The sequence below is a fragment of the Schistocerca americana genome, chromosome 2, assembly GCF_021461395.2.
Source record: "Schistocerca americana isolate TAMUIC-IGC-003095 chromosome 2, iqSchAmer2.1, whole genome shotgun sequence".
Taxonomy (NCBI): domain Eukaryota; kingdom Metazoa; phylum Arthropoda; class Insecta; order Orthoptera; family Acrididae; genus Schistocerca; species Schistocerca americana.
Genome location: NC_060120.1, coordinates 659,969,481 through 660,041,569, shown reverse-complemented (window position 1 = coordinate 660,041,569; position 72,089 = coordinate 659,969,481). Strand labels below are relative to the sequence as shown.

Here is a 72,089-nt window from a genome sequence, read left to right as displayed (position 1 = left end):
TTAATTGGTAACAACAATTGGTATGGGACAGAACTGTAACAAAATTGGAAAGATGGATTTTGATTTATTGTACTGATCTTAAATGCAGACATTTTAAGATTGGCATGAAACACTTTAACAACCATGAGAAATCTCTGAAAGTCAAATTCGACCAGCATATTATCAAATATTATATGGAACTGCCATTTTTCATGGGATAACTGAGCTTTCTGTTACATATATATTTTTCTTATTTATCTATATAGTCCATTCGGCAACAAGTTATGACAGTAAAATAACTTACACAGAGATAAATTTTTTTGTAAATGAAACATACGTATTTATGTTAAATGAAGGTGGGAAATACTATAACTAGTGTAATGAATACTCAAAGGGAAAAGATGTAATGGATGAGTGTCTGATAGTTATATTGTTAATAACTGAAGCTGTTTTCGCATTAATTCATTGTTTACTAAAAGCAGTTAAATAGTTTGATGGTTGTTCGTTTATATGGGATGACAGATGAGAGGATATGAAATTTCTCATTGTTTTATTGGTAAGAATTTCTTTGGATCTTCTGCATATGATGGAATATCAAACAAGGTTTTAAATAACGTGCAGACTTAGTCAGTCAAATATTATACGATTTATGTAACCAGTCAATGAAAACTAGGACAAATTCTGGACAGTCTGAAACATGCAACAGAGATACCCATCCACAAAAGTGGGGCAAGGAATGTGCTGTCAAATTATCAGCCCATCTCTTTGCTGCCAGTGTTCTCAAAGGTGATTGAGAGAGTAATTTATGACAGAATTTATGGCCATGTTACACAAAATGGTTTACTGACATCTCCATAGTTTAGCTTTTGTAAGGGATTCGTCACAGAGAGAGCTATATTTAGCCCTAACATGTGAAACTCTAGGTGAATCAAATCTCAGCAGATATCCAATGTGGATCTTTTGTAATGTTGCTAAAGCTTTTGACTGTGTAGATCTATATCTACATCTACATTTATACTCCGCAAGCCACCCAATGGTGTGTGGAGGAGGGAACTTTACGTGCCACTGTCATTAGCTCCCTTTCATGTTCCAGTCGCGTATGGTTTGCGGAAAGAACGACTGCTGGAAAGCCTCCGTGCGCGCTCGAATCTCTCTAATTTTACATTTGTGATCTCCATGGGAGGTATAAGTAGGGGGAAGCAATATATTCGATACCTCATCCAGAAATGTACCCTCTCGAAAGCTGGACAGCGAGCTACACCGCGATGCAGAGCGGCTCTCTTGCAGAGTCTGCCACTTGAGTTTGCTTAACATCTCTGTAATGTTATCACGCTTACCAAATAACCCTGTGACGAAATGCGCCGCTCTTCTTTGGATCTTCTCTATCTCCTCTGTCAGCCCGATCTGATACGGATCCCACACTGATGAGCAATACTCAAGTATAGGTCAAACGAGTGTTTTGTAAGCCACCTCATTTGTTGAGGGACTACATTTTCTAAGGACTATCCCAATGAATCTCAACCTGGCACCTGCCTTACCAACAATTAATTTTATATGATCATTCCACTTCAAATCGTTCTGCACGCATACTCCCAGATATTTTACAGAAGTAACTGCTATCAGTATTTGTTCCGCTATCATATAATCATACAATAAAGGATCCTTCTTTCTATGTATTCGCAATACATTACATTTGTCTATGTTGAGGGTTAATTGCCACTCCCTGCACCAAGTATGTATCCGCTGCAGATCTTCCTGCATTTCGCTGCAATCTTCTAATGCTGCAACTTCTCTGTATACTACAGCATCATCCGTGAAAAGCTGCATGGAACTTCCAACACTATCTACTAGGTCATTTATATATATTGTGAAAAGTAATGGTCCCATAACACTCCCCTATGGCATGCCAGAGGTTACTTTAACGTCTGTAGACGTCTCTCCATTGAGAACAACATGCTGTGTTCTGTTTGCTAAAAATTCTTCAATCCAGCCACACAGCTGGTCTGATATTCTGTAGGCTCTTACTTTGTTTATCAGGCGACAGTGTGAAACTGTATCGAACGCCTTCCGGAAGTCAAGGAAAATAGCATCTACCTGGGAGCCTGTATCTAATATTTTCTGGGTCTCATGAACAAAAAAACAGTTGGGTCTCACACGATCGCTGTTTCTGGAATCCATGTTGATTCCTACAGAGTAGATTCTGGGTTTCCAGAAATGAAATGATACGTGAGCAAAAAACATGTTCTAAAATTCTACAACACATCGATGTCAGAGATATAGGTCTATAGTTTTGTGCATCTGCTCGATGACCCTTCTTGAAGACTGGGCCTACCTGTGCTCTTTTCCAATCAATTGGGACCTTCCGTTCCTCAAGAGACTTGCGGTACACAGCTGTTAGAAGGGGGGCAAGTTCACAACATATTACTGAAAAAGCTTCCACACTATTGCATCAGAGACAAACCTTTGTCATTGATAGAATCTTACCTACACAACGGGAAGCAAAGAGTTACCTTAATGGAAGCAGGTGTAACAGTAAACTAACACTGGGCTTGATCCTTGGCCCACTGATTTTCCTGATCTACATTAATGACCTACCAGTTGCAAATAATGACAGAGCAAAAATAGTCATGTTTACAGATGATACGAGTATTCTGATCAAGTGTCCCAACTCCACAACGCAGAATACAGTCCTGACACTCACTAACCAAGTACACAAAAGGTTCACAGCAAATAGCCTAACCCTAAATTTTTCAAAAACTAACACTATACAGTTTCAGACAATAAATAAAGAACTCTAAGTCTCTGAAATGGAGATGAACAACCAAAAAGTTTATGAAACCACGCTTGCATAATTCCTAGGCAATCAGACAGACAGACAGGTAGGATGGAAAGAGCAAATTGATCAATTGGTCAAAAAACATAGCACAGCATGTTTTGCCCTTAGAGCTATTTCTCACCTTGTTGAGAGACAAATATTGCTTTTATCATATTTTGCATATTTCCATTCTGTACTCTCCTAAGGTATTATCTTCTGGGGAAATGCTACAGGAGTTAAAAAAGTCTTCAAACTACAAAAACTAGCAGTGAGGTTAATATGTGGGTTCTCTCACAGAACACCCTGTGGAGGTCGCTTTAAGACTTTCAAGATATTTACTGTTACAAATCAGTATATGCACTCACTGATGATGTTTGTAACCAGCAACAACGAGTTATTTGATGAAAACGGAGACATTCACAAGCATAATACAAGACAGGGGAAAAACTTCCACCTGGACTCTGCAACTCTCACAAAAGTCAATAGGGAAGTAACTGAGTTAGGAATAAAAGTATACAAGCTTCCCATCAATATAAAAACGAAACATACATGTATTCAAAAGGAAAATTAAAACATTCCTCAGAGAATGAATCCTTGGAGTAATAAGGCATCCTTTTGACTAAAAATAGAGGAAACCACTTAGATAACAAAAAACCTCTTAAAAGAAAATGTTTAATCATGTGGTCGCAGGTTTGAATCCTGCCTCGGGCATGGATGTGTGTGATGTCCTTAGGTTAGTTAGGTTTAAGTAGTTCCAAGTTCTAGGGGACTGATGACCTGAGATGTTAGATCCCATAGTGCTCAGAGCCATTTGAACCATTTTTTTTTTCTTTAATCATGTTATGAAGCTGAAATTGTACATTGCTAACATAAATTATAACAATAAAACGTAAATTTATTTATATCATACGTTAAAATGTGTACTAATATATATTCTACACTATTACGTATTCACTTGAACTTACTTATTTTATCAAGAGAAAAATTTTGTATTTTAATGTAAATCACAATGACAAAATGCAAATTTATTTATTTATTTGTGGCACTGGGATAGAAATGTGTACTTCTATTCATTCTGCTATTTTAAGCATTCTCTTGGTCTTACACCAGTGAAAAGGTTGTAATATTGTCTACAACCAATCATTCATAGAAAATAAGTATTTGTACGATACAAAATGCTCACGTAATTTTGTACTATTTCACTTGACTTGTCCTATATTACTAGTACACTAGTACTATATGTAAAAAATCAAATCAGAAGTAAACCATTTGATTAACAGAAAAATCCTGTACCAGCTGGACAGATAACCGACCAAGCATGCATAGTTTGCGTTTTGGTGAAGTTGAGGAGAAAAGTCATTTAGAAAATTAGAAGGTATGAAGATTTATTATAGAGTACATTCTGTAGTGGTGAGTCCATATATTTGCATAAGGTATGGACTTAACTCCGAAAACATAGACAACGTTCACTAATGGATTGTTCAATCCGTTTATGGATGCTCAGCCATCGATGCATCGTGTCTTGTAAATAAATTGCAGTTTCGGGCAGTGCTACATGATTTGCTGTCCTCATGATTTTTGTACTTCTGAAGCAGCAGATAGGTGCAACATGAAGTTTAGAATATTTTAGTTTTTTATTTCAAATAGTGTCACTTGAATTATGTGCTGCAATCACTGGGTATAATGTAAGTGGTTCTCATTGTCGATTGCCATTTCTGTATGTGTGCTTTGGCGCCATAACATTTGATAACACTTCAAAAATTCGTTACGGCTCCATTATGTATGTGTCAGATCAGAGTTACCAATAAAACAAATTTTACCGATTAGTCATGGAAAAATTTATAGATTTGTGCCAAAATTTGGTAGATCTTATTTGGATTGATGATAATTTTTAAGTCACAGAACGCAGGTAACAGGATTTAATGGGGAGTTAGGTCGGTATTATACTATCATATTTCTGTATCAAATCTGATGTGTCAAATCTAGGGCCTCGCCGTGGATTTGATCATAAAATTTGTTTGTTTTCTGTTCACTGCAATTTGAAAGGTAACTGTTGGAGCCCTGGCATTGCTGCAGCTATTTGACATCTCTGTAGTGTGTAGATGTGGCTTCAAATTTGGGACCAGTGATGGTTGGGACTCTTTTTAATAAACTTGCTTCCACCCAGATGGGGAGTGAGCCAGGGGCACAATGCACACTATTAATCATGTGCTGATGGGCAGGTGGAATATGCTGCAGGCGGCTACAAATCCACAACCTCAACTACAGTCATCCACCACTACATCTGGAAACATCCAGGCAGCTTTTCAGAAAGTAGCAATGGAGGTCGTAGTCACACTCTAAAATAATAAAAAAAAGATTTAGTTCTCCATTTTACTTTGTCTACTTTTGAACTCTGGATGCCACAAGTTAAGCCGGCCGGTGTGGCCGAGCTGTTCTAGGCTCTTCAGTCTGGAACCACACGACCATTATGGTCACAGGTTCGAATCCTGCCTCGGGCATGGATGTGTGTGATGTCCTTAGGTTGGTTAGGTTTAAGTAATTCCAAGTTCTAGGGGACTGATGACCTCAGATGTTAAGTCCCATAGTGCTCAGAGCCATTTTTGAACCACAAGTTAAAAGGACTTCATCTGTTTCGTACTTTTTATTACTTTTCCAGTTGTTGGAGCACTTATTCTATTAATTAAACTATTCAAAAATAAAAGTAGTTCTTATTGCTCATATATTTATATATGGCCATATATTTATTTACCTATAAATATTCCCCCTTCGGTGTTTTGTAAATGCTTTCACACGTCCTTGGAATTAATTTGGTTGCTGTTCACTGTGGTATACGAGTGCTACTAGAGCAGCTCTCTCTTGTATCAAGAGATTGTAGTGTCACGGTGATCCTGTCCTCTGCATGTACGGCACTTCTGAAGTGAGTGTTCTGTTTTGTAATATGAGAGGCCACTTTACTGAGCATATACTGAAGCGCACCCTCTCATCCATTCGTAAGTCCTCCACTTGCAGCTCTCGTAACAAACTTTGCTGAATGCTTTTATTATATCTCGATGTAAGATCCATGGCTTCACATAAGTATGTTTCCATTTTTTCTGTCGCTTTTCTTCCAAATGCACACATAATGCAATTGTGGTACAAGCAACTGCAGTGCATAGTAACAAGTAATTGTTGTCCGCCATATTGAAATCTTACGAAAAATGTGACAGCCACATAAAGGATCTTTGTCAAAGAAATTTGACGAATATTTGATCATATTTCTCTGTCAGAGAAATATGAATAGTTAATAATGGCCTCTTTTCTGTAGAAGGAACATTAAACAGCCATGTAAAAAACTGTGGATCACTAAGGGGATTAAAGTATCTTGTGAAAGGAACACAGAAATGTATGTTTTGGCACGAACAAACAGAGACACTGCAGTAGTTGTGCACTACAAAAACTACTCAAAATTACTAAGAAAGCTCATTAAAAATATTACCACTGAATTGAATGTAAGGGTTATAAATGACAAGTCAGAGGTAGCAAATGTATTTAATAATAATTTCTTAAACATAGTAGAAAGCATAGGGACCAACAGTTCAAGAGAAAGATCACAGTAAGATGTTGAAGAAATAACTCTCATAAAATTTCATCATATGAATATACCACTAACCACTAAGTCTGAAATTAAGAGGCTCATACATTCTCTCAAGAAGTTCTTCTGCTTTTGATGGTGTTACCAATAGAGTACTAATGATTTGTCCCAATATTTCTTCCAGTATTGTCTGAAATATATAATCCATCACTAACTCCAGCCATTTTTCCAGAGAGATTAAAATATGCCATTGTTAAACCCTCTTTAAGAAAGGTGATAAAGAGATATCAGTAACTACTGACCTCTTTCACTGCTCACATCATTTTCCAAAATTATGGGGAAGTTGATGTATTCTAGAATAGTATCTCACTTTGGCAGTAATAATTTCCTCAGCAAATCACAGTTTGGGTTTCAGAAGGGTTGATCTATAGAGAATGCCATTGACATGTTCACACACCAGATATTACAAGCATTAAATAACAAATGTACTGGTAGGTTTTTTCTGTGACCTATCCAAGGCATTTGATTGTGTGAATCATATTATACTCCTAGATAAATTGAAGTTTTATGGGATTGATGCTATAGCCAACCAATGGATCATGTCATATCTAACCAGGAGAATGCAGAAAGTTGTACTTAGTAGTAAATCAACCAGCAGAATCCAGGGACATAATCCTGAATGGGGAGAAATCACTTATGGGGTTCCCCATGCTCAATCTTAGGTCCACTACTGTTTCTTATATATGTAAATTATCTACTGTTTAATGTACAACAATCAGAATTAGTTCTTTTTGCAGATGACACTAGTATTGTAATCACTCCCAGTATACATACAGAAATGGAATAAATGATGAACAATGTTCTAAAAACTATCATTGACTGGTTTTCTGCGAATGATCTCACCCTGAATTTCACAGTCACATCATATTCAGTTCTGCACCTTTAAGGCTACTGCACCAGTGATAAGTGTAACACATGGTGATGAAATAATACATAGGGTGCAAACTTCAAAACTCTTAGGCGTCCATATTGATGAGAATTTAAATTGGAAAAAACACATTTTGGAACTCCTAAAACAACTTAGTACAGCCACATTTGCATTTAGAATCGTAGCAAATTTTGGGGAGAGAGAAATCAGTAAGTTGACATATTTTGCTTATTTCCATTCAGTAATGTCAAACAGAATAATGTTCTGAGGTAACTCACCTTTAAGAAAGAAGCCCTTCATTGCCCAAAAAGGTGCTGTAAAAATTATATGTGGTGCTCACCCTTGATCATCTTTTACACATCTATTTGAGGAGTTGGGCATTCTGACTACTGCTTCACAGTATATTTATTCGCACATGAAGTATGTCGTAAATAATTCACTACTGTTCAAAAGGAACAATGAGATGCATAATCACAACACTAGAAGAAAAGAATGACATTCATTACTCAACATTAAGGTTGTCTTCAGCACAGAATTTGAAAATAAATTGAAAAAGTTTCTTTACACACACACACAAATAGATGTACAAATTAATTTGCAATTTGAATGTAAAAGACTCATTCCACATCATGACGATTTATCATGCAAAATGATCCATGGAATATGAAAGTAACTAACTAATTAAATGAGAGAAGGAAAGTTGCTACTCACCATATAGCAAAGATGCTGAGTCGTGATAGGCAAAATAAAAAGATTCACACAATCATACTTTTCTGCCATCGTTTTATTGTGCCTATCTTGACTCAGCATCTCCGCTATATGGTGAGTAGCAACTTTCCTTCTCCCGTATTGTTACATTCCAACCTGGATTTTCCATTGTTCGATTAAACTAACTAAATGAGCATCTTAAAATGGACTTCAAGTAGATCACATAATGGCACAAGATTTTAATACTAAAATAACAAGATGAGGTAAATAATTACCCCAATCCATATAATTTTATATCCTATATTGGTGCTATTGGCTTCTCAAGTGTGAGTCTTTGTTTTTCTTTCAATTCCATACTGTTGTTAATACATGGGGTTCAAAGCTATGTGGGAGTTTCTTCCAGATCACTAGAGGCGCTAGGGTCAAACGAAGATGGAATTGGCCAATGAGAGCTGTCCAATGGCGATTGTTGATATTCTATTGTCTTGCTCTGTACTTAAGTCTACGGTTACAGTTGTCTTTGTATTTATTTCATATTTACATACTATAAAGAATTATAAACAGACTTTTTACTTTAAATTTCATAAATTTCACTATAGAATTGAAGTGATTTCCTGCTGAAAAATTCCCACAATTAATCCTAAGGTAAGACATTTAATTTTCAGTAAATAATCTCATAGACAATAAATGAAATGTATTCTCTTCTATCATGAATTAAGGTGTGTGGTTTCCATTTGTTTATTTAAACAACTGTGGTCACAAAGTGGGGCTGAGGCAGTTTCAGATAACTTTTTACAGTCTCACGATAATTTATTGATTTGTAGTTTTAGCTTGACGATGTCCACAATGGACAAACGGTAGTTAATGTTATTCTGAAGAAGGTTGGATTATCCTGACTGAAACCTAGGTAAATTCTAGGTAAACGGTGCAACTGAGGCTGTTGATTATTAAAATTAAAATCGACAAAGTATTTGCTTTATCCTTATACAAATGGAGCCCCCACCTATACAAATATTTGTTAGTTCAGTTTTAACTTCCTTCTGTGAAACATCTGAAATCTCTGATGTCTTCTATACCTTTTGAACCATGATTGAATAGGTACTTCTGTGATGAATGTAATAAAAGCACAATTTGAGGCAATGAGAACAGCGATAAATATTGTCCTCTGTTGTTTGATGAAATGTCTTTGAAGAGATCTTTGTGTTATTATGCAATGAAACAAGAAATTCCAGGATTTCAAGATTTGGGGCATTTAGGGAGGTCAAATGTACATGTAAACCATTCATCAGTTTTCATGGTTAGAGGCATACATAAAGTCTGCAAGCAGTTTGTTGCTTATTACTTCCCTCAGAACTCAGTTTCAAGTATCACTTTAAAAAGTCTTATTACCTACGTCATAAGGCAATTGCAAGAAATGGGGCTAAAGGTAGTTTGTACAGTTTGTGACCAGGGTGCAACCAACCAGAGAACACTGAAGGAACTATGCTGTGAGAAATCTACCGAGTCCATTTCATTTTTTAGTCAGTGATGAAACACTGTAATATATGATGTCCCACATCTATTAAAGAATACTAGAAATGCTCTTCCAGGAAATTAAGTACTGTTTGGATGTAAAAAAGAGGTCAGTTTTAAATTTAGTCAGAGAGCCTTTCTTCTGGGTCAGCAGAAGATGTTTAAGACATTGCAAAAATTACAGAGGAATCATTTTGAATTTAAGGATTCTTTGATTCACTGAACACCTTTCATTATTATCCACAAGATGGCAAATCAACTGTGCCCTCTCTGCACAGTTCCCACAAATCGAATGTGGTACAGTCTGTTAAGGGAAATGGAAAATTGGAAAGTGTTGGAGAAAGGCACAGGGAGAGATAAGACAAAAATGTTCAGTTTCATAAGTGGGTGGCAAACTATAATAAGATGACTGATGTTCATTTTTGGAATAGAATCAAAAAAGTTGGCTTTAATTTGTTAAGCATGAGGGCTTTCAATGTAGACCCACTGGAGAATGTATTTTGTTGTGTGAGGCAGCATGGTGTTGCAAACACCAACACAACTTGCTTTCAGTTCAAAACAGCATTGAAAACAGTTGAAGTCAATAACATGTCCATAACTATTCACTAGGTGATTGTGAGGATGATATGTGGATGCCATTAAGCAATTTAAGGCAATTTTTGGGAGCAAGTGATGACAGCTTTCTTGACTCCACAAGAGACCATTCCATTATTGATCACTGTGCTTTATACAGTGACCTTGCTGATAATGAAGCTGCTCCTGCTGCCACTGCTGTTGTTGCTGGTGGTGGTGATGGTGGTGGTGGTGGTGGTGGTGGTGAAGGCGCTGATCTAAGAAATGATAGACAAGCAGTAGCATATGTAGCTCGTTACATTCTTTGAAACATGTGTGTAACAACTGCAAACAACTATAGTGACTGTGAAACAACTCTCTTCACACCAACACCCACAGAGCATCATTTATTTACAAGTTTCAAGGAATATGATGCTTTAAACTCACAATTATTGTATGCTTTATAGCAGATGTTCATAGTTAATTGTGTGCGCTTTTAGATAAATGTGGACGCCAGGAAAAATTGTAGAATATATTCTATTCATTGTTTAAGTTTCCAGAGGAAATAACATTTTGCAAAATCCATTTTTCTGAACAGTATATTTTAAGAAAGTGTGTACCTCTTTTGATTTACAAGTACATGTGAGATCAGAAACACATCATCAGTAATAAAAGACTTATTGTTGTTAAGGGCAAAATTAGTGAAAGGTTAAAAGCTGTATGACAGTTAAAAGGAAATTTTTATTGTGTGCTTGAGAAATAAAAAGTAAGTTTTGTTTTCATTTCAGTTTTTATCCACATTTCCTATTCTTTTTGTGTTGAAGCATTTACACTCATATCATGTGGTAACATTTTCTTAACAAATTAACGGTCAGCAGTGCACTTTTCCTGGGCAGTTACTCAGAAATTACAGCCCTGAAACATAGTTGTAACAAATTTTAGAATTCTTCATTATTTAACACCGTGATAAAGATTTCTTAATTGAACATCTTTAACTGCTGATTATTCTCTTTATAATAGGTTTTGTTTTTCTCCGTTGACCCCACAGCTTGTAAGATGTCAAAGTACGACATTATACAGGAATAATTGTAGTCCAATTTAGTTGCTACATTTCTTATGTAGCTTGTGACAGTTATTTAAACTACAAGCTTGTTTCAACTTACTGACAGTTTAAAGTGTTGCTACTAGTTCTTATGATGCACAAAACGTCCTGGAGCTTTTATATGTTGATAGTAATCAATATAAGTGTGTCTATTTTTGACGTTTGTGTCTGGCAGTCGCTGCTCAAGAAAACTTTATAGGAGCAGTGAATGTCAGGCGCAAACGTCAAAAATATACTTATAATCTGACACAGTTATATTGATTTCTATCAACATATAAAAGCTCCAGGATGTTTTGTGCATCATAGGATCTTGACGCAACACTTGAAACTGACAGTAAGTCGAAACAAACTTGTTGTGTAAATAACTGAAACTAAATAAAATTGTAGCAGGCAAATTGGACTACAAACATTCCAGAATAATAGGTTTGTCATTACTGTATTGCAACATGCTATAGCTGCGTTTAAATTATTTTATTATGATGCCAGCCAAAAATTTAGATAGCATGCCCAGAAACTAAGATAATAAAATTAAAAGCAAAAAAACCCTACTATGAACATAAGTTAGGAGGGATGCAACCTACAAGGTTTATCCTTTTTCAGTTCATCTCCATACCACGAGAGGTGTAGCTAGCGGTCTGTGTTTACCTCTTTTAAGATGGGAGTTGCACTTCTCTTTTCTTGTTGTTCTGTTGTTCTTGTTGAGGAGGTCATAAACTCTCAGGCTCTATTCTTTGTCATTCTTTACTGGGTAAATTAAGAAATTTATTATATCAGGGTATAAAACCACCTTATTAATTATGTTTAACTTTTCTTATTATTTTTACGAAATTGGTGACAGTCTTCTTTGCAGACAAGGAAAATGTCTTCTTAAAACGATTAAGAACTATGGGGGAAATAATAAGAGAATTTGAGCGTCAAGGGGCTAAAAACAAATATCGTAGTGACCCAGACGAAGATGTGAGTGAACGTGAAGGTGGCCATATCACAGATGATAAGATGGATGACGAATCTGATGTAACACCTTTTGATTTTGAGTCATCAGATGGTACAGAAAATGTTGTATGGAAAAAACAGATATTTTGAAACACACATTCTTTCCATAAAAAGTGACAAGAGTGCTAGCAAAGAATATATTTCTTTGAAAACTTGGTGTTGCACTAGCGAAGGAAAGAAACAAAATGTCTCCCCTGAAATTATTTGAACTGCTGTTTACTAATGACATGCTCTCACTAATAGCTATGTACACAAACCAAAAAACTGTGCATACAGGGGCAAAACTTACATCACCCCAGTGATATACTGGAAATACCAACCAAAAAGAAGTAAAAGTAAAAAGTATTATTTCGCGTTCTGTGTATGAGTAGAGCTCTGAAGATGATCATGTCAATTGAGCTGATGCATGTTTTGTTGTATGTGGTTCCTGAGGTGTTATGATGAAGAAACTGAGTCGAGCTTTTGATCAATAATCTAAGATTTGATGACTAAAATACTCAATTGCAAGGAAGAACACCAGGTAAGTTCACTTCATCCCATGATTTATGATGTATGTCTTGCAAGCATAAATATTTTAATGCTATCAATTTTCTCCAAAATCTTGTGCAGTTCAATGTTTTAACCGTTACACATAAGATGTATTAGGATATTTTTTTATCATTGTAGCCAGCTTTGTGGAGATATATTAACGATTAGTTTTTAACATGTAGTAATCCTACAGTGTCTCTTTACACGCTACCACCCAATAAATTTAAAGTAAAATCCAGAATAGTTCTAACAAAACTGATGATAAAGAAGCTGTGTGCAAGATAAGTAAGGAACTAAAAACTTAATGCAATATGACCAATCTTCATTATCATTTAGTAAATGTACCCTCACAGCTGCAATGACAAGATACTGAACCACCTAGCAAGAAGGCAAGAGATAACGGCATTACTGTTTTTTCAGAAATAGATGCCACATTGCCTGATAATAATTATTTAAGGAAAGTCGATCTTCCAACAACATCAAACAATGATGTAAAACTCAGTTCTTTGACCAAATCGTGCAACACTGGTGATGATATACCAGTTTCGCTTTCAGTAGAAAAATCAGTAGACAGTAAATCGTCAGGCATTGTCATTTGCAGTTCTTATAAAACTATGTGGCCAAATATTGATGATTTCATAAACAACATAAAAAACGTAACAACACAGGATAGAGCAAAATCAAAGAAAATCACTGAAGCTATTGTGACTTTCAGAATCATGGATAAAAACCCGTTTTCCATTGTAGAAGGAAAAGTTTTTTCTTTACAACTAATGAAAGAGGTGTGTTGACTGTACAATATGCCAGGTCGAGAAACAATAAAAACCAGAACTGGCGTAAAGTAGGAGGCAATGAGTGATATTTTTAAAACATAGATAAAGAATACTGAAAACAATTGCATTACCTACGATATCTGGACACAAAAAATGCAAAACAAATTATTCCTGAGTATTACTATTCACTTTGTGGAGAAGTCCAAACTCCTCATCGCAACTGTACGTGTCTTTTAAGCTGACAGAATACCACATATTGCTGTACACTACAGAGAAACTGACACATATTTTCTGCGAGTGGAATATTTAAATTAAAAATATCAGCTATCAACGAAGTTGATCATTGCACTGTTCCCATTAGCATGTTTGCGACACAGTCAAAAATATGAAACATAGAAATGAAATGATGGTTCGGTTTAAAAAAGAAATAAAGAAACAGCTAGCAAGAAGGTGTGACAACTTAGAACATTCCGCCATTCTAGCAATCTAAACAACTCATGACCAACTGAAGTCTAGGCACATCAAAGGTGCCATCACTAAATCGAAGTTATTTAAATATGCATGAGAAGCTAACACACCTACAATCAAGAACCACACATCCGATGAGTCTGATGAAGAATACTCAGACTCAGGAAATACCACACAGAACTGACAAACAAAAACATGAAAAATAAGTCACCAACATGTGCTGAAAATGTTAGTGAAACTGAGGTTCAAATGTACCTGCAGTCTCCTGTTACACCAATAATAGAAGGCCCTTATCGAAACGAGGAAGAACATGAAGTTACTTTTCCCACAACTTGCAAAAATTGCAAAGATATATCTTCCCATCGTTTCCACATCTGAGTCAAACGAGCGCTTGTTCTTGAAGTCTGGGACAACCAGCACCCAGGAAAAACACAATCTTCTAGGTATTTAATTATCAAAGCTTCTTTTCCTAAATTGTGTATCAAAATGGTTAAATTCTAAGAAATAAAATGTTTTAACGAAAAAAAGGATTTTCTGTACAAGATCAATTTTATTTTTCATAATCTGATTTATATGAAGAGAGTTATTCATTGCATAGCCAGTATTGTTGTGCCTAATGTAACTTACCGTTAGGAAAGATGGGTAAGTGAAGGTAAGTTTGTGAAGAAATAGTAGTAGTAGCTTTATTCATCCATAGATCTCTTTTTACAAGGATATAGGACATGTCAAAGTACTGACAAATTTATATCAATTTAAAATAAGCTAATTCGTCTACACATATATTTACAGACTTCTAGTTAGAGATAATCATTAGATTTACTCCTGGTACACAATACTTTTTTTACAAATAACTTGTTCAATAATGTAATGCCACATTGTTCACTCATATCCCACTATCAGTCACTGCACACACTATGCACACATTGTTTCATAACACTTTACTAACTACACACACACACACACACACACACACACACACACACACACACATACACTGGTGACCTCTGGGCCATTTTCTGTACCACAACTTCCCATTTGCTATCCTGAAACACTGAGTCAGTATCCCTCCATAATGAGTGAGATGATGAGCTCAGAAAGAGCAAGAGGTGTTAGTATTGTGCTATGCATAGCTTGGGGGTAAGTATTTCTAGAAAGGGAAAAAGAAGGGAAAAAAACATAAAGTGATGGTGTTATGTGGAATGTTGGATATTTTATAAACATTATTATTATTATTATTATTATTATTATTATTATTACTTATTTGTATAACTTTTTTTATCAAACCCCTACTCTGTTTTAGCTAATTAATCCTTCAGTGTATAAAATGTATTGCATAACAGGTACTTTTTAGCTGCCTTTTTAAATAAGTGTATTTTTGCAATTCCTTTAATCTCTTTGGGTAATTTATTGTACAGTTTTATTCCTTGGTAGAAAATGCTGTTTTGAGTTTTATGTTTATTTTTTCTTGGTAAATGTAAGTTGAGTCTATCTCTTGTTGCATGGTCATGGACAGAGCTGTTTGTGCAGAAATTACCAATGTTATTTTTGATGTGTACAACTGACTGGTAAATGTATTCACATGGAGCAGTTAAAATTCCCAGTGTTCTCAACAGATCTTTACAATGAGCTCGACTAGTATTTTTGGTTATTATTCTTATGGCTCTTTTCTGGAGTTTGAAAATTATGTTAATATTTTGTGCATTTGTTCCCCAAAAAAGAATGCCATAGCTAAGAATTGAGTGTACATATGAATAATATGTAACTAAAAGACAATGCATGTTACACACTGATGGTAGGATTCTAAGGGCATAACATGCTGATGACATTCTGTCTGCAAGTACCTTTGTGTGTTCACACCACTTCAACTGGGAATCAATATTCATTCCTAGAAATTTTGCATTTGCTACACAGAGGTGTTATCTACATTAAATTTAACATTGTCATTTTTCCTCTTCAAACTGAAATTCATGGCATTAGCTTTCTTTAGGTTCAATGTCACTTTATTACTTATTGACCAATCATAAACTTCCTTGAGAGTTTCATTTGCTTTCTTGATAAGGAGTTCTCTTGTTTTCTAAGTGACTATAATATTGCTGGCATCAGCGAAGAGAATTTTTTCACCATGAGTAACACTACTGGGAAAGCCATTGATATATATCAGGAACAGTATTGGTCCTAATATGCTACCTTTCGGAACCCCTGCATTAATGTATTTTGGGTCTGATAAGTGTTTTACTAAATGTTTAGATCCATTTGAAGTATGTGTTATCCCTACTCTTTGTCCCCTATCTGCTAGGTATGATCGAAACCGGTCATTAGCTACCCCTCTTATTCCTAATGCTTCTAATTTATTTAATAGAATCTTGTGGTCGACTGTATCAAATGCCTTAGAAAGATCCAAATATATGCCTGTGACACACTCATCTTTATCAAGAGCATCAAGTACACCTTTTGTGAATTCTACTATGGCTGACTCAATGTTTTTTCCACTTCAGAAACCAAACTGTGATTCGCTTAAAAGATTGTATTTATTCAGGTAATTCATTAATCTGTCTTTCATAATAGCTTCTATTATTTTTGAGAATGCTGACAGCAGGGAAATGGGCCGGTAATTTACTTTGTCTTTTGCATTACCTTTCTTAAGCAAAGGTACAACTCTTATTTGTTTTAGCTGCTCTGGAAATGTCCCTGATGTGAAGGATTCATTTATTGTCAAGGGGCCTTGTATAATCCCTATGCATTGTTTCAGTACACACATTGGTACTTCATCTAAGCCTACTGACTTTTTATTTTTTAGTTTTTGAATGGTTTTACTGATTTTGTTCTCTGTGGTTGGAAGTAACATAATTGTATTTAGTGCAACATTATTTACAGGTGTTATATTTGTTCGGGGGAATTTTTTGCTGTAACTTCTCTGCAATACTTGAAAAATGATCGTTTACATAGTTTGCTAAGCGCTGTGGATCATTTATTACTTTATTCCCTTCCCTTAGCAATATGTTATTCTGCGTTTGTTTCCCTCTCCCTATTTCCTTTTTTTATAACATCCCAGACTGCTTTGCTTTTATTCTCTGCATTATATATTATTTTGTCATTAAATGAATTTTTTGCAGCAATCAGCACCTTCCTATAGATCTTTTTGTATCCATGATAGAAATTTAAGAATTCTGGATCATTGCGAATCTTTTTCATGGAACTGAGATGTTTATGTGTTTGGGAGGACTTCTTAATACCTGCTGTTATCCATCTGTTTTTGTGAGATGTTGATACAGACAAGCATACTTTTGGAAATGCCTTTTCAAAGTTCAGTTTAAACAATGTGGAGAATTTAGAGAATTTCACATTCACATTGGTTTCCTTGTACACAACATTCCTGCTTTGTTTTTCTAGTTCTTTTGAAAAATCTTTTATTTTGATTTCTGATAGATGTCGTTTGTAGGCTTGTAGTTTACGGAATGATTCGATGCCAGACTTTACTGTTGTTATTTCACAGAGGTGTCTGATACTCCGAGATCTTTTACTGCTACACCACATTTTTCCCTGTCGATATTTGTGGCCACATGGTCAATTACTGATGAAGTCGTTGCACTATTGACCAATAGGGACATGCCAAAACTTTGAAGGGCGTTTATGAAGGTGCTGATGGATTCATTTATGATGTTAGTGTTGATGTTAATGTACCCACACGGAATTATGTTGTCCTTTGTACTTGAAACTTTATCTAGAACTTCTGTTAACTTATTGAAAAAAGTACCCACACTACCACTGGAAGATTTACACAAACACAAAACGATAATAGGTGGCTATTTCCAGTTCCATTATGTTTGAACATATCTCTGACCACACAGCTTACATTTTTTATATTACTTAAATATAAAACCATTTTGGCACGCTTTTTCTAATACTTATAAAATACATAGAAAAATCGAAAATATGTTGATGTATCATTTCTAAGAGTGATGTTCTTTTTTTACATCCATTCCTTATCAATGTCACACAATCGACGTTTTTAAGAGTGATGCTGCAATCCTAACTGTGTTTGATGTCACTGCAAATGCAGCAAAGAGACTGCTGCACCACATGTGGCTCCCAGTGATCCCTATAGAACCTGGGTGTATAGCTCCGGTCTCTGAGTCTAGAACTTCAAAGCGACTGCAGATTCATGCGCTTACCATCATCCACCATGATGTAGTTTGGCAAACAAATCTCTGTCCGTCTCCACATGACAAAGAATTGCAGATTGATTTTTTTGTTTTGATATTTATGTAAACTTGTGATTTAATAGACTGATGTGGGAGCAGAATCGAAAAGTGTTTTCTTTTCTTGTTCTAGTGACTTTCCTAGCAGGCATGTTGTAGTTTGGCAAGAAACGAGAATGAGCATCTATGGCTGGCGCGATCATACAGCTGAAGCTCAACATCTAGATTGGTAGTTCCAAAGGTTATCAATGACTCAGACATAGCATATAGTAATAATGTCAACATCTATTGAATCTTGTAGTAGTAGCATTTCCTTTAGTTTGTTAACTGCCAAAGTCTGAACTGGATGTCAGTCTAACTTTAAGCATTGTGTTAAATTCTGCTTTAGCGATGGCCGTACGAACAGGTGACAAACGCCTGGGTCAACAATCTATGGGAGAACCATCATTACTTTCAGTATAACGCACTGGATTGTGTGACATACGCATAAGTGCACTTGATGGTCTGCTCAAAGTAGGAAATTGTCCTAGCAGAGGGGCATGCCCCTTGTAACATGCCTTTATCAGCTTAGCACTGTGCAACGATGTTTTGCAGTGAAAGCCTGCTGCCACCAGTCTAATAAACTGTCTACCACCCAAGTGTTGGTTGCATCTGGTAAGAGACAGTAATGTGTCAAACGTTGGCTCCAGTAACCAACTCCGTAACGTATTTGACAGTGAAGTCACAAGTGAATAGGCAACATAGTCCTAAATTCAGCTCGACCCACTATGTTCCATACTTTACGTGGATAAGTTATTAGAGATGGGTAAATGGAATGCCATTAATGATCTACACACGAACACTGATGTTCTCGGTAGGATTCTTAAATCTGAGCTGATACCCATCAAATACTTCTGGATGGACCTTCTCTCATGAGCGCCATTGCCTTGTGGAGCAGTTGGTTGCACCTACCCTGAGGCAGGTTCATGCAAAGATTGTTAATGAGAACAGGATACTATGTTTTAAGAGTAAGATAAAAGGGGCGGTATGGGATGAGGTGTGGGTAGGAAGCAATGGAAATGTCAAATGGTTCAAATGGCTCTGAGCACAATGGGACTTAACATCTGTGGTCATCAGTCCCCCAGAACTCAGAGCTACTTAAACCTAACTAACCTAAGGACATTACACACATCCATGCCTGATGCAGGAATCGAACCTGCGAACGTAGCGGTCGCGTGGTTCCAGACTGAAGCACCTAGAACCGCTCGGCCACCAGCAGCCAGCTGGAAATGTCAAATTCAATGGAACTTCACACAGGATTCTGAAACACTGTCCCAACTTAATAAGTAATGTCCTTGGTGATATATGTACCTGATCACTGGCAAAGGGATTTTTTTCCTGACTGGTCAAAATATGCAATTATTAAACCATTTCATATGAAAGGTGACAAGATAGACTTAAAAGATTATCATCCACTTTCCTTACTGATTTATTTTTCCAAAATAATCGAGAAAGTAATGTAATCACACACTTAAGTGGAATCAGTTTACTCAACATATCACATTTTGGATTCTAGGAGGGTTGCTCAACTGAAAATGCTATTTATACATTTACTCATCAAACAGTTCAAGCCTTAAATTATAGTATGTCACCTGTTGATATTTTTTGTGATCGTTCGAAAGTGTTTGATTCTTTAGATCATGATGCTCTCTAAGAAAAACTCAAGTTTTGTGGAACTGATAGCTTTACACAGAGCTAGTCTGTATCATACTTTACAAATAGAACGCAAAAATTTGTGCTGTATGAGTCAGATAACGTCACAAAGGTAGAGAATTTTAGTAGCAGGGACGGGGTGGGGAAAGTCACAAAAGGGGCCCCAAGGATTCAGTTTTGGTACACTCCTATTCCTTATATATATGAATGACCTTCCACTTAACACTCACTCAAAATTTGTATTTTTTGCATATAATTGCTTTGATAAGTCCCATTAGAGAGAAAGGAACAGAAGAGTTGGTAAATGGTATTTTCCAAAGAATTATTAAGTGGTTCTCTGTAAATGGACTCTTTAAATTTTGTAAAACCACACTACATATTTAGTTCTGTACAACAAAAAGAATCAATGCCAACAATTAATGTAGCTCATGAGCAGGAGTCAGTAAATAGGGTAGAACGATTCCAACTTTTGTGTTTTCTTACTGATAAGAACTTGAACTCTAGGAAACGTGTTACTGAGCTTCTCCAGCTCTTGCTGCTTTTGCTCTTTGTACAATGGCTAACCTTGGAGCAGATATATTACACTCCTGACATATTTTGCATATTTCCACTCAATAATGGTGTATCGAATAATTTTCTGGGTTAACTTATCACTTAGAAAGAAAGTATTGATTGCATAAAAGCGAGCAGTAAGAATAATATGTGGTGCTCACTCATGGATGTCATGCAGGTATCTCTTCAAGGGGATAGGCATTTTAAATGCATTTGCACAGTACATGTAGATGCTAATGAAATTCGTCATAAATGATCTATCAAAATTTGACAACAATGAATACATTTTTTTTGAAAAATTGTAATTGATCAAATGTCTAGTTTTCTTTTTTATTGACGTGTTAACTTATGTTGCTACTGGCAACTTCATACATCCTTGTAATATTTTTTCTTTATATCATACAAGTTCTCTTATTTCAACATCTCTTTACATGTGTGATTCACCTGGGGCGCCAAAATGAAGTTATAGACTTCACTCAGGCTTGTGTTTGCATAACTGAGGGTACCTACTCCAAGAACTGATCCATCACTGTGATTCTCTTCACAATATTACTATTGCCTTATTCCAACTGGATGGTCAACTACTCATATTACTCTTGATGCAGTGGTCCTGCTGTGCTTACGTCGCTTTATCAGTACCAGTGTCCTAGTATGCCACAAATATGCAGCACACCACTCGTATGAGGAGACTTCTTTCCTTTCCGCAGAGAGTGAGGGCCTTGAGAGAGCTTATGTGTATATTCACTTGTTACGAAACATGTAACTGTTTTTTTGAAGAACTCTACTGCATTGAGTGGACATATCACTCATTTACAACATTCCCGTAGCCAGTCTGGACATGATAACTCATTGAATGACAGTAAGTAAGTGATTACATAATACAGCTTCGTTTTTTCCGTGGATAGACACTTGTCGACAGCCTCCTTCTTCTCTATAGTCCACAGTATCCCCAAAGGGCGACTTCAGAATGTACATGACTTCTCCATCACAAGTGAAGACTCTCGCTTGTCGTCGCATCTTGTTGATGCACTGTGCTCCTATTTCACCCTTCATATCTGTACATGAACCCAAAAAATGGGCGCACAGTGTGCCATTCTTCCTGTACTACTAATTACCAACGTGTTTCTCATTGAACATCTTTAATCGTTAGAAGTGGAACTGATTGCTGTATTAAACAATTTGTACCACCGCTGCATGCTGAATATTAATGCTAACCTCAAACTTTTCGCAGGTGACGAAATTACCTATAACCAAGTTCTGTTTGAAACAAGCTATATAAATATTTAGTCAGATTGTGATAAGATTTCAAAGTTGTGCAAACACTGACGACTAGATTTAAATGTCTGCATGTAAAATTGTCCATGTTTAAAAACGAAACACGGTAGTACCTTATGACTATAATATCAATGTGTCACAGTTGGAATTGGTTAACTCAGTCAAATACTTGTCTGAAACATTTCTTAGGGATACAAAATGGAATGGTCACACATGCTCAGCCACGGGTAAAGCAGGTGGTAGACATCTGTTTATTGGAAAAATACTTGAGAAATGCCATCAGTCTACCAAGGAAATTGCTTACAAATCACTTGTGTGACTCATTTTCTAGAATACTGATAGAGTGTGAGGGACCCATACTAAATGGGACTAACAGGGGATGCTGAACATATGCAGAGAACGGCTGCACATATGATTGCAGGTTTGTTTGGCCTGTGAGAGAGTCTCACAGAGAGGCTGAGGAAACTGAAGTGCCAGACTGTAGAAGACAGAATTAACCTATCCTGACAGAGCCCACTTACAATGTTTCAAGAACTAGTTTGAAATCATGACTCTCCGAATATGCTACAACCCCTTAAATATCACATAGGGATCTTGAGGACAAGATTCGATGAATTACAGCATGTACAATCATTCTTCCTGCAGTCCATACACAAATGGAACCGGAAGAAACTCTGCCAACTGGAACAATGAGAAGTACCCTCTGTCATGCACTTCCCAGTGGTATGAAGAGTATATATGTCGATATAGATTGCTGATTCATCTGCATTTTAGGAGCAGTTTTCAATCACAAGAACAAGAGGTTGCCCTGAATCTCTGTCTGCCTTTATCGAAGCCGTTGGCAGTACTAAGGTGACCGCAATTGCTGATCATTTTTATTCAAAATTTATTCAGTATCTGGGTTAAAACCCAGGACCGAGGATGTTTTGTTTACTAGACAGAAACGTTACTCCTAAAACACAGCACAATTTTTAGTAGGGTTTCTTTAAAATATATTTTAAATTTAAACAGTCCCTTTATGTTTTTGAATTTGTTCGGAAGTTTATGATATAACTAATTTAAATGTTATATCCCTATTACTGTTTGTATGTTTTTTACTTGAGTCGGTGTTTATAAGATCTACCTCTTGCATTTTCCGTTTTCCCCCTACTTGTCATTAAAAAGGCATGATTGATTGTCTATGTGTTATCAAAGTCGGCAAATTTAGCGCTACGTTGAGAACGTATACACTGACTGCCACGAGACCGTCGGAGGGCGCAGCAGAGCTTTACAGCTGACGCCGTAGTCATGTCTGGCCTGACCGTGAAAACCTGTAACATCCGTCACTATGTGTGTTGCAGTCAACGTTTTCAACGGTAGATGGACCTTAAAAATTCGTCAGTTTTGAAATTGGCACCTTCTACGCAAGATCAAAGGAGGTTCGAACCTGCAACATCCTTGGCAATATCACTGGGAATGCGTAACCTTACAAAGATAACGTTTGTGGAATAACAAAGTAAGTGCTGTCAAATGAGCGTGAGGGATGCAGGGTACCGGTGCGAAAAGTAAAAATAATATTTAAGTATGATAAATGATACAGTACTTACGTTATGTTGACAGAGTGTGAAGTTACATTTGTGTTTATGTGACCATAAAGTTTTATCCGTTGGTTAACTTTCAAGAGGAGAGCTTCATGGGATAGAAAACTGTCACTTTTCAAAACAGTGACAAAGCTTATGGAGGGACTGAATTATTGTTAAATTTGTGTAGATCGAGGTAAAAACATTGTACAAGAATGGTGACGTTACTGTGTTTATCATGGGATGACATCTTAATCCCTAGAGTGTTGACGGATTTATCCTTGAAAGACTGCTTTAATTTGAGGTGTGTTTGTAGATGTTCAAAAGAACTAGTAGATTATTATTTTGCGAAGATCAAACGTGTTGATCTCGTTCCATACAGGAATTTCACGCCAGCAGCATTTAGTGTATGTATGAGGCATAGTTCTTTGTTGGCAATGTTGTTATTGTAGTTCAGTTTCATTACATTTTCATTGATTTCCCCCCTACAGGTCTTAAGTTCAAAGTGTAACAACATCAGGTTCCTAAATCTAAGTAACTGTAAGTGGCTGTCCGACGAAATGCTACAATCATTACTGTTGAACAATGTGCGCATTGAGTACATAAATCTCAGTGGTTGTCTGGGACTAACCAGTGCGTGCTTGCAGCCTCTTATTGTTTGTGGCACTGTGAGTATAATAACAGATATATCGTAGAATACGTAATTATCAGCTTGGGCATCATGTAAACTTTAAGTTACTCTTAAAAATCGTAAGAACTGTAGTTGACATCACCATCATAGTCACCATTTTCAGAGTACATGGTCGTGATAAGGAGCACAAAATGAAAAAAAATAAAATAATTTTTTTAAAAATGTGTTACGAGCTTAAGAGTAAATAAATTCCTGAAAGAATTGGAATATACTATAATGTAATTAACCAAATATTATGCTCTGCTGGAGGACCACACGAATACGGTTACAGCCAGTTTGTGAAACGGTAGAATTTTATCTTTTGTCTCACGTCCTGTTGTCATCATTTGCTGTTCCTTACTTAGCCGTCATAACTATGTTGATCAAGATTTAAAACTCCCACACAATAAATTTTGATGTGATGTAGCCAATTCTTCAGATTTCATTTCTCTCCTTACAGATGTACAAGGCACATATATCAGAACACATTTGAAATGGTCAAAGAAATTTCCTTTAGTGGCACACACAGTCCTGTCCCCTTTCACATTTCTCTTTCCTATGTTGGGTTCACCGTTTCATATGTTAGTTAACTTGAGGGAGGAAAATGAATCATATAAACTTTGTTCTGAGTGTTATCAAACTTTAATTGTTTATAGATCATGTTTTTTTTAAGTTACCAGTGTGGAATTTGCTTATACAAGTGGACAGTTTTTGTTCTGGACTGGATCACATTGTAACCTATCATACTGTGCATTAAGCTACTTAAGTGTATCTGCGAGCAGGAGAAAGTACCGAAATTTATTAGAATACTCATAAGATAATGTTCAAACTAGCAAAGAAATAAACAAAATTATCTAGCTAACACCGTAAATTGAAATCTTCCAAAGATAATTGTATCCTCTTGACACTGTGTTTTGGCAGTGTGTGTTCGCTTTCAGGAAACTACATAGAAAGAATTCAGAATTGAAGTTTCCACTGATCTGATGTGGATATACTGAGTCAGTAAGTCTTTTTTTGTTTATTTATTTATTTATTTCTGTGCTGTGATGAATAAAATGGTTTAACTTAGTGCATTTTGAGTGTACTCAGTACAGGGAATGATTTACCACATTAGCAATAATGTTTTATTCCCTAAATTAAAAATGGCAGGCTGAGAACAAGTTATAAATGCCTTTGAAGGTAATTGTTATTGTCAGAATGTCTGCTAACAACTTCTGTAATGCCAATGTGGTAGCTTGTGACTTTGAGGTCACTTCTGCCATTCTGATTGCTAGATAAAATTTGAAGATTAAGAATCTGTAAAAGATCAGTAATACTGCATAATGCTCCTTTCATGGTCATTTTTTACCCTTGCGTTAATTAGGGTGAAGACTATGCAGAAACAGGTAACAAGAATAATAGTTATGGAAAGCTTTGGAAAAAGTTTGTCAAATTGTGTGTTCCCACAATGTTTGTGACAAATAGCACTGTTGTATGATTCTGTTGCATTTATACTCTGGATCAAGAGGAATATTCAGTATTAGTTGTCGGCTTTGACCAGTGATATGATGTTAATGGTTGCTGTGATGCCACCTTTTGGTGCATATTGCCAATTTGGTTGTTGGTCGGTGGAACCAACGAATTATGAGAGTGAAACACCTGGTTGTGGTGTCAGATTGATGTGTAGCTTACCCCAATGTGTAGATTTGGTTGGAAAGTGACAATTTGGTTGTGAGCTGGTGAAGCCAGCAAATGTGAAAGCAGAAATCCTGGGTCTGATGACAGACTAATTTGTAGTTGAGCCTGTTCGAAAAATTACCACTGATATCACATTATAGTCGCCCTGTTGTTTACAATGTTTGTCACATGTCTCTGATGTCACGGGTCAAAGCTAACAGCTAGTCCCGAATATTCCTCTTCGTCCACAGGCACAAAAACAACAAAATATTCTTAATTGCAGTAAAGTTAAACATCTAAACTTCCAGTGTTAAAGAGTAGTATTGGGTTTGAATGGTTATTGTACTTCCAGGCACTGAAAAGTCTCAAAGTTCGAAACTGCCATTGGATGACTGTTGGATGTCTTGAAGCAATTTCATTTCACCAAAGCAGTTTGGAAGAAGCTGACCTGACTTCATGTTGGGATTTGGGAGATAGTAGCCTTGAAACATTTGTCAGAAAATTTGACAGGTAAATTAAAGAAGAGAAAAAAGGAAATAAGTAACCCTTGAAATATAATGTCTTGTGGAACAGCAGCAGTTGTTTACCAGAAAACAATTATTGAATAAGTACATATTGAATTTAGACCCTACTTGATATTTTTAACTGTTTTTTGTGTATTTCAACCACCTTTCTCAGTAATGTTTTTACAAACCTGATATGAATTGCTTAAGATGAAGCAACAGCAACTTAAAATAAAAGAAGTAAGATAAAACAAAGGTAACTTGAGATTTGAGAAATGTACAAAAGCTGACCAAGTCTTAAACAAACATCCATAGTTCTGTGCCTACATCAAATAATATTGCACTAGTACTAAATGTCATTATAGTCTCATCAAAATTAAAGTTTGGTTGACTCTTCAAATCTGGAAACCGAATTCCCCCAATCACATCTTGCAGCTTCACCATTGCCATTGTGTAACCATGGAACCATGGTGTGTAGTTCCATGTAGTGTTTGAGCAGTGTGGTATACATATATAACACATTATTGGAGCATGTCATTTCTTTTTTACATTCAGCAGGGAAGTAAGTGATCTGCTGTTCTGGCAACGAGGTCTCTGTGTGCACCTTCACTGAGAGCTAGTTGGCAGTGATCTAACTGCAGAAGACAGACATTAAGTAATCGGTTGTTTAAATCATTTGTGCTTAGAACAGTTACTGGTATGGTAGCTGGTATAGGCTGTGTAAATAGTCCCATGAACACGTGTACAACATGGTTAATATGGCCTGGTACAGCTCATTGTATCAGAGAATGGACTACTTACACTTGCCAGTTGCCTTGATTGCTAGCATCACAGTTGGGTGGGGAAGATGTTATTAGCTTTATTAATTATGGTTACCTAACACATGGGATACATCATCTCTTAAGATGGCACAGCCACTGGGCATTGAGAGTGCTGGCAAGTTAAAGGTGTACTTTAATTAGGAGAAAACTGCTTCCACCATAGTCAGTTGGCATTGGCATAGCTGAGTATCCCGTATTGTAATGGCAGATATGCAGGCTTCAGAGCAGCAAAACATTATCTAATTCAGTGCTGGATAACATCATCAGTTGGATGTGGACTATAGTTTTCCCTTTTTTGCATAGAGACTGCCCATTTTTTGCCATCTACATTTACAATCTTGTGTGTAGATGTGTTTATCATATGTAAACAGTAGCAATGCAGGTTATGACTTTTATATTTGCAGTTAGAAGTTAGACAGTGAGGTATTGATATGAGCCTTTTATTTGGTTTTAAGTATGAGGGAGAGAATGCTATCACTGTCTGACTTATATCATCTTAAGTATGATAATAGAAAGCCTTGTAGAATGTAAATAATTCGAGAACAAAGGTAATAACTTACGAAATAATAAAGCATTGAGTCATGAGTAAGCACATAAATAAGACTCGGCATTTTGCCAACTGTCATACAAATCATTTTTAAGCTGGAGTACATGTACACATGCCTTTGCTATTTGGTGAGTTGTTCTCTTTATTCCTAAATTATTTAGGTTGATATCAACTCCATCCTCCAGAATATGAGGTCAGTGCATTAACAGCTTTACTGCCTCATTTGGAAGGTTTGTGCTGTATAACGTTGCTTGATTTACACACAGTTTGTTCCAGGTAACTTCTGAATCCCAGTTAGACCTTGGATTTTTTCAGCTTCCATTTTAAACTAGCCCTCAGCTGTCGATGATGTAAGGAGTCACCAAAAATGGCACATTGTTCAGATTTCACATTAAACTGTAGATCCCCTGTACCCAGTTGGATAACAGGAGTAAGTTAGGGACATGCAAGCCACGCAAGTGGCGTCCAGTTGAGAGACTTGACCCAGGCCAGTGAGCCACATGGAATATACCTTCATTTTAACTTGTAATAGAAAACATGGTTCCACTCTTCATTATTGCTTACACCAAAGACACCTGCTAATGATTACTGGACTGTGAAGATGCAGTTGTGCCCCTTGCATCAACTCCATACTCCATTCCCACCATATTCAACTTTTCTTCTCAGTCCATGTGAAATACTTGAGTTAGCAGACATTACAGCTGTTTATTTTACATCTTGGCACATGATTTCCTCATGAAGACAAAAGCGAAATACGAGAAGGTGGTTATCCTCTCTCATAACTACCCTCTACTCTGAGTCCTCTGCCAAATCTTTAATTGTGTAGTATGCGTTAGTTATGAAGAATGTTTAGCTGCCTTTTTAAACAGATGTATTTTAGTAATGTTTCTCATTTCCTTTGGCATGTTATTATACAATTTTATCCTTTGATATAAAATGCTGTTTTGAGCTTTTTGTTTCTTTTTTGTGGGTAAATGTTATTCCAGACTGATTCTTATTTCTTGATTATGTATAGAACTATTAGTGAAGTATTTAGTACTGTTTTGCCTGATATGCACCACAGATTGGTACATGTACTCATTTGGTGCAGTAAGGATAGCTTTCTACTATGAGCTCATTGACTATTTCCAGTTATTATTCTTATGGCTTTTTTCCGCAGTTTCAAAACTGTGTCCATGTTTTATGCTTTTGATTTGATTTGATTTTTTATTCGTCCAGTTTTATCATACAGCACAAATTGTGCAACTGATATTGGACAGGTCAAAGATAAGTTACAATAATACGTAGTATTACCAAAATAGTCTTCTTCTTCATGTGCCGTCTCCTCTAAGAAGGTTGGCTGTCATCATGGCAATTTCTGATTTTGATTTGGCTGATCTAAGGAGTTCTGACGTTGAACAGTTGTACCAATTTTTTAAATTGTCAATCCAGGATGTCCGTCTTCTACCCCTCGTTCTCTTCCCACAAATTTTCCCTTCTAGTATTATTTGCAATATTTTGTAATTTACTCCCCTAATAACATGGCCTAAATATTGTAGCTTCCTTACTTTAATAATTTTAATTAATTCTTTTTCCTTTCCCATTCTTCTTAGGACATCTTGATTAGTAATCCTCGACACCCAACTAATTCTAAGTATTCTTCTATAGAAATAGTAGGCAAATTGAAAATAGGTACCTATTACAATTAATTTTGTTACATATTCAGAAATTCTCTGACAGAATAGAAAGAGTGCTTTATTAGAAATGCCTTTAGTTTAGCTTTAAATATTGAATGAGTAGCATTTTTTTGTTTCCTCTGGTATCTTATTGTGTAGTATTACACCAGTGTTAATTATGCTCCTCTGATAGGTGGATGTATATGTATATTTGTTTTCCCTCTGATACTATAGTTGTGTACATTTTTGTTAAAAAAAAAAAATAATAATGGCTCTGAGCACTATGCGACTTCTGAGGTCATCAGTCGCCTAGAACTTACAACTAATTAAACCTAACTAACCTAAGGACATCACACACATCCATGCCCGAGGCAGGATTCGAACCTGCGACCGTAGCAGTCGCTCGGCTCCAGACGGTAGCGCCTAGAACCGCACGGCCACTCCGGCCGGCTCATTTTTGTTCTGTAGCAGTTTGCCTGTTTTCAGGAGGTAGTCCCTAGTGGACAAGATAGTTTCATAAATGAATAAACTTGGAACATTTAGAACACAAAGCTCATTAAAATGGGGTTTAAATGCCTCCATCTTTTTAAGGCCACAAATTATTCTTAGAGCTCTTTTTTGCATTTGAAAAACCTTTACACTGTGAGTTGAGTAGCCCCAGAAAAAGATCCCATATCGGACTAGTGAGTGGAACTGTGCATAGTATGCCTGCAGTACTGTTGTTTTGCTTGTTGTAGCCTTTAAAATTCTTAGGCCATAGCACACAGACAAGTTATTTATATGTTTGTCCCACGTTGTCTTGTTGAACCCATAGACCCAAAAATTTTGTGACTCTTACATTTTCTAGGGGATCATTCTTTAATTGTGCTTGATTAGTTGGAGGAATTAAATGAAAATCGACACACACAGTTTTTTCAGTATTTACAATGATTTTGTTTTTTATGAACCACTCAGAAAATCTTTCTGCTGTGGACTGCAAAGTTTCTGGACTGGATCCAGTGAGCAACATGCTGGTGTCATCGGCAAACAGGACAGTTTTTGTCGGACTCATATATTCAATTAAGTCGTCCACATAAATCAAGCAGACTAGTGGACCTAAGATTGAACCCTGTGGTACACCATATTTTATTGGTAATTCACTAGAAAGAAAGGAGTTGTTTCTTGTTTTATTAATTTTGTTGAATTCATACTGAAGTGATACTTTCTGCCTGAAGTTCTTTAGGTACGAACACAACCAGCTACGCTCTACACCTCTTACTCCTCGTCTTTGTAATATTTTGAGCAGAATGCTATAGTATAGGACCTCAAAGGCTTTTGATAGATCTAGAAAAATATCTGCAGCAAATTTATGTTGGTCAAGGGATTTTAAAATGCAGTCTAAGAATTCGAAAATTGCTGTCTGTGTACATTTAGACTTTCTAAAACCATGTTGTTGTACTGTAAGAGGTGCATATTTATTTATGAAACTTAAGTCTGTCATAGAAGAGGTTTTCTAGAATTTTGAGAAGGAACTGTGACACGAGTCAGTAGTTCGATATTTTTTCAGAAGAACTTTTTTTTTTTTTTTTTTTTTTTTTTTTTTTTTTTTTTTTTTTTTTTTTGCAGTGGTGAAACTTCTGCTATTTTAAAAATATCTGGAAATACACCAGTTTTTAAAGAAAGTTTGAAAATATGTGGTGAGCACATGCTTTTAATATGAAATCAGGTACTTCATTAAGACCATTTGACATTTTATTGCTTAATGATTTAATTTTACTTGTAATTTCATTGGGTTTTGTTTCATAAACATACATAGAAACAGTAGAGATCAATGACTTGCTGGAGAAACTTGGGACTGATCCTTGACAGTGTACTTGAATGAGGTCTTCAGTTAGTAAAGTGAAGTATTCATTGAATTTTTCCACAACTAAATTTGGGTCTGTGACTTTTGAGCCTTCTAGTGCTAATGATACATTATTTTTCTTTGGTACTGAACTAACAAGTTTCTTTCTTTATAACTCTCCACGTGGATCTCATTTTGCTAGATGAGTTTCTTATCAAATTGTCATTCCACATAATTTTTGCCTTTTCGACTACTCTACCATAGATTATTTTGTAGGCTTTTGAATAATCTGTGAATTCGTGGGTTACTCTATATTTCTTGCAACACTACTGCAGAAATCTGTTTCTCTTGCTGGAAATTTTTATGCCTTTATTTACCCATTACTTATTATTATTAAGTTTTACTGTTTTTACTACTTTTGGAAATGCTGCATTAAAATAGTGAAGAAAGGTGCTCTGAAAACCCATGTACATGCTATCAACATTGTTCTGAGGGGCGATGCTTTCCCAGTTCTCCTTCACCAGTAAGAGATTAAAAATTCTAATGTTATCTTCAGAAAAGGTTCTTTTTTCGACTACTTTTTCAGAACTGCTACTACTTGTTGGCATTTCTGTACACAGCAGCTGTGCCTCATGATCACTATAACCCAAGCTCAGTATTCTGCTTGTGAATCTGTAATTTGTTTCTGGGATGGATATTTGGTCAGTAATGGAATTTGTGCACTCTGTTAATCTTGTTGGGCAGTGTATTGTGGGGATCATATTGAATGTGTTGGTCATATTTATCAAAGTATCTTTGGTGCTGCTGTCTTTTGAAAAATCAATATTGAATTCCCCACAAAGCACTATCTTCATATTTAGTGTACTGATCCTGTTCAGCAGAACCTCTGGTTTATTCATGAAGACTGGCAGGTTTCCGCTTGGTGCTCTATATATTATAATAACTATGAAATTAAGCTGTGGCAGTCTACTAATTGGAGAGTTCAAAGTCTTTTTCAATTGAGTCAATATAACTTTTACTGACATCACAGAACTTTATTTGTTCTTTCACAAAGGTAGCAGAGCCACCATGTTTGGAAAACTTGGTATAAAATGATTCGCTAATCTATATCCTGAGATTGAGGTTAATTTTACTTCATTATTTTGTAGCCAATGTTCAGTAATGCAAAATATTTTTCAGTTAGTGCATACTGGAGTAGTGCTTCCAACATGGAAATTTTATTTGTGAGTGACTGAACATTATGGTGTAGTATAGCAAAATCTGGGTGTTCAGTAACTTTAGTTGAAATGGTTTCTGATTCTTTATCTAATGGCATTTCTAATATAGCACTTAGCCTAAAAAATTTTCGGTATCTTTCTTGTGTGTGGCTTTTGTTTGATGGTGGCAATCAGCAGGTGAGTTAACTGTGAGTTAACTTCTGGAGCTTGTATAAGTTTTGCTTCATCCACATCTGTCTTCTTCAATTTAAACCATTTCATAATTTTCGTTTGGCTGACGGCTTGATTGTTTTTCTTGCCTAATCGGTTTAAACCACTTGGTAATTTGTGTTTGGCCATGGCACAGCTTGTAACTTGTCTAAAGCACTTATTAATCTCCATTTGTGTGTCACTTATACTTTTCTCTTCACTCTTCTTCGAAATGCGAGTAAATATTTTTTCGGCTAGGAATTTCTTTCCTGGCATATTTAAATGAAGTCCCTGTACTGTATGGAACCTTCGCTCCAATCTGTTTATATCTACAATATCGACATTCTTAAAGTTAGTGCATATTTCAGTGATACACTCATTTACAACATTAATTTCGCTGTTCACACAGAACCAGGGTGGTAAATCATGCTCATTTCTGTAATAACCTTGTGTGTCTCATTTCTATAGATGTTGTTTGATCCTCCTATTAATATGGCGATATCATGTTTATTCAAACTAGCTATGTCAGCTGATGTTGTTAAGTCTGCTATTTCACTCAGTGGAGCTCCTGGCTTTATGAATCCAGATGCCTTGAAACTGTATGTTCTCATCAACATTGCAGATCCCTGTAAAGAATACCATAACTAAGAACTGAGTGTACATAGCCATAGTATATCACTACAAGACGGTGCCATTACAAACTAATCCTTAAAAAGCTGGTGACATTGCTTTTGCCCATCCTTATGCTGAAGTGTTTTCTTTATGTTCAATGCAATTTATCACATACTACCCAGTTGTAATCATTCTCAAGGATTTCATTTGCTTTCTCTAATAGGAGTTCTGCTGTTTTTGTGAGTAGCTGTGATGATGATGTCATCAGCTCCGAGAACTTTTTCTCCATGTCTTAAACTGTCTGAAAAGTCATTGATATGTATTAAGAACAGAATTGGACCCAACAAACTATCCTGAGGGATACCAGTGATTGTCCGTTTCTTGTCTGACAATTGTTGTAATAAAAATTATCATCAGCAGGATGTGAACTATGTCCACCTTTTACACCCTGCTTTCCAAGTAACATTGGAACTACTCATTTGCTTTTCCTCTTACACCTAGTGCTTCTAGTTTGCTTAGTAGTATTTTATGATCAGCAGTGTCAGAAGCCTTGGATGAGTCTGAGAAAGTGTTGGTTACACAGTCATCCCTATCAAAAACTTCAAGTACCACTTTTTTGAACAGTGTAATGGCCAACAATTTTACTTGTCCCACTTCAGAAACCAAACTGTGCTTTGTTAAAAGGTAGTATTTGCTTGTGTAACTCATTAGTCTCTTTTTTGGTTCAAATGGCTCTGAGCACTATGGGACTCAACATCTTAGGTCATAAGTTCCGTAGAACTTAGAACTACTTAAACCTAACTAACCTAAGGACATCACACACACCCATGCCCGAGGCAGGATTCGAACCTGCGACCGTAGCAGTCCCGCGGTTCCGGACTGCAACGCCAGAACCGCTAGACCACCGCGGCCGGCAGTCTCTTTTTTGTGATGATTCTATTATTTAGGGGAATGAAGACAGTAGTGACACGGGCCTGTAATTTTCAGTGCTTTCTGCATTACCTTTCTTTAATAAGGGCAGAAGTAAAGTTTGGAAGGTAGGAGACGAGGTACTGGCAGAAGTAAAGCTGTGAGTACCGGGCGTGAGTCGTGCTTCGGTAGCTCAGTTGGTAGAGCACTTGCCCGCGAAAGGCAAAGGTCCCGAGTTCGAGTCTTGGTCGGGCACACAGTTTTAATCTGCCAGGAAGTTTCATAGTCTGTAATGTTAGTGAAAATTGGGATACCACATAGCTGTGTTAAGATTTTTAAATAAAGTGGGGATACTGAATAATTTTGTGGCTTTACGTTCGACAAGATTGAGAAGATTAGGGACCAGTACTGCATAGTTAGGACTTGCTATGTGTTGCTGAGATTCTGAATTCCATGCAGCCAAAAGTTCTGTATATTTTTCATTTCTAGTTGTATTGCTTGCCTTATTCGCTGTACATGAGAATTAGAAACTATAGAGCAATTAAAGTCAGGATGGAACATAATTTTAGGAGTGAGTAGTCTATTCAGGAAGCTTTTAGGGTTACAATATTAAAGAGAACTATTGCAGTACTAATTCGTAAAGAATCTGAGTTCTGAAGTGCATTATATGCTTCTTAGTCACACTGCACATGCATGATTAACCCCTTAACATATTGATATTTTTTCAAATTGTTGTTGTTGTTGTTGTTGTTGTTTTTGTTGTGGTCTTCAGTCCTGAGACTGGTTTGATGCAGCTCTCCATGCTACTCTATCCTGTGCAAGCTTCTTCATCTCCCAGTACCTACTGCAACCTACATCCTTCTGAATCTGCTTAGTGTATTCATCTCTTGATCTCCCTCTACGATTTTTACCCTCCACCCTGCCCTCCAATACTAAATTTGTGATCCCTTGATGCCTCAGAACATGTCCTACCAACCGATCCCTTCTTCTAGTCAAGTTGTGCCACAAACTTCTCTTCTCCCCAATCCTATTTAATACTTCCTCATTAGTTATGTGATCTACCCATCTAATCTTCAGCATTCTTCTGTAGCACCACATTTCGAAAGCTTCTATTCTCTTCTTGTCCAAACTATTTATCGTCCATGTTTCACTTCCATACATGGCTACACTCCATACGAATACTTTCAGAAATGACTTCCTGACAGTTAAATCAATACTGGATGTTAACAAATTTCTCTTCTTCAGAAACGCTTTCCTTGCCATTGCCAGTATACATTTTATATCCTCTCTACTTCGACCATCATCAGTTATTTTGCTCCCCAAATAGCGAAACTCCTTTACTACTTTAAGTGTCTCATTTCCTAATCTAATTCCCTCAGCATCACCCGACTTAATTCGACTACATTCCATTATCCTTGTTTTGCTTTTGTTGATGTTCATCTTATATCCTCCTTTCAAGACACTGTCCATTCCGTTCAACTGCTCTTCCAAGTCCTTTGCTGTCTCTGACAGAATTACAATGTCATCGGCGAACCTCAAAGTTTTTATTTCTTCTCCATGGATTTTAATACCTACTCCGAATTTTTCTTTTGTTACCTTCACTGCTTGCTCAATATACAGATTGAATAACATCGGGGAGGGACTACGACCCTGTCTCACTCCCTTCCCAACCACTGCTTCCCTTTCATGTCCCTCGACTCTTATAACTGCCATCTGGTTTCTGTACAAATTGTAAATAGCCTTTCACTCCCTGTATTTTACCCCTGCCACATTCAGAATTTGAAAGAGAGTATTCCAGCCAACATTGTCAAAAGCTTTCTCTAAGTCTACAAATGCTAGAAACGTGGGTTTGCCCTTCCTTAATTCAGCTTCTAAGATAAGTCGTAGGGTCAGTATTGCCTCACGTGTTCCAACATTTCTACGGAATACAAATTGGTCTTCCCCGAGGTTGGCTTCTACTAGTTTTTCCATTCATCTGTAAAAAATTCATATTAGGAATTTGCAGCTGTGACTTATTAAACTGATAGTTCGGTAATTTTCACATCTGTCAACACCTGCTTTCTTTGGGATTGGAATTATTATATTCTTCTTGAAGTCTGAGGGTATTTCGCCTGTTTCATACATCTTGCTCACCAGTTGGTAGAGTTTTGTCAGGACTGGCTCTCCCAAGGCCGTCAGTAGTTCCAATGGAATGTTGTCTACTCCGGGGGCCTTGTTTCGACTCAGGTCTTTCAGTGCTCTGTCAAACTCTTCACGCAGTATCGTATCTCCCATTTCATCTTCATCTACATCCTCTTCCATTTCCATAATATTGTCCTCACGTACATCGCCCTTGTATATAATTATGTTCCAAATTATGTTCCAAAAATACTAATTTTTAAATTAATGAGTAACATATAATAACAAATGGCATTACATAAGATAACTTTTAAAGCTAGAACAATGAGTTACAAAATTTTGAAGATCATCAATAATAAAATCTCAAGTTTACCTAGATTGTGGCAGATGGGGTATGCAGATTCTGTCTCAATGAGAGTAATCTCAGGAAGGGCACGCAACTACCCACTGTCACTAACATGGACTCTGTCCATAAAACAATGCTGACTCTGTCCATAAAACAATGCTGACTCTGTAGGGAAAAGGAATGGAAGAAGAAGAATAATATGAAGAAAATACTGTCTATTTCACAGATTGTTAACAAGTTCAACACTCTCCTATTACAGGAGCTGCTCTTCTGTGATCTTTTACAGTGTCCTCCATCATCATATCTGGTAACGATCCCATACCGCACAGCAATAACCTAGCAGAGGATGGTCAAGTATAGTATAAGCGGTCTCTCTAGTAGACCTGTTCCATATAAGTGAACTGCCAAAAACCTCATTCTTTGGTTTCTCATTCCCATGTAATTGTCTATGTAATTGTTCCAATTTAAGGTGTTTGTTACTGAGTGTCGTATATCAATTTTTGGATATTGCACATAATCTTCAGTATCATCAGTCTACTTCTTTTGAAATATTTGTGATTTGAGCTGTGTTTGATGACATAACAATATTAAAGTGTTGGGTGGCAACTGATTATGTATAGCCATCCAACATTATTAGTGTGTGGAGCTTATTTCAGTGGTGGGAAATATTGCAGCGTACCATGGTTGGCGTCACAGCATGTTTTAAATGAGACATTGTACAGTCAGCAACTATACTGTCTAGAACAATATTTATATGCAGCGAGGTGATTCTTCTGGAAAGCATGGAATTCTCTGGGAATCAAGTATACTGGAAAAATCAGGGAATTTCAGAGAATTCTGTATTTTTCACCTAGCACTGAATTGAATTTTGTTGAGTTTTAGAAATCACAAATTTTAAAATATTTAATGTCTCAAAGTGTGATAATTATATGAATATAATTCCACCTAAATTATCGATGTTTAGAAACTGCAGTTAAACTACCAATTTGGCTGGTATGTAGCTCAGCCGAGAGGAAAGAAGAGTTGTTACTGTGGTATGCTGTCCTCCCCCCCCCCCCCCCCCCCCCCCCCCCCAACCCTCTGCCCTCTCCCTGATTACCAGCTCACAATTAATTTATCCTTGCATGTGAAATTCTCAGGGATTTTTCTGTTTGCACTTCTATTGGAAACATGCAGAAAGGTTACCTGCACTGATGAGTTGTGAGGTGATGAAGTCTGCTGAACAGTAGGGCATCATTCAGACTGGAGGTAGAGGTATTCTTGTATACAGGGTGTTAAAGTAAGATTAATTGGAGTAGCTGGTTTGTCTCACACCAGCAACCAATGCAGTAGCCTATTGTTGCATCATGTACCTCCATAGTTAAGCTGCACACTGTGGCTCCACAACTGTGTTAGTTTTAAGGAACAGTATGCCTGCATGGGTGCGTGATCCCAAAGTCAATTGATGTATATCCTAATCAGCATGTATGACACATGTTCCAAGCAAAACATGTGATCTTCAACTTGTCTCTGACTGCTGTTAGGAAGTTGTTAGCATATTCAGAAGTTGTTAGCTCCATTTGGATGCTCATGGATCAGGATGACAACCCAACAGTTTCGGTGAGATTGTGATGAGGTGGAAAGGGGAAGGAAGGTGTTACATTGTGTTTGACAAAAGTGTGTTATAATTTTCCAAAGAGACCATTAATTTTGAAACAAAATTGCTGCAGCAAATGATACAAAATAGCTAAATTCTTGCTCTGACTGATCTATATAGGAAATTAAAATTGTAAATAGAAAATGAAATACGTCAATTAAGTCATCCAGTTCCTAAGTCTTTCACTGTGACTTATGTTTGGCATTGCCTTCTTCCCACCTGTTTTGAAATGTCAACTGTGTATCCTGATGGACAGATCATTATTAATGACATGGTACCCCCTCAATTTATGAGGCACTGTGGTTTGGTTCTGAACTCGATGCGGGACATTGCTGCGAAGATTGGTGATAAGACGAAAATTTCTTTCACAACTATGAACTGATTACCTCCATGTGGAGCACCACCACATAAGTATGTGTTAACAATCTTGGTTTTGCGAATAGGTATTCTTTCATTTATTTTAAGGAGCTCCCTAGAAAATCTAGGAGCAGCCTTCATTACAAATCATATAAACAAAAAATAAAAATGACAGTTTTTCCCCGTGTTTTTTTAAGTTGTTGCTGTTTTACATGTTACTTTGGTAAATATTTGCAACTTTTGTGGAGACAGAGTTAGAGAGTGGAGTCATGCAGCTCTCATCAAGCTTTAAGATATTTTTTGTCTAAACATTTGGCAGGCACAAATTATGTTTGTCACCTCTGCTGATCAGCTGACAAGATTGCCATCACTGCAGTGAATAACACCGCTGAAATACGCATAATAGTGGCTATAAGGGAATTGTGTTCTTAAGACTCAATTTCTGTCACAACAATAAACAATAAGCCTGAAACAATGTAGCAGTGATCATCTATGCCTCAACAATAAAAATACTATATCGACAAGTAAGGTAGAAAGTACATATATTGTTTCATGTTTAATGATAGCTGTTTTAATTCTAATATCACTTTTTTAAATTTTGTAATAATCAGCGTCCTATAGCTATCTCTCAGATTCATTGCCAGTGAACAAGCTTCTGAACTTTTGTGCTGCTGCAGCTGCATTATAGGTCTGTTGTAGCTCTGTATATCCATGTCAGCTGTCAGTCTAAAATACCATATCTAATTACACACACTGCTAGTACAACATTATTTAATGCCACACTTATGGATGTTTCGGTGTGGCTTAATCAAGGTTTATAAAACACTTGATGGTTTTAAGATATCTTTTCTAAGCTATATCTTTGTGTGTTTGCTTTAGAGAAGTTGCTGTAAGCAAGATATGCTAATATACTTGCAGAAAGAATACTCAGTGTCAATTGTGAGGCAGGTGTGTGTCTGTGATACAGCCATTTGCTCATTTTCCCCCCTCAGCATCAGTCACAATAATTATTCACAGCCTGTAATACACCAGTATTCAAGCTGTTCACCTGCAGATTCTTTTCTGTGCTAAATCCTTCGTAACTCTATGGAGAGGAAATCTACTCACTCTTCTCCAAAAATTTGACATTGCATAATGTTTATTTCAACTGTTTCTTTACCAACCACTGGTTTTGAGAATATTAGAATCTAGAACAGTCTTTCCTAATATCATCAACTCATCATATGCTGCTGTTTACTTATTCTTCCTATTCTCACCAGATATATTATTTCAAAGAAGATTGGGGCCTACTTCTCTATCACTGATTGAAGTATAACAAGTGTGAATTAATCTACCAAATCAAACTTGTTTGGCTGTCTTCTGATTTGTGAGGCAAAATTAAAATTTTAAAGAAAGAAGTATAAGTTCTCGCATTGAATGTCAGCTATGACATTGCATGTGGTTTTGGAGAAACGAACGAAAATGTCACAACACACTGCCAGTAGAATTATTTTTATTGGAATCTAGCAGAAAGAACAAATTCTAGATCCAGGAAGAATGGTTGAAGCTGTTGCAGAATATGTGCTGTCTGAAGCTTCCGGAAGGAATAAAACTGTGTGTTGGACTGAGACCGAACTCTGGAACCTTGCCTGTTGGGGGCATTACAGTCATCGATTGAACCCTCTAGCTGTGACATACTATCTGCTCTCACATTCACCAAAACCTCTCTGTCCTTTCACAGACTTCCTCCACACCTTTCTGGACTAGCCCTCCTGTTTCTGCAGTGGAATGACTTTGTCACAGCCAAGGGTATTGTTTCCACTATGAATTCTTCCCTCTGTGGCAGGGTGCACATTGTCTTGAAATCTTGTGGCAGGTTAGAACTGGGTATTGAGTTGGCACTTGAACCTGGAATCTTGCAAGGCTCCTGCTTTGTGTCCTGGTCCAGCACACAATCTCAATCTGCCAGGATACTTCAATTTTCTGATTGTTGGTGAGAGAAAGACCCTCTCCATGCTAGCTCTTGTGGAGTTCTGTGCCTCCAAATAAAAGTTGCCCATGAGATTTGCATTAATTATATTATTATATAAATTGTGAAGTGAAAGGTGTATTTTACCATTGCCTTTCCTGTCCTGTTCCACTGCCCCCCACCTCCTTCCCAAGCCCACCTTTGATATGCTTGCTCATTTATGTCGGATTGTATCTTGTAATACTGTCTAAAGAAAGACTACTATTAGGTAAATTGTGTGACTGCCTTTGCTGTTGGTATTAACATCAAAGTTCTTGATATTTCAGAATGGTATGTAGAACTCATTAGCTGAACATAATGACTGAGTAGCTGACTTCTCTGAAATTCTAAAGCATTGCCAATTCCTTTTTACAGATTGAGAATTTTGTGCATCTCCAATATTTACTCTGTCACAAATAGAACAATGTTTGCTATTGCTGCAAATTGTCGCTGGCTACAACACTTGAATGTCCAAGGTTGCTGGAGAATAACTGATGATGGTATCAGGTAAAAGAATCCTAATGCTACATTTGGTGATTTCTTTTAATTGAATTGTTAATTTTGATACATATTAATGAATGTTTCACAGAAGTATGTTACAAGCAGTTAATTTACGCCATGCGATGCTGTTTCTAATAAGTAAGAGTGGGAGATTTTGTGGAAAGTAATGCAGAATGAAAGAAGTGTTTAATGATGAACTGACATAATTGATAAAACTTAATTCAAATTATATGCAGTATATTTTTTTATACACAGAAGCACCAAGGAAAGTGGTATAGGCTTGCGTATTCAAATACAGAGATATGTAAACAGGCAGAATATGGTGCTGCAGTCAGCAATGCCTGTATAAGACGATAAGTATTTGGCGCAGTTGTTAGACTGGTTACTGCTGGAACAATGACAGGTTATCAAGATTTGCGCAAGTTTCAATGTGGTGTTATAGTCAGTGCACGAGCAATAGGACACAGCATCTCCAAGGTAGTGATGAAGTGGAGATTTCTCCGTACAACCATTTCATGAGTGTACTGTGAATGTCAGGAATTCAGTAAAATGTCAAACCTCCAACATCACAGCTGCTGGAAAAAGATCCTGCCAGAATTGTTCAACGTGACAGAATTGCCACCCTTAAACCAAATTGTTGCAGATTTCAATGCTGGGTCATAACAAGTGTCAGCGTGTGAACCATTCAACGAAACCACCGATAAGGGCTTCCGGAGCCGATGGCCTGCTCGTGTACCCTTGGTGACTGCGCAGCACAAAGCTTTATGCCTTGCATGGGTTCGTCAAAACAAGACATTGGACTGTTGATGACTGGAAATATGTTACCTGGTCGGATGGGTCTCGTTTCAAATTGTATCGAGCGGATGGACATGTTTGGGTATGGAGACAGCCTCATGAGTCCATGGACCCTGCATGTAAGCAGGAGACTGTTCAAGCTAATGATTATAAAGCATCCGCCTCGATTGCAAATAGAAACCGGATGTTGACCTAGGTTTTGGCGCGGATAACCACACCTTCTTTGGAACACACTAAAACTAGTTTTAATCACTAAATTATTCACGATTGCCGACGCGGTGCAGTGTTAAAAGTTCTCATTCTTAAAGCTGGTGGAGGCTCTGTAATGGTGTGGGGTGTGTGCAGTTAGAGTGATATGAGACACCTGATACATCTAGATACAACTCTGACAGGTGACACATACGTAAGCATCCTGTCTGATCACCTGCATCCATTCATGTCAGTTGTGCATTCCCAAGGAGTGGGCAATTCCAACGGGACAGTGCGACACCCCCACATGTCCAGAATTGCTACAAGTGGTTCAAGATACATTCTTCTGAGATTAAGCACTTGCGCTGGACACCAAACTCCCCAGATATGAACATTATTGCAAGCGTATCTGGGATGTCTTGCGAAGTGCTGTTCAGAAGAAATCTCCACCCCCCTCGTACTCGTATGGATTTATGGACAGACCTGCAGGATTCATGGTGTCAGTTCCCTCCAGCACTACTTCGGACATTAGTTGAGTCCATGCCATGCCATGTCATGTTGTGGGACTTCTGCATGCTCACGGGGGCCCTACACAGTATTAGGCAGGTGTATCACTTTCTTTGGCTCTTCAGAATAGTTTCCATTATGAAATACGAACATATTTCGGTGACAGTAACTTTAAACATTGCCATTTCCAACTGTCACAAGCAAACACAAAGAGAAAGCGGTATTCACGCAGTGATTCTGGATATCTCAGACAGTTTGGAAGTGACGGGAACGTGTTCATGCACTGACTGAAACTCTGAAAACAATCGGAGCAAGTCAGGTTTTCCTCAGATTGCAAGACATATGCATGTAGCTTTTTTGTGCAGTTGTGCAGATCTGTCTGCAAAAAATATCTGATTTTTTAATAGTGCAAGAAAGTTTCTTCTTTCTGAATGATGAAACTGGTTTTTTTGTGTAACAAAATGACCTTTTTTCATAAAGCTGTTTCTTTTAAATACAACATACTTTTATTTCACTTAGGCATGTTTCGTCACCTATTTAGATATCACTGTTTTTTATAATGAGTGTAATTTACATCCTGAATTAACAAGGTGACATTTGTTGGTAAATTATGGGTTAATGACATGTCAAGATTTCTTGTTGTAACTTCCTTTCCTGATGTGTTGTGTTTGATAACTTTTTTACACTTTTGTTCAGTTTAGGTTTACCATTGTTTCATTAGTATACCCTGATGAAGAAATTAAAAAGCATCTGGCATCACACCCAGATAGTCGTTTTTGCTGCATTTGCTGTTGCTCAGTCACAAAAAACAGTAGCAGAATGTATCTACTGTTACCCTTTAAGAATACCAGCAGTTTAATGAGGCAGAATATAAATTTCATCTTGATGCTCTTCTTGACAAGATGTGGTGCCGAATATTATTTTCACCTGCTAAAATTTTGGGATTTTCCTTTGTGTATTCTGGTATTGCTTTCTCTTATTTCTACCACATCTAAATAAATTTGTAGGAAGAAAATATGTTGAGTTATGTGTGGAGCCTGTGATAGCAAAAGAAGAGCATTTTGCAGAAGCAACAGATTTGCACTTTTAGGGATGGGATTTCACTGCGTGAAAATTGGACAAAATGCATTTTTAATTTGAAACAAAAGGCATAGTTAATTCTTCTTTGTAAAACATACATCCATTTTTGTGAAATAAAGTTAAGTGCCAACAGAGGGAAATAACAAAGGGCATTTTTATGTAATATATTAGTTAGTTTTTCACATAAGGACCAAAATGAAAATTTGAAGAGGTGTAGGACATTCAGTTTCATCGTAAGAAGAGATGCTTGATGAATGTAGCAAACCAGTTGTAAACATGTTGGAAAATTAAAGGTGTTTTGGATTACTTGTTGATATAAAATTAATAAAAAATAAAATAAAAAACAATCATTGTGAATGTGCTGAAACAATAATAAATTAGCTATGTACACCATAAGCATCATTCTCATTTTTACACGTGTATACATCCGTAGATTGTCAAATCTTCGTTCATTGTAGTCCTTAGGCATGGCAATTAACACAGACAAAAATTATTCACTGTACAAAAGTGATTAAATTTATGTGCAGGTTTATCCATATGCATCTTTCGGGCATTTATTTAAGCATAATAGTGACAGGTTTTCAAGGGGAAGACATTCTTGTATGGATCTAACTTGAGTCTGACAAAAGAAGTCTTTGATAATCTAACCATGGAAGTAAAAATTTACAATAAATCTTTAAAATATTTTAATCTGAGTTAGTGTTTCTTCTTGACGGTTACTGTAATACATGTTAGCTCTTGGGTATAAATACTCAGTTAAATAGCTGTGTATCATCGCCGTATAGCTGTAAATGTGTATGAGGTCTGTTGAAAAAATTCTGCAGCTTTTCCCACAAAAATTTTTATGTTTACCTTTCACTTATGGTGCATGGTCTCCTTCTAAATACTCTCATCCACAATTGTTTCACTGTTCCCAATGCCATTTCCACTTCCGGAAGCAATCTTGGTCCACCTCTTGCTGGATTGTGCAATGTGCCATCCTTTTTGTGGGGTTTTCAACTTTGGAAGAAGGGAAAAAGTATGCAGGGGCGAGGTTTGGAGAGTACGGAGTATGAGGCAGCTCAATGATATCATTTTTTGTGCAGTAGTCATGCACCAGCATAGATGAATTTGTGGATGTGTTATTATGATGCGAAAGCCATGAATTGTCTCACTACATTTCAGACCATTTCCTTCTCACATTTTCTTGCAGGCATTACAATGTGTCATGATAGTACCTTGGATTAACAATTTGTTCCTGTGGCACAAATCATTATGAACTAATCCTTCAAAGTCAAAGAAAACTATCAGTGTGACTTTGACATTTGACCTGATATGAAGAGCTTTTTTTGGTCTCTGAGAACCTTTCCCGACCCATTGTGAAGATTGAACCTGGTCTCAACATCATAACTGTAGAATGTGTCATCACCAGTTAAGATTGAGCCTTGGTCTCAACATCATAACCGCAGACCAACATGTCACCACCAGTTAAGATTCTCTTAAGGAACGTCTCATTCTCATTTGTGCGATCCAAAAGCTCTTCACAGATTGTGAGGCAAAGGTCTTCCTGGTCTTGACTCATGAGCCGTGGGATGAACTTAGTGGCAACACAATGCATTACACGAAGCTGTGTCAGGGTTTCATGACATGATCCAACTGAAATGTTACATTCTTCTGCAATCACTTGGACAGTCGGTCTTCGATTGGCAAGCACAATTTCATTGATGTTCCTGTCTTGAGCACCGACAATAAGTGTCGAATGGTGTCCTGATCGAGAATCATCTTTAACTGTGTGGCTATTTTTAAACTATGTGAACCATTTGTACCTCTGAACAGCTTAAGCACTCGTCACCGTAGGCTTCCTGCATCATTTGGTGTGTCTGTCTGTAAAGGTTGTCTTGAATTTCATGCAAAATTTAATGCAGAAGTGTTGCTCCACTAACTCTGCCCTCCCGAAATTCGCAAACTGTGTGACACAACATTCTACTCAATACAGCAAACAATAACTAATGTAACTAACAGGCATACGATAATGAAACTTCTCGCAGCCACACATTAAACACAGGCGTATTCAGGGGTGCCAACCACATTTCACTCCATCTCACCATTGATGCGGAATTATGAATGTTCCAGAATTTTTTGAACAGGCCTCGTACTGTATTTACCCAATAATAAGACTAGACATTTTTCCCAAATTTTTCGTTTGAAAAATACATTGTCATCTTACAGTCGTAGATTGAACTACTACTGCCGAGGTCAATCTTTTTACGTTGTGTGATAGTTTTTATAGGCGTTATCGTACATTTACATTTTGGCAATTGAGGCTGTGTGGAAATTTGTTTGGAAGAATTTGGAAAGTGTGTGTAGTGTCACAAGATTATTAACATTGGTATTCATATGCTTGCCACTAGTGCAGTCACAGGCAATGTATAATTTGACTAACATTTGGGATAAGCTGGATGGGAGAAACTATTCACATGCAAGGCTTTCTCAGAAGTGATGTACTTGTCCAGCACTACATTTCGAGTAAGCCAAGCGTGACACTGACACCAGCTTCTCCCATGGCTGAGTGGACGCATGGAAATCGCAGAAACAATAGCTAAATATTTCACTCACTGCAATTTTAAGGTGTCCTCTTAGGCCGTGGCCTGAGTGCAATGGGGCGGGCAGCCTTGAATAGGATTTCCCCTGCAGTGAGCAAGACAAGCCTCTTTGAGGACATGGAATTGTCTGGAGAGACACGTTTCGGGAGACGCATGCAGTTAACTATAGCAGTGTCCAATGGACCATGCACATGTACCACAAACCAATTCGTGTTTCTTGAGCATGTGGCAAGCGGTGACACACATCTTGTGCAGAAATTATCACAATCGTATAAGAAAGGCTAGAAATTTGGCAGGCTGATCAGTCCCAGTATAAAAGCAAGTCCATTGGAAGAAAGACATTTAATGAAATAGTACTGAAGCTTCATATTGATCGTAAGTAAACATTTTTCTTGTGTAATTCTGTTTTGAGAAAAGTAACTAACAAATGTGTTGCACATTTGTTAGCACTAGTGATGAACTATTATTTCATCTACTCAGATCAATCTTTTACAATTTTCATGCTGTTTTCGATCATATTGTAATGTGGGATACTATTTCCATCACATTCTGTAATGATGATGTGTAATGGATCTGCTGTTTCGATTATAAGACACACATGTTGTACATTTGTCTTTAAAGGTTTTCTTAATATACACCATTTTCCTCACAAAATTCCAACTGCATGTTCAACACACTTTAAAGCATGAGAATGGCATTGATTGAAATAACCTTCTTTTTGTCATTCAGAGCTCTTTCTGTGAACAGATGCTTTAAATTTGGTGTCAGTGGGTAAGCCTCATCTGCTATAAAAACATGTAACAGAGGACTTGTGGTGTGAGGCATTATTTATAGTGGTGGTATAAACTGGACACAGCAGCTCCAGTGGCCCTTCTGAGATCATCTTGCAGTTCTCTTGCAGTATCTGTACAATACCACAATGGAGAGATGACCAGATACCGGTCTTCATTTGGGACTGTAATGCATTGGCGACCTTGTCGAAATCTCCTTGTGTACTGACCTGTCTTCCTGCAGCATTTCAGACATTCTTGTGTATCCATGGAATTTATCAGCATCTGATTGTAAACTCACATACAGTGTGTTAAACTCTCCAAACAGCTCTCTGTTTTGCTAGAATACTTGTATTCCTTCCCCCCGTGAACCATGGACCTTGCCGTTGGTGGGGAGGCTTGCGTGCCTCAGCAATACAGATGGCCGTACCATAGGTGCAACCACAACGGAGGGGTATCTGTTGAGAGGCCAGACAAACGTGTGGTTCCTGAAGAGGGGCAGCAGCCTTTTCAGTAGTTGCAGGGGCAACAGTCTGGATGATTGACTGATCTGGCCTTGTAACACTAACCAAAACGGCCTTGTTGTGCTTCGAACGGCTGAAAGCAAGGGGAAACTACAGCTGTAATTTTTCCCGAGGGCATGCAGCTTTACTGTATGCCGAAATGATGATGGCGTCCTCTTGGGTAAAATATTCCGGAGGTAAAATATTCCCCCATTCGGATCTCCGGGCGGGGACTACTCAGGAACTGACGTTCTACGGATCGGAGCGTGGAATGCCAGATCCCTCAATCGGGCAGATAGGTTAGAAAATTTAAAAAGGGAGCGGGGTAGGTTAAAGTTAGATATAGTGGGAGTTAGTGAAGTTCGGTGGCAGGAGGAACAAGACTTCAGGTCAGGTGAATACGGGATTGTAAATACAAAATCAAATAGGGGTAATACAGGAGTAGGTTTAATAATGAATAAAAAAATAGGAGTGGCTACTACAAACAGCATAGTGAATGCATTATTGTGGCCAAGATAGACACGAAGCCCACGCCTACTACAGTAGTACAAGTTTATATGCCAACTAGCTCTGCAGATGATGAAGACATTGATGAAATGTATGATGAGATAAAAGAAATTATTCAGGTAGTGAAGGCAGACGAAAATTTAATAGTCATGGGTGACTGGAATTTGAGAGTAGTAAAAGGGAGAGCAGGAAACATAGTAACTGAATATGGATTGGGGGTAAGAAATGAAAGGGGAAGCCATCTGGTAGAATTTTGCACAGAGCATAGCTTAATCATAGTTAACACTTCGTTCAAGAATCATAAAAGAAGGTTGTATACATGGAAGAAGCCTGGAGATATTAGAAGGTATCAGATAGATTATATAATGGTAAGACAGAGATTTAGGAACCAGGTTTTAAACTGTAGGACATTTCCAGGGGCAGATGTGGACTCTGACCACAATCTATTGGTTGTGACCTGTAAATTAAAACTGAAGAAACGGCATAAAGGTGGGAATTTAAGGAGATGGGACCTGGATAAACTGACTAAAGCAGAGGTTGTACAGAGTTTCAGGGAGAGCATAAGGGAAAATTGACAGGAATGGGGGAAAGAAATACAGTAGAAGAAGAATGGGTAGCTCTGAGGGATGAAGTAGTGAAGGCAGCAGAGGATCAAGTAGGTAAAAAGACAAGGGCTAGTAGAAATCCTTGGGTAACAGAAGAAATATTGAATTTTATAGATGAAAGGAGAAAATTTAAAAATGCAGTAAATGAAGTAGGCAAAAAGGAATACAAACGTCTCAAAAATGTGATCGACGGGAAGTGCAAAATGGCTAAGCAGGGATGGCTAGAGGACAAATGTAAGGAAGTAGAGGCTTATCTCACTAGGGGTAAGATAGATACTGCCTACAGGAAAATTAGAGAGACCTTTGGAGAAAGGAGAACCACTTGTATGAATATCAGGAGCTCAGATGGAAACCCAGTTCTAAGCAAAGAATGGGAAAGCAGAAAGATGGAAGGAGTATATAGAGGGTCTATACAAGGGCGACGTACTTGAGGACAATATTATGGAAATGGAAGAGGATGTAGATGGAGATGAAATGGGAGATATGATACTGTGTGAAGAGTTTGACAGAGCACTGAAAGACCTGAGTCGAAACAAGGACCCCGGAGTAGACAACATTCCATTGGAACTGCTGACGGCCTGGGGAGAGCCAGTCCTGACAAAACTCTACCATCTGGTGGGCAAGATGTATGAGACAGGCAAAATACCCTCAGACTTCAAGAAGAATATAATAATTCCAATCCCAAAGAAAGCAGGTGTTGACAGATGCGAAAATTACCAAACTATCAGTTTAATAAGTCACAGCTGCAAAATACTAACAGGAATTCTTTACCGATGAATGGAAAAACTGGTAAAAGCCGACCACGGGGAAGATCAGTTTGGATTCCGTAGAAATATTGGAAAACCTACGTTTCTAGCATTTGTAGGCATAGTGAAAGATTTTGGCAATGTTGACTGGAATACTCTCTTTCAAATTCTAAAGGTGGCAAGGGTAAAATACAGGGAGCGAAAGGCTATTTACAATTTGTACGGAAACCAGATGGCGGTTACAAGAGTCGAGGGACATGAACGGGAAGCAGTGGTTGGGAAGGGAGTGAGACAGGGTTTTAGTCTCTCTTCGATGTTATTCAATCTGTATATTGAGCAAGCAGTAAAGGAAACTAAAGAAAAATTTGGAGTAGGAATTAAAATCCATGGAGAAGAAATAAAAACTTTGAGGTTCGCCGATGACATTGTAATTCTGTCGGAGACAGCAAGGGACTTTGGAAGATCAGTTGAACGGTATGGGCAGTGTCTTGAAAGGAGGATATAAGACGAACATCATCGAAAGCAAAATGAGGATAATGGAATGTAGTCGAATTAAGTCTGGTAATCCTGAGGGAATTAGATTAGGAAATGAGCCACTTAAAGTAGTAAAGGAGTTTTGCTGTTTTGGGACCAAAATAACTGGTGATGGTCGAAGTAGTGAGGATATAAAATGTGTACTGGCAATGGCAAGGAAAGCGTTTTTGAAGAAGAGAAATTTGTTAACATCGAGTATAGATGTAAGTGTCGGGAAGTAGTTTCTGAAAGTATTTGTATGGAGTGCAGCCATGTATGGAAGTGAAACATGGATGATAAATAGTTTGGACAAAAAGAGAATAGAAGCTTTCGAAATGTGGTACTACAGAAGAATGCTGAAGATTAGATGGGTAGATCACATAACTAATGAGAAGGTATTGAATAGAACTGTGGAGAAGAGGAGTTTGTGGCACAACTTGACAGGAAGAAGGGTCTGGTTGGTAGGACATGTTCTGAGGCATCAAGGGATCACAAATTTAGCATTGAAGGGCAGCGTGGAGGGTAAAAATCGTAGAGGGAGATCAAGAGATGAATACACTAAGCAGATTCAGAAGGATGTAAGCTGCAGTGGGTACTGGGAGATGAAGAAGCCTGCATGGGATAGAGTAGCATGGAGAGCTGCATCAAACCAGTCTCAGGACTGAAGACAACAACAACATTGTATTCCTTAGACTGAATTAATCAGTGTTCAGAAATGTATTTTCCTCCAGTATCAAATCAGTTAGCAATGCATCAGACTCCATAGTTTGATCTCTGTGGAACACTGCTTCTCATCCCTGAACAAAGAAATGCTACTCAGGGCACTGCAGTGTTCACTCGCATTCTGACATCAGTGAGCAGTCTGTCCACTCCTGCCATGATACGGTCAGGCCGTAGCCTTATGTTCCTTGAAAATTGCGACATGTTCGGAAAGAAACAGCAAAATTTTTGTGACAAACAAGGAATATTTAAATATAATTGCTGTTTGTTTCATTCGGAGCAATTGAAGCTGTACTCTTAGGTCCTTCCCTGACAACAGCCTTGGAAATCGTAAAATTTTTGAAAAAATTGCCAAATATTTGGGACAAGCTGGTCTTTTCACTCACAGCAGTTTTATCCTTAGTTTTCTAATCAACCTTAAGCAACAAAATCAAAGAAACTCGTTCCTAAGAGGGGGTGGTGTTATATGTAAGTAATGTTGAATATTGCAGAACATACTTGTATTACATTCATCAGAAAGTCCCAGAATGTGTTAAAAACATTAAAACTGAAAAAAAGTACATATAGACAGTTTGCGAACCTACTTCTTTCACTTTCATAACCCACATTCTTTACCACTACGTTGCACCAAAGACATGAATCTTAGAACATCAGTGCTGTTTGTTTTCGTATCTCTTGAAAGTTTTTACCTCCATTGCATCATTTATTGACGTTTAACTAAAAGAAATTGTACCATGGGTGATGTCCTAGTGAGATCACTTCAGTGCGATGTTGCTGTGAAATGGCAGAGTGACAGTAATAATAAGACAAAAACAGTGAAAGAAGACTGAACCAGTAAGGCATCTGTCATATTGAGTCATAAGTCATTTTGACATTGCTTTCCATAGCTGCTTTTAGGGTGAAGATTGGAGGTAAATGGATAAGGTGAGCAGCGCAGGCCTCAACAGTGGCATGCAGGCCAAAGATATTGAGAGAATGAGCACCATAACGGTGCATCAAGAAGGTTAGGGTCTACTCTAACCTCCTTCAGCTGCATAGATGTTGTTCTTTTTCTATTTGTTAATTGCTTTTTTGGATTGTAATTGTTAATTGTTTTTCTGCATTGATTCTAGAAAGTTGTTGGAAAAATTATAATACTTATTAATTACATCCCCTCAGCAAAATGTTACATTGATTTTAACAAAATATAGTACACATTAGTAAAAGAAAAAAACTTAAATAGTTTGATACTAGTGAAGAAAGATAGATCACAACTTAATTTTTTGTCTGAGTTAACTGCCTTTTCATTTGTAGTCAGACTTGAATTGACTTCAAAATTGGACAAATACTCAGTTATAGTATATATTTCTACAGAAGGCGGTTAAAGAGTAGATAGGGGCCATTGGTGTAGTGACATGTTGATGACTAGTTGATGTTCACTGCAAGGTATGAGGGGGGGTGCTGGTTCTATGCCATCAGTGCGAGAGCAGCATGCAAACAATGTGTTTGGAAGCAAAAGATGGACGAAAATGTTGTTACATTCTCATCAGTATAGATGTGAAATCTGCTATGTATTCAGAAAAACAACTGTGTTCTCAGGTCCCAAGTAATGACAACCTTGAACATCACTTTGGAAGAAATGGCCAAATATTTCTGACCACCAAGATCATAAATTTCTTTGCTGTCTGTATATAGGAATACGAAGGCTCTTTTCTCGCGTTTCATGAAACTGTGATCTCAGATAATGATACCAGTGATAATAATGATGATGATTAAAAATAGTAGTACCATAGAAAACTGGCTTAGATAGTAGCAAAGAAGAAAATGAAAATAAAAGTGAATGCAAATCATTTCTTTTTGTTTATTTTATTCCTTTTTGTATTTTAAAATTGTAGACTATTAGTAAATGGCATAAGTTTAGAATAGGTCTAATGTTAACTTCTTTAGGCAGATACTTTATTTCAGTGAAACAAAGTAAAAATTAAATTTTCTCAATGAGCATCTTTAAAAAAGGGGTTTGTCTTTTATTCACGGTCATCTTATACTCATTGAATACGATAATTACTTTCCTCAATGCCATGTTGCTCATGATAGTGTGTGATGTACATGCAATCTGCAAAACATATAACCAACTATTTAACTAACTGGAAGCAGCAATGGGCAAGTGATTAGTATGCTGACATATGATAAGCAGCTTTGTGAACTTTGACCTCCTAATATACGTGTTCCTGGCAGAAAACTTTCGAAATTTTGCTTTGTTTCTATGTAATTGTCACTTTTTTAAAAATGTTTTGGTTTGGAGACTTTCTCGTGTGTTTATCTTAAAAGTCTAAGGATTGTAAATTTAATACATTATGGTTTTTGACAAACAAGGTAATATTATGCTTCACATTTTCTTCTAGTTTTCGTCTAGCAAATATTTTGCTTGTAGCATTGAGAGGAATGCACATCATCAACAATAGGCAAGTGCTGATACCCTGGAACTTCTTATCATCACGTGGTGTATTTCTTGGTTTATATGCTTTGTTTGGTGGCTGTTCATCAGATCCACTTACATAGTTTTCACTAGAAGGTGAAATAGTTAGCACTTACCCAGTCACCTGTCGGAAACCCACCAACTCTTCTACTTTGGGTTCGTCTAACAAAGCTACAATTTCCTCATTAGTAAGTCCTAAAAATAAAAAATAAAAAACTACCCTATTGTGACAATACTGTGTAAAGATAATGGTAATATGACATACCTATTCTGTAATCTGCTCCAAATAGTAACCATAGACATTGACTGGAATGAGCACACACCAGAAACAGTCCCAACGTGCGTAATTGTGCATATGGAAGTTACAGTAATCATAGCTATGAAAATATTTAAAATGATTTCACAGATTCAGTTTTAATTACTTGTGTAGACATTTCGATTCTGGAACTCATTTTTTTTTTTCAAATGTGGTAAGTAATACACAATTAAACTTTCCTTGATGCAGATGCTCCCAGTCAGCCATCTTGAAAATTTCTGAAGTTTAAGACACAGTTTCTTGGGTCTGTAGCAAGATATCAGTATGTTTTGGGTTATATACAAAGCAGCAATTCCTGCACAATTGTTTACCTAAGGGCTCTACGACATATTGCAACGATATGATGCTTCAATGCAAATAAACCACGCCCATGCAGTTGTGTGTGCCAGGTCCAGAAAGGTTGGCAATTTTGTTCCCTAAGGGGGGAAATACATAAACATTTCATAAACTCTGAATTCACCTTTCATTTTAACAGAAAACAGGTCCTAACTCTCTTGATACATGAAATTAAATGATATACTGGGAATAGCATACTAATGCAGAGAATGAACATTCTGGTATAATGAATCCTTTGAAAGACTACTTGAGAATAATCAGACAGAAAAGTCTCTGTGTTCTTAAGTTTCATATATCAAATGAGTGGTAACAGGCCCTCTTTTCATGTATGATGATAACATCACAAGCTGCCATAAATAAATTTAACATGAATTTAAAAAATTATCATAAATCTTTAGCAGTTATCCTGAAGCATCTTGAAAATGAAAGTTCACTTGTATTAAAAAAGTATTTTTATGATTTGTAATTAAGCAAATTAACAGATACTGTATCTGTGTTTGGACAGTTAGTATATAATACGAGTAACGATTATTTGATAGTAGTAAGGAAGAGTAGTATTACATAGCAATATTAATGGATACATGGTTATAAACACTTCATAAATTATGTTTCTTCTGTTAATTTGTTATGTTGCTTAATCACCTCTTTGGTACTTTTCAGAGTGGTTGGTGAATACTGCCGTAACTTGGAATCCCTCCTTGTCAACGATTGCCGTTCTGTCAGTGAAAGGAGTTTAGGTAATCTACGTACCAGGATGTTTATTGATAGGCCCAGGTATCAAATTGTTCCAATAAGAAGTCTCAATTTACAGGTGTAACTTACCTGGCTTCTAAGATGTGAAATAATGACTTCAAATGAGTACTCTGTGAAAGGTTATTAATTTATATTAGTGTTGCTCAATGCTATAGCTCCCAGGAAAATGTATTACATTGACTTTTGAGAGATGCCTGTCTGCCTTCATGATCATTGTGTGAAATGATCAAATCTGTAACCTAAGAGTTGTAACTGCAAGGAATTAGTTCCTGTGTGTTTCATCAAGTAAGAAAGACAAACTATCGGAAAGTAACATCCACACGATGCAGGTTTATTTATACTTCATTTCGATATCATAAAGTAATATGACATGAAGACAGCAAGCTGCTTTATTGCTGATGGAAAGAAGCCATTGCTGCTTTCTGAAAAAAAAAGTATTTAATATGAGATCTGAAATGGTTTTTCATAGCAATAGAGTACACAGTTAGCTGTTTAGTCCATGGCAATGACTGCACAAAAAATATTACCACATTTCTTGTAAGATTACACTTTTCTTTTTCATTGTAAATCCAATTCAAGATGTTAGTATTACATGGTGATTTATTTGTGTCTTTTGTTTTTAGGCTGTGATTGTGACTGAAATAATCTTGTGTGTAACTGCCATTAGTTTGTACAAATTGGAGTAGCAGACTATTCTGATTCATTTATAGCTACAGTTACACATAAAGTGCACTGCTAGCAAGCTGTTACTAGCTAGTGATAGATTCAAGTAAGAGGTCATGTATTTTTTTTCCATATTGATTATCCTGTCAAGCAATTGTGGTGATCCATTAGTGTTGAAAGCAGAATCAGAGGAATATAAAATAGCATAATGCCGCAGTAGTACATAGAGTATTGTCTTGAGAACTGTGGATGATACTGGAAATGTAGATTGGTTTTCATGCATGACCATGATGCCATATGAGTTACCATGGATTTCAGTTTTGGTTCTGACAGCTTAATTTGAATATAAATGGCTCTTGAAAAATGTAGACTGTCCATACAGTATGTAGTTTCTCATACTGTCGAAAGAATGGTTTATCTGTTTTGCCATATCTGTAAAATCAAAGACAATAAGAATGATGTCCAGCAGAAGAAATAAATATATAATTGAAGTTTTTATTCAGATTATCATTTTATTATTTAGTACCGTATGGATAGTGCATAGAGACTTGATAAATCATACATGGTTCCACATTTTTGTTACAGACACATTAACAGCTTATAAGCTTGTTTGTAAACATACTCTGTGGTGATGTGCTGCCAGCTAAGGTGTCACCAAGCAATTGTTTTGAGAGCTGCCAAGTAGTGACAGTTGTCAACAATGACCTTAGAGATAGTATAAGTATTTTTTGTGGTTACAGTATAAGAATAGATCTGAATGCTATTGAAGTGGTCCTCAGGCTGCTTAGTTGTGTTAATAAAATATCTGTTCCCATGAACAGAATAATGACAGTCTTTTAGTAAGCACCAAAGAGTACAATAAATCAACTGTAAGGTAAGTTGGAAATAGTGGTCTGAAGTTAAGACAAGCACAAGATACTTCATGCACAAGAAAACTCAGCTAGTTTGAATTTAACTGAAATTCATATTGCAGGCAGTAAATGAACTGAAGCATTCATTGTCCTCAGAATGTACATTTTATTCTGTGGATTACTTCATGCAAGTTAAAAGCATAGTAAAACGAGGGTGTTTTTTTTTGTTTTTTTTTTTCCCGTAGCTATTTATGATAATTTAAATTAGATTTATTTGCTTTTTTATAGACAGTGTCACCTGTTACCATAGTAATTGGTCTAGTTTACCAAGTTCTGTCACAAGCATACCAATAAAACTTTCACTGGCTTGATTTCTAAGGTCCATTCTCAATGTAACACATACTAATGAGGGAAAACATTATGACCACCTGTCTAATAGCAGGTTTGTCAAACGCTAGAACACAGTAAGAAGAAAAGTGATGAAAAAATGATGAAATATCGCATGTAAAAGAATATTGATTTGTTATGTTATTGAACTTCCACTGCTATGGGTGTGAATCCTGAACCCTTCCTGGTCATGCTTACAAAGTGTTATGAATTTATTTGTAAAAGTATAGACAGTGGAAATTAGTGTTCTGTGGTGCCTTTCCCACTCCAAGTTTGCCCGTTTCACATCCTATCCCCCTTAAATGCATGCTGTAACTGCCATGAACGTCAGTTACCTTTGGGATTGGATGTGGGGTGTAGATGTTGGTCAAGAATGCTCTTAAGGTGACAGACACCATCATCAGTACCTCACTGAGTTTGAACGAAGTCATGTAATGGAGCCATGAGAAGCTGGATGTTCCTTCTGTGTTATTGCAGAAAATAGTGGCAGGAATGTAGCCACTGTGCATGTTGGCTGGCAGTAGTGGTCACAAGAATGTACGGTTGCAAGGAGACTGGTCTCTGGGTGTTCACATAGCATGATAGTGTTCAGAGTATGGCTGTGTCTCATTGTACTACATTTGTAGCTTCAGTTTGAGCAGAAGTTGGTACCACAGTGTCGTGTCAAAGTTTTACAAATTGGTTACTTCAAGGGCAACTCAGAGCCACAAGGACAGCTCGGAGCCAGGTGCCCTGTAGTGTACACTTCACTGACCCCAAACCACCAACATTTGCGACTTAAGTGATGTCCTCATTGAAGGAGTGGGTGGAGGCATGTTGTGTTCCCTGATGAAAGCTGGTTCTGCCTTGTAGCCAGTGATGTCCATGTGTTGGTTAAGAGGGCAGTTGAGAACCTGCAAGCAACCTGTGCTCGTGCTAGACACACTGGACCTATACATGGAGTTTTGGTCTGGAGTAGGATTTCTTTTGCACTCTTGTGGTTATCGCATGCATCTGGACTGTAAATTTGTACATCAGCCAAGTGATTTGCCATTCATGAACAGCATTCCAGGGGGTGTTTCCCAACAAGATAATGCTCTCCCCTATACAACTGTTGTTGCAACCCAAATTGCTCTACTATATGTCGACATGTTGCTTGGCCTGCTCGATCACCAGATCTATCTCCAGCTGAGCACAAAATGGGACATCATTGGACGACAACCTCCAGCATCATCTACAAACAGCATTAACCATACCTGATTGACCAACCAAGCGTAGCGGGCATGCACACGCATGTGCACACTTGCGTGCATGTGTGCGCGTCCTCTGCCCCCCCCCCCCCCACACACACACACACTAGTCCAACTGGGTTGAACAGCAGTCTTGGTCGTAGTGGTAAGAAGAAACATGGACGAGGTGTGGGGTTGTGATGAATAGACCGCTACTCCGTGGCTAGTTAGTATGTGTGTGGGAGAAGTGTTTGATAGCTATGGGGATGAGGCAGAGAAAATATTTTTCTGGGTAATGAAGGGAGGATAGTGTTAGTGTGCGAAGGCCTTGAAAATATGTTCACCATACCGTGTTTCATGCACCTCTTCTATATTCCTATCACCTACCTAGTCCAGTCAAGATTTGAGAGTTCGTTAAAACTGTGACATCTGAAGATGACCGATTGCTAAATTTGGAAGTAATAATATAAAACTACATATGATTGTGCCTGTAAATAAATTTTTTAATAAATATAGCAATCTGTGTTGTTTTCCCAAGATAAAGAATGTCGTACTTAATTTATAATTTTGCAACCATCATCTACAAAACCCTACCTCTCTACCCTTAACTTTCTCTTCTGTGCTGGTTGAATGGTACTTGTAATATCTTTAAACTGAGTAAATTAAATATTTTTTAAGTTTATACATAAATTAATTCTTTTACTTAAAGACTCTAATCTATTTAGATATGAGGAGCATCTTGAAATTAACCTCCACTTTCATGTGGAATGGGAAATAGCAGGGGAACAAAACAGTTACTACCCTGACTCATGTAGTAAGTCACTGTGCTCAGAGATGGGATAGTGAGGAAACTATTATTTTTCATTCTCCAATAGTGTAACTTCAAAGTGAGCATTGCAATTGTTAAAACCACTAAATGTGAAGCTCTTTATGCAATACAGTTAATTATGGCACAAAGTCTCAAACCTGTCGTCATTCATTGCAAAATTTATGCTGTGTATGAACTGAATGTGATGCTGTGTGGATGTGTTTTAAGTGTCAGGAGAATGCAAAGATGAATGTTTGTGATAGTGGCAGACATGGCCTGTGCATCTTTAATGCTCATTGGCATTGTTTGTCTTGCAGGGAAGGGTGGTTGCAGTTGTCACACACTTATGGCATTAACCGATTACTGTTCTCATCTTTCAAGAGAATTAATTAAATTGTGGGGAGGATATGAGAAGCAGAAAATACTTTGGTGGGAAGAGAGAGGGGAAGAAAACTTAAGTTCAGGTTGCTTCTGGTGTTCCACAAAACAGTCACACTGCAGAAAATGTTACAGGTTTGCAAACTTGTGCAAGGATTTGCTAGTCTAGCTAATCTGCAAAACCTACAGCAGAATTTTTTAAAGTCGATAAATAGATTTTATTTTCCTAGACGTGTAGCACAGAAATTTCCAAACACTTGTAGAAGCAACTGATAGGCTGCCCATATGATAGGTCACATACTGACTGTCAGTTGATAGGTACAACTGATAGGGCTGTTGTATGCACTTGTTAAGGTGAGTCCTGTTCGATCCAGAAGACCTAACATATGGAAAGATTATCAGTGTTTGGTAATTTTTGTGCTACACATCTAGGAACAACAACTGGTATAGAAAAGTGATGAAAAATTTCAGGAATCAAACATTTCACATTATCTCAAGTGTTGGACAGCTTTCCACTGATACTTAAAGTGGTTTATGTGAGACTGTGACAAAAAAATTATGGTACTGGGATTTCTGTGCCACTTCCAAAACTCCTTTCTGAGAACCACAAACCTCAGTGGATGATAACTTGTCTGGACTTCTATTTTCATTGTGATACAGAAGGGGAAGGTTATTGAACGTAACCACTGAGAGGGGAAGCACAGTGGTTAGCACATAGGACTCACATTTGAGAGGATGACTGTTCAAACCTGTGTCTGGCCATCCGAATTTAGGTTTTCTGTGATTTCCCTGAATCACTTAAGGCAAATGCTGGATTGGTTCCTTCATAAGGGCATGGCTGCTTTCCTTCTCCATCCTTTCGTAATCCAAGTTTTCCTTCTCCATCCTTCACTAATCTGAGCTTGTGCTCCGTCTCTAATTACCTCAATGTCAACAGGCATTAAACACTAATCTCCTCCTCATCCTAATGAATAGAAACAAGACTAGTGATAAGATGTGTCTCCTATGCCATCATGGAGCCAAAAAGCAGTCATTGGGGTGGTGAGACTGCCTCGCACAAAAAAGTCAAATTCCTGCAAGCCACAAGTCGCCACCATTTTTTAAGATGCTAAAGGAATCTCATTAAATGAATTTTATGAAAAATAATCGGACAGTCAGATTCAAAAGCCTACTGTGAGAAGTTAAGAGAGCAGAAGAGCTATTCAAAACAAATGATGACAGCCTGTTGATTACCAGTGCCATGTTTTTGCATGACTGTACCCAACCACATGCCTCTTTAAATATGAGAATTCTCTCTGAGTGGGGTGTGTATGAACATTCAGCATATAGCCCAGTTGTGGCTCCAGTCAATTTCTGTTTCTTCGTACACCTCAAAAACTTGGTCAGCTCCCAGCAACTTGAGTCTGACAAAGAGCATAAAGATGCTGTCTTGGGCTGGCTGCAGTCTCGGGGTAAAATTTTATGCAGAGGAAATTAGCCAGCTCTTAAGGAGATACGATAAATGATTAAATTGATTGGTGATTATGTAAAGAACTAAAACAGAGTTCTAGTTTTACACACAAACACACACACACACACACACACACACACACACACACACACACACACACACACACAAAGTAGTACTCCTACAAAATAATTTTGGACGATATGAAAGTGGACAGTTTGTAATATTACTAAAAGACTAGTTTTTTCCATCATAAATACATTATGATTTGTATGAACATAATCTGGTTTCCCATGTTACACATGTTTATTTTTGAAAAAAATTTCTGAGGTGTAGGTTGTTGGCACTGAGGTGAGTAATATGTAGATGATAAAACAGTTTAAATGTCCATTAATCTCAGTGTTTTAATGGCGCAGTGTGCTACTGTTTCCAATATTTTCAATAGCGAAACGCCATTTTCTTCCTGTGATCTGTGAATAGTCTCACATGTTTTATTTTGATAATTCCTCCATTGCAGCTTGCAATGTTTTATGGTATGCAAAGCTCTGTCTGAGATATAGGCACATTTAGTGAGTGCCTAATTACAAGGAAAAGCGTTGCATCTCCTTGAAGGAACTGAAGAAGAGTAGAAACTCAAGTCATTATCAGTGTTGTTTTGTAGCTATGTATTGAAACCATACAAGGCTCTCTAATCTATAAAATGCTATCAAGGACACGAAAAACTCAACTCTGTGATAATGTCTTAGATCTACCCGGCAGCATGCTTGTTGAGGGGTCTGTGCAACTTAGTGTTAATTGAGTTTCCTATCCCTTCAACTAAAAATTTATGTTAGTACAAGTTTTAGAGTATAGGGTTTCATAACTAAAAATCGTGTGGTTCCTGAAGAGGGTCAGCAGCCTTTCCAGTAGTTGCAGGGGCAACAGTCTGGATGATTGACTGATCTGGCCTTGTAACACTAACCAAAACGGCCTTGCTGTGCTGGTACTGCGAACAGCTGAAAGCAAGGGGAAAGTACAGCCATAATTTTTCCCAAGGGCATTCAGCTTTATTGTATGGTTAAATGATGACGGCATCCTCTTGGGTGAAATATTCCAGAGGTAAAATAGTCCCTCATTCGGATCTCCGGGCAGGGACTACTCAGGAGGACATTGTTATCGGGAGAAAGAAAACTGACGTTCTACGGATCGGAGCGTGGAATGTCAGATACCCTAATCGGGCAGGTAGTTTAGAAAATTTAAAAAGGGAAATGGATAGGTTAAAGTTAGATGTAGTAGGAATTAGTGAAGTTCGTGGCAGGAGGAACAAGACTTTTGGTCAGGTGAATACAGAGTTATAAACAAAAACTCAAATAGTGGTAATGCAGGAGTAGGTTTAATAATGAATAGGAAAATAGGAATGTGGGTAAGCTACTACAAACAGCATAGCAAACGCATTATTGTGGCCAAGATAGATACGAAGCCCACGCCTACCACAGTAGTACAAGTTTATATGCCAACTAGCTCCACTGATGACGAAGAGATGGATGAAATGTATGATGAGAAAAAAGAAATTATTCAGATAGTAAAGGGAGACAAAAATTTAATAGTCATGGGTGACTGGAATTTGATAGTAGGAAAAGGGAGAGGAGGACACACAGTAGGTGAATATGGATTGGGGGTAAGAAATGAAAGAGGAAGCCGGCTGTTAGAATTTAGCACAGAGCAAAACTTAATCATATCTAACACTTGGTTCAAGAATCATAAAAGAAGGTTGTATACATGGAAGAACCCTGGAGATACTAAAAGGTATCAGATAGATTATATAATGGTAAGACAGAGATTCAGGAACCAGGTTTTAAATTGTAAGACATTTCCAGGGGCAGATGTGGACTCTGACCACAATCTGTTGGTTGTGAACTGTAGATTAAAACTGAAGAAACTGCAAAAAGGTGGGAATTTAAGGAGATGGGACCTGGATAAACTGACAAAACCAGAGGTTGTAGGAGCTTCAGGGAGAGCATTAGGGAACGATTGACAAGAATGGGGGAAAGAAATACAGTAGAAGGAGAGTGAGTAGCTTTGAGAGACGAAATAATGAAGATAACAGAGGATCAAGTAGGTAAAAAGACGAGGGCTAATAGAAATCCTTGGGTAACAGAAGAGATATTGCATTTTATTGATGAAAGGAGAAAATATAAAAACGCAGTAAATGAAGCAGGCAAAAAGGAATACAAACGTCTCAAAAATGCGATCGACGGGAAGTGCAAAATGGCTAAGGAGGGATGGCTAGAGGACAAATGTAAGTATGTAGAGACTTATCACACTAGGGGTAAGATAAATACTGCCTACAGGAAAATTAAAGAATTTGGAGAAAAGAGAACCACGTGCATGAATATAAAGAGCTCATAAGGAACCCCCGTTCTAAGCAAAGAAGGGAAAGCGGAAAGGTGGAAGGCGTATATAGAGGGTCTATTCAAGGGCGATGTTCTTGACGACAATATTATAGAAATGGAAGAGAATATAGATGAGGATGAAATAGGAGATATGATACTGCATGAAGAATTTGACAGAGCACTGAAAGACCTAAGTTGAAACAAGGCCCCAGGAGTAGACAACATTCCATTAGAACTACTGACAGCCTTGGGAGAGCCAGTCCTGACAAAACTCTACCATCTGGTGAGCAAGATGTATGAGACGGGCGAAATACCCTCAGACATCAAGAAGAATATAATAATTCCAATCCCAAAGAAAGCAGGTGTTGACAGATGTGAGAATTATCGAACTATCAGTTTAATAAGCCACGGCTGCAAAATCCAAACATGAATTCTTTACAGATGAATCAAGAAACTGGTAGAAGCCGACCTCGGGGAAGATCAGTTTGGATTCCGTAGAAATATTGGAAAACCTATGTTTCTAGCATTTGTAGACTTAGTGAAAGCTTTTGATAATGTTAACTGTAATAATCTCTTTCAAAATCTGAAGGTGACAGGGGTAAAATACAGGGAGCAAAAGGCTATTTACAAATTGTACAGAAACCAGGTGGCAGTTATAAGAGTCGATTGGCATGAAAGGGAAGCAGTGGTTGGGAAGGGAGTGAGACAGGGTTGTAGCATATCCCCGATGTTTTTCAATCTGTATATTGAGCAAGCAGTAAAGGAAACTAAAGAAAAATTTGGAGTAGGAATTAAAATCCATGGAGAAGAAATAAAAACTTTGAGGTCCGCCGATGACATTGTAATTCTGTGAGAGAGAGCAAAGGGCCTGGAAGAGCAGCTGAACGGAATGGACAGTGTCTTGAAAGGATGATAAAGGATGAACGTCAACAAAAGCAAAACGAGGGTAATGGAATGTAGTCAAATTAAATCGGGTGATCCTGCAGGAATTAGATTAGGAAATGAGACGCTTAAAGTAGTAAAGGAGTTTTGCTATTTGGGGAGCAAAATAACTAATGATGGTCGAAGTAAAGAGGATATAAAATGTTGACTGGCAATGGCAAGGAAGGTGTTTCTGAAGAAGAGAAATTTGCTGACATCGACTATAGATTTAAGTGTGAGGAAGTCGTTTCTGAAAGTATTTATATGGAGTGTAGCCATATAGGGAAGTGAAACGTGGACGATAAATAGTATGGACAAGAAGAGAATTGAAGCTTTCAAAATGTGGTGCTACAGAAGAATGCTGAAGATTGGATGGGTGGATCACATAACTAATGAGGAGGTATTGAATAGAATTGGGGAGAAGAGAAATTTGTGGCACAACTTGACTAGAAGAAGGGATCGGTTGGTAGGGCATATTCTGAGGCGTCAAGGGATCACCAATTTAGTATTGGAGGGCAGTGTGGGGTGTAAAAATCATAGAGGGAGACCAAGAGATGAATACACTAAACAGATTCAATAGGATGTAGGTTGCAGTAAGTACTGGGAGATGAAGAACCTTGCACAGGATAGAGTAGCATGGAGAGCTGAATCAAACCAGTCTCAGGACTGAAGACAACAACAACAACAACAACAACAACAACAACTGAAAATCTAGTGCTAGTGGCAAACTAGAAATCTGATATGTGTGTACATTTGTGTAGTAGAAATCGGTGACAGAGCCAATTGAGGAGTGATGTATTGGAAGCAGACATGATTTTTGTATACCTAGTGATAAAATGGCAGTAAATCGTACAGTGTGTTTCAGATAAGGTGTTTCCTCTGTAACTTACAAAATAAAAAGTAAAATGGATATTTATTTAAATAGGTAAATGTAAGAAATGTTATTCTTTCTGCAGAATTATGAACTTCAGTGTTTAGTTATTTTCCGGAGTGTTACAGCAATAAGATAAAACTTTTTAAATGGAACTTCATTTTTGTATCATGTAGTTGATGCAGAAGGACAATTGATAATTAAAGAGAGAAATTGATGTAGAAGTAAAATAGTTTGGAGGAGAAGTTTTGTACTGTGTCTTTCGGTTGACACCCCAGTATTGCATTTAATGATGGTGTGTCTGCTTGAAAGTGAAAGGGGTGAAAAGCCAGCTAAAATCTTTTCGTGGATGGTTATGGTAAAAGTTGTTGGAACTACAGGAATTTTTATTAGTGGGTAAAACAGTTGAAAAATTGTTGAACCTCAGTGAATGATGAGCAGCTTCCTGTCCATTGGATTGGAGCATCAACTGCTTGAAATCCACACTGACGACATCATTTGTGGACCAACATGCAGTTCATAACATTATCATTAATGAGCTAAAGTACAGCAAAAAAAAAAAAGTTAAAGCAACTACACATGGAAACAAGACTCAAAGTATGTATTTGAAAGAACGCTATGAATCGGAAGGTGATCCTTTCATGAAACAGATTTTATCATGTGGTGGAACTTGGGTTGACCACTTTGTGCCAGAGTCCAAAAGAAAAAGCAAGGAATGTAAGGACACCAGCTCACATGTATGAAATAAATTAAGAATGCAAGGCATGTTGACAGTCATTTCAGATGCCCAAGATATTTTCTTTTGTGATTATTTGGAAATCAGCATATGATAAACAGTGCCTTCTACTCAGACACTCTGATGAACAAAGTAAAACTAGTAGAGAAAAACATCATGGATCTTACAGAAAAAGCATGATACTGCTACTCAGCAGTGCTCGCCCTTACACAGCCCAGCTGACTCGAGAAACCATTGAAAAAATGGGTTGGGGGATACTGCCTCATTCTCTGTGTAGTCCAGATTAGGCCCAGTCACATTTTCATTTGTTTGATCCACTCAAGGAGGTGTTACATGGAAAAAAGTTCAGCAACAATAAGGAGGGCAAAGAATTCCTGGAAAAGTGGTTCAAACAACAAGACAAACTTATTTTCACCAGGTATAAGAAAAAACTGGTTTGTTAGTACAACTGTATTAAAGTTTGTGGAGATTATGTTGAGTAGTAGCAAATTTTTTCCTTACATCAGTCTCTTTAATTATTGAATATACCTTGTATTTAAACCAATTATGTACGTATGATTGTAAGTCACATTTCTATCATTTTTGGCTAAGAAGCTATCAATGTTCATAGTTTTAGAGGCACATGCAGCATGAGGCATATAATTTGCTGTGTCAAGATGGATGTTTTGGAATGTTCATGTAAGTAAAGTGTTTAAACGGGTGTCCATTTTCCTTAATGCGCAAATCGGTGCACATTACAAGTGACGTATGGACAAGGTGTAAAGTTGCTTGTGTCACCATACAATAAGCTTTCCTCGATACGCTGTGCACTGTTTGAAGTCATGTCTGGTTAAAATGTAGAATGTATTATTACACTGCTGTAGACAAGGAATGTTGGAATGCACAAATAAATTAGATTTGGTGTGCCACAGATACTGATGCAGAATAAACATGGCATACACATCCATCAAATACATTTGCACGTTGCAGGTGCTCGGAAAATGCTGACAGGATGCCATTGAAGTATCCATAGAATCTATCCTAGATATCCTTGTCTACATCTATGTGATTACTCTGCTATTCACAATAAAGTGATTGGCAGAGGGTTCATTGAACCATCTTCAAATTGTCTCTACCGTTCCACTCTCGAACGGTGTGCGAGAAAAACTAGTACTTAAATTTTTCTGTGCGAGCTTTGGTGGGTGCCAACAGAATATTTTCGCAACCGGAGGAGAAGATCCCGTCGCAATGAGAAACACCTTTGTTTTAATGATTGCCACTCCAATTCACATATCATGTCTGTGGCACTATGTCCCCTATTTCGCGATAGTAGAAAACGAGCCGCCCATCTTTGAACATTTCCAGTGTCATCCGTCAGTCCCACCTGATGTGGATCCCACACTGCACACTAATACTCCAGAAGAGGGTGGTCAAGTGTGGTGTAAGCAGTCTCTTTCTTAGACCTTTCGCACCTCCTAAGTGTTCTGCCAATGGATCACAGTCTTTGGTTTGCTCTACCCACGACATTATCTATGTGATTGTTCCAATTTAGGTTATTTGTAATTGTAATCCCTAAATATTTAGCTGAATTTACAGCCTTACGATTTGTGTGACTTACCACGTAATTGAAATTTAGTGGTTTTTTTAGTACTCATGTGAATAACTTCACACCTTTCTTTATTAAGGGTCAATTGCCACATTTGTGTCATACAGATAATCTAAATCATTTTGCAATTCATTTTGGTCATCTGATGACTTCACAAGATGGTAAATGACAGCATCATCTGTAAACAGTCTAATAGGGCTACTCTGATTGTCTCCTACGTCATTAATATAGATCAGGAACAATAGAGGGCATATAACGCTTCCTTGGGGAACGCTGGATATTACCTCTGTTTTACTCTATGACTTTCCGTCTGTTACTATGGACTCTGACCTTTCTGACAAGAAATCACGAATCCAGTTGCACAATTGAGGCAATGTTCCATAGGCACACAGTTTGCTTTGAAGATGCTTGAGAGGAACGGTGTCGAAAGCCTTCTGGAAATCTAAAAATATGGAATTAATTTGACATCCCCTGTCAGTAGCACTCATTATTTCACGAGTATAAATAGCTAGTTGTGTTTCACAAGAACGATGTTTTTTGAATCCGTGGTGACTGTGTCAATAAATCATTTTCTTCGAGGTAATTCATAATGTTCGAACACAGTACATGTTCTGAAACCCTACTGCAAATCGACGTTAGTGATATGGGCCTGTAATTCAGCAGATTACTCCTATTTCCCTTTCTTGGTGTTGGTGTGACTTGAGCAATTTTCAATCTTTATGTACGGAACTTTCTGTAAGTGAGCAGTTTTATGTAATTGCTAAATAAGGAGCTATTGTATCAGTATAGTCTGAAAGGAACCTGACCAGTATACAATCTGGACCTGAGGCCTGATGGCTGTCGCAGCCGTGCAGTATGCGGGCTACAGTGTACCACATTTTTTTATTGGCTGCTGTAGATGGCCTGCGTAGTGTTTTACAGCCCTACTACACTACTGACTTGGCCCTCTTCATCTGTCTCGTACTCTTTCGAACACAGTCCAGTAATGGGGTACTTGTAGCTTGCAAAAAATAAGGAAGAAGATTTTACTTTCTGTCTTGTGTATGGAGTTGAGAGTATGTTGAATCCAAGTCTTTGACCACCAAAACCCTCGAGGCAACTTTTTGTGGCCAAAAAACCAAGAAATTTTGGTACCTTTTTTAGGTTTTCGCCTATTACTCGAAAACTATAGACCCTACTGAAAATGTTACCCTTAACAAAATGAAAGAGCATTAAATTTTGCATCGAGTGACCCATTTAAATATCAAAATCTGTGCAGCCGTTTGGCCACAGTCTGTTGTCAAAAATTCGTTCATTTTTACCCACTTGGATAAAAGTTGGTTATGGGTGAGTAATACAAAAATTTGTACAAATGAAAGAACGTGACAACATTAAAAAAACAATTTAAATATTAGAGATTAACATTTTATCAAATTTCAATTCCATCGAGGTTGTCTGGGAGACTGCGGCAGGTTTGGGTCCAGCACCCGATCCTCAGGATCCATTGCGGCACCTTCACGAACTTCCCCATTCTGGAACTTATTTTCTCTTTCTCCCACATCCTTGTTGGGCACAGTGTCTGGGGTGTTCTCGCAAGATAAGCCACAACAGTGTTTGCACTTTGAGGAGCAGTTCAGTCCAGATTTGCGACAGCCACATACTGCTGTGCACATTGTTTTGCATGCACAGGAAACCTTCAGTAGTGTGTGTAGTGCCACATGTTTCGTCATTGTCATGGGAAACAAACCTCGTATGTTTTTCTTCCAGCCCCACTGGGATGGAGCAGTTTTCTTCCCCAGCAGTTGATGGTGGATTGCAATGAGTGCCACCTTGCTGGATCCAATGTTGGTGGTAGCCTATCATGTTTGAAAGATTTCCTCAGGACAGACTTACAAAAAGCTCATACTTGAGCTTATCCAAAGTCATGCAGTTGGAATTCCCATACAGTGCTAACATCAGCTGTCCTACCTGTCCTGTTAAGTCTTGATATATTGAGAGTTTAACAAATTCAGCAGCTTGCACTGCAGTGTGTGGCTGTTGCTCCATAAGGTTTAGTAATTTTCTTTCCTTAGCCAAAAGAATAGGATGTTGTCTCACATCCTTTGAAGGCATGGCTGAAAAGGGCAAATACAGGATCAAAATTGAAAGAATTACGGGAGTAACACATTTCTGATGATTTCCTTCTTTCCAGCTTATGGAAATACAGGTTGTTGTAGTTGTTCCTCAACCTGTTAGGAGAACAAGCATGCCAGTGTCCTTGCTTATAATTGCCACAGACTCAGCAACTTGGGAAATAGCTGTTCCCACCATTAATGAACTGGCATCTTCTTCTGCCTGTAGCACTTGAATAGCTCCACCCCCAAATTTTCTCATAATCTTAAAAACCAAGTGGTTCTAGTTGCTCTTATTTGTGAGAAACTCTTCCTGTGCGACTGTAGCATTTGTATCTTCATCAAAAATGATATCTGATGATGAATGTGGTGTATTTAAACGACGTGATCTTTCGGAAGACTTTTTTCCACTCTGCAAAGCATGACATGGGTAAATAAGAATTCAGAAACCGAACTTCTTCTTTCTCGATCAATGTTTCGTGTAGTGAGAGATTACCATGATTCCTCCCATGGAATGGAAAGTAATCATCCCGTCAATCGTGTAGATGTTGAAACCAGTGTTATCAGAGATGAGCTGGACGAATCCTTCACTGGTTATGTAAGGATGCTCAGGTCGTGCAGTCGAGGACGTCTCAAACAGGGAAGCTTCCATTATTGGACCTGCGAATCCAGTTGCACTAAGAGTGTTGAGAATAAGTCTTGATCCAAATCTTTTGTACATGTATATACTGAATAAGTCAATAGTGAAGATAGAAATGACTGTGGCCTTTGTGCAGAAATCACTGCATGTGACAAAGTAACTGACTTTTTTTTCATTTATCTAGAGTTCATTTTGACTTCAAAAAATTAAATTACTTTGACTTTCAACTAAAACTGAAAAACTAGATGCCTTTGTAACATGAAATTTCATGCTGTACAACTTTGATAACTTGACATTTTTCATTTGGGGTAGCCATTTTTGAGTAGCAGGCGTTGGAACCATCTTTTTAACCAAGCGGATAAAAATAAACTTTGACAACTGATTGCGGCTGCACGGCTCCATCGATTTTAACACTGAAACAGGTCATTCGACGCAAAATTTAATGCTCTTTCGTTTTGATAGGGGTAACATTTTCATTAGGCTGCATAGTTTCCGAGTAATGGGCGAAAACCTGAAAAAAGTGCCAAGTCGAACACTTGGATTCAACATACTCTCCAACTACACTCCTGGAAATGGAAAAAAGAACACATTGACACCGGTGTGTCAGACCCACCATATTTGCTCCGGACACTGCGAGAGGGCTGTCCAAGCAATGATCACACGCACGGCACAGCGGACACACCAGGAACCGCGGTGTTGGCCGTCGAATGGCGCTAGCTGCGCAGCATTTGTGCACCGCCGCCGTCAGTGTCAGCCAGTTTGCCGTGGCATACGGAGCTCCATCGCAGTCTTTAACACTGGTAGCATGCCGCGACAGCGTGGACGTGAACCGTATGTGCAGTTGACGGACTTTGAGCGAGGGCGTATAGTGGGCATGCGGGAGGCCGGGTGGACGTACCGGCGAATTGCTCAACACGTGGGGCGTGAGGTCTCCACAGTACATCGATGTTGTCGCCAGTGGTCGGCGGAAGGTGCACGTGCCCGTCGACCTGGGACCGGACCGCAGCGACGCACGGATGCACGCCAAGACCGTAGGATCCTACGCAGTGCCGTAGGGGACCGCACCGCCACTTCCCAGCAAATTATGGACACTGTTGCTCCTGGGGTATCGGCGAGGACCATTCGCAACCGTCTCCATGAAGCTGGGCTACGGTCCCGCACACCGTTAGGCCGTCTTCCGCTCACGCCCCAACATCGTGCAGCCCGCCTCCAGTGGTGTCGCGACAGGCGTGAATGGAGGGACGAATGGAGACGTGTCGTCTTCAGCGATGAGAGTCGCTTCTGCCTTGGTGCCAATGATGGTCGTATGCGTGTTTGGCGCCGTGCAGGTGAGCGCCACAATCAGGACTGCATACGACCGAGGCACACAGGGCCAACACCCGGCATCATGGTGTGGGGAGCGATCTCCTACACTGGCCGTACACCACTGGTGATCGTCGAGGGGACACTGAATAGTGCACGGTACATCCAAACCGTCAACGAACCCATCGTTCTACCGTTCCTAGACCGGCAAGGGAGCTTGCTGTTCCAACAGGACAATGCACGTCCGCATGTATCCCGTGCCACCCAACGTGCTCTAGAAGGTGTAAGTCAACTACCCTGGCCAGCAAGATCTCCGGATCTGTCCCCCATTGAGCATGTTTGGGACTGGATGAAGCGTCATCTCACGCGGTCTGCACGTCCAGCACGAACGCTGGTCCAACTGAGGCGCCAGGTGGAAATGGCATGGCAAGCCGTTCCACAGGACTACATCCAGCATCTCTACGATCGTCTCCATGGGAGAATAGCAGCCTGCATTGCTGCGAAAGGTGGATATACACTGTACTAGTGCCGACATTGTGCATGCTCTGTTGCCTGTGTCTATGTGCCTGTGGTTCTGTCAGTGTGATCATGTGATGTATCTGACCCCAGGAATGTGTCAATAAAGTTTCCCCTTCCTGGGACAATGAATTCACGGTGTTCTTATTTCAATTTCCAGGAGTGTATATACACCAGATAAAAAATAAAATCTTCCACCGTGTTTTTTGCAACCAAAGACCTTTTTTTGTGACGCCGCCACTGGCATGGACTAATGGCCACTGGACTAATATGTCTCCCCCTCCTACTGGAAGGGGGGGGGGAGGGGGGTGGCGGCACAACAAGTCTATGTAAGCAGCCATCTACGAGAATGCGGGCGACAAAAACTCGTCAATCGTCAAAACCTTTCTTAGAGTTTTAACACTGTCGGATATGCGTGTCTACTTAGTGTATTTACGCAATCCATGGTTGTAGTGCTGCAGAATGAACCAAGAACTCAGTGGTTCCTAACGAATGTCACCAGCCTATTAATGTAAAGTCTGATAAAGCGTTTAGGGAATGCTGCTGGATGTCCAGAGTCATCGAAAGTGTTAGTATTAACTCTGAGTCAGCTTCCGTTAGAATACGGAACAGTTTTCGATGCGACGTCCTTCTATGCAGTCAGCTTTGAGATTCAAAAATTTCGGAAGAGACACTAGGTTCGTAATATTACAGCCCACCTGCAACTTGGGTGTCGTGAAGGTGTCACGAGACGACTGGAAGACATTCTTCGCCTTTCTATACCAACTGCAGCTATTTCAGCAAAGTCTTATTCACGATTTAAAACAAATAGTTCGTCTCTGTTGTTGTCCATGACCAAGGGAGACTTACTACAAAACTTCAGACATATAATAGCCAAAGAAATCAGATCATGAATTTCAAATGATATTATGACGTAAAGAGAATATTTTATCTGGAATGTGATTTGAAAAGTGAACTTAACTGGAATCACAACGAATTAGTTGCCAAAAACTACAATGGAGTTGGTGATTTCTCAATTTTTGCGACGAAGTTTATGAACTGAAAGTCATACATCGAAGTCATGATGAAAGACAAATTCAGGAGTGCATTGCCTGTGTGGAACGTATTTTTTTTAGTACCACAACGGTAAATCTCCGTAAATCAAATACAGTTTCTGATGAAACGTTTCAAAAAAGAGTTGTT

At 37.9% G+C, this 72,089-nt stretch overlaps 1 protein-coding gene across 2 annotated transcripts; it reads left to right on the top strand.

Annotated features, from left to right (window-relative positions):
- The first annotated feature begins 23,153 nt into the window (after positions 1-23,153).
- Positions 23,154-55,806, top strand: LOC124594825 (F-box/LRR-repeat protein 15). Of its 2 annotated transcripts, XM_047133269.1 has the most exons (6): positions 23,154-23,616; positions 23,701-23,877; positions 25,888-26,045; positions 40,630-40,761; positions 54,040-54,116; positions 55,381-55,806. In XM_047133269.1, the coding sequence occupies exons 1-6, from the start codon at positions 23,425-23,427 to the stop codon at positions 55,425-55,427; spliced, it is 783 nt and encodes a 260-aa protein (XP_046989225.1). In that variant the 5' UTR covers positions 23,154-23,424; the 3' UTR covers positions 55,428-55,806. The 2 variants fall into 2 exon arrangements, with proteins under 2 accessions (XP_046989225.1, XP_046989224.1); XM_047133268.1 differs by lacking the exon at positions 55,381-55,806 and having other exon boundaries at positions 54,040-55,291.
- The last annotated feature ends 16,283 nt before the right edge of the window (positions 55,807-72,089 follow it).

Bases quoted from the DNA above. Each gene is read 5' to 3' on its own strand.
- LOC124594825 (XM_047133268.1), top strand. From the start codon at position 23,425: ATGGTGACGTTACTGTGTTTATCATGGGATGACATCTTAATCCCTAGA. The intron at 23,617-23,700 runs GTATGTATGAGG...TCCCCCCTACAG, and splicing joins TCACGCCAGCAGCATTTAGT to GTCTTAAGTTCAAAGTGTAA. The intron at 23,878-25,887 runs GTGAGTATAATA...TTGTACTTCCAG, and splicing joins CTCTTATTGTTTGTGGCACT to GCACTGAAAAGTCTCAAAGT.